The sequence below is a fragment of the Coffea eugenioides genome, chromosome 5 (genome assembly GCF_003713205.1).
Source record: "Coffea eugenioides isolate CCC68of chromosome 5, Ceug_1.0, whole genome shotgun sequence".
Lineage (NCBI taxonomy): Eukaryota > Viridiplantae > Streptophyta > Magnoliopsida > Gentianales > Rubiaceae > Coffea > Coffea eugenioides.
Window position 1 is genome coordinate 24,690,941 of NC_040039.1, and position 72,089 is coordinate 24,763,029.

Here is a 72,089-nt window from a genome sequence, read left to right on the forward strand (position 1 = left end):
GGCAAAAGAAATGAGATGATGAAGAGAATGGTATCTCGGTATTAAGAAAGAAATGGTTTGCGGTTTTGTTTGTGCAGAGAAGGAAAGGAAGTTGCGGTTTATGTTTGTGATATGAAATGTGAATTAGAGTGAATGGTTTTGTGGTTTTAGCCGTGAGATAGAAAGGATGGTATTGTGGTGCCGCGGTTTATGAGAATGGTTTGCGTGTAGAAATGGGTTGCGTACAAAATTGGTAATAGCTGCGTGATTTGATTTGCGGTCAGAGGTTCCGTTTGGTTTGCATGGAAAGGTAAGGTAGGGTTATTTTAGTCTTTTCACTTTGCTCCCCAATCTCAACTTAATTTCTGAATTCCGACTTAATTCTAAAAATTATCCCCGAGTGTGATTTGAACGCCTAATTATACCCTAATATACCTAAACCATTTTTATCGAATAATAATCGATTAAACTTGAATATTAAGGTTCCTAGTAATTCTTATATTAATTAGCGATTAAATTAGTTATTAGAATCATATTTATCTAAAATTCATTGGTTTTCATCTTAACGCGGAAATTCTTATTAACATTTAACATTAGCAACTAATTGGAATTAATCATAGGAACTTGTAGACACCAAATTTTTGAATTAATTGGTATGCTTTGTTGGCATTTTAGTTTATTATTGTTTGTGCTATTTTATTTTAGTTTCATTCACTTTTTAGTTTTAGTTGTTTTGTAGTTTTTATTTTTGTTTTTGTATTTTTGTAAGTTTTAGCATAGAATCTTTAGAAAAAGAGAAAAAAGAAAGTAAAAAAAAAGAGAGAGGAAAAATGGTTTAATGCATATTGGCTTATCTTTGAAAAAAAAATGAAAAAAAGTTTAAAATTGAAAACAAAAAGAAAGGGAAAAGTGCCGAAAATGGAAAAGGAAGATCGATGAAAAATGGAAGTTGTAATTGGTGGTTTTTAGTTCATTTATTTTCCATTCAATGTTAATTAAATTGTTTTGTTATTTGTTTTGTTTATTATTACTATCAATTTCTGTCTTAATTAGTAAAAAAAAAAAAAAAAAAAAAAAAAAAAAGTCAAATCAGTCGCGGCAAGCTGCGTTAAACGCAGCTTGCACAGAAGGAGCTGGTGCAGGCCCTTGGCTGCAAATTTGGACGGAGGTTGCTGGTTTTTTTTAGGGTTGAAGGGCACCATATAAAAGGCTAAGAAACAGAGCAGCCGCAAAGGGGGAGAGGTAGAAAAATACGGGGGAAACAAAGAGAAGAAAAAGGGACTAGCGGCGGAGGTTTTGGGTAGAGATAGAAAAGGAAGAGATAGGACAAAGCTAAAAGGCTTGTGAGGTTGAGGAGGAGCTCTGGGAAATAACGACCCAAAATTGAGAGGAAAGAATAGGGAGAAATTAGCAGAAAAAACAAAGTAAATGGGAAGAGCATCGTTGAAGGTATCCATGGCAAAACAGTAAAGTCAGGAGAGAAAGAAGTAGCAAGTCGCATTTCTGAAGAATCTGGTGAATCCTCATCGAAGGGCTGATCTTCATAGTTGCTTACTAAAATCTACAACTTGGCCTGTTCGACCCTGGAGCAGTGGTATCACTCACTCCAACCAGAAATTTCTACCGTTCCTTCGAGTTTTTCAAGGCAGCGGAAGGTAACTATCCAGCCCCTTTTGTTCATTTGTATGAAAACAAATCCTTTAGATAGGATCGGAGCTTTCCTGTTTGATATCACGGCTGGAATCTGGGTTAGCATAAGGCATTGATTTTTTTTTGGTTTGTCATGATTTGGTGGATAACTTATAACCTTAATAGCTGCGTTTTGGAATGGGTGTGATTGAAGGTTTAAATCAGAAAAGCTGTCAACTTTCGTATGTTTTCCTGTCATGAAACTAAATGGGTATGATTTATACGTGAAGAGTGGTTTTCTGAGCATTTTATCAGTTCACATGGTTAGGAGTTAACTATTCGTTTCACTCAATGATGATGTTCGATGCCTTTGTACTGCCGAACTTCGGTTGGGATTGATTCCGTTCCATGGTTTTGCTATATTTCGTGTTTAGGAGTTTTTCTGAATCTCCCCTTTTGCCCTCCTTCCCATTATCCCAAGTTTTTCTCAGTTTTGAATTGAGTTGCTAAATCCATTAGAACCTTGGGTTCCTTCGCATGATTACATTTAGGCTGACTAGAATTGTAGCAAGCCTTTCTTTCAGCGGCAGCAACTTCGGTTATAGTATGCATGTGAAGTCTGATTTTGGTGAAAAATGCAGCAGTTTTGCTTGGTTTTAGAGTTGCCATTTGAATTTTTGTTTGCTGCAGTTGCTTTCCCTTCTTTTGGTATAAATCAAAACCAGATTTGCCATCTTAGTTTCTGCAAACAAATTTCATGTTTCGATTTGGGTCAATATTTTCTGGTTTGATGAACTTCTTTGTATGATGAGATGGATGTAGTTGTTGCTGGATGTTGTCGAAGCTTTGGGAAATAAAAGGGAGCAGCCTTTGTTTGGTTGCAGAAACTCTTGATTTTCAAAGATTAGCATATGGTTCAGATTACTTTTGCTGTTTGGAGTTCAAAAGCCCGTTTGGATTTCTCCCTATCTTTGTTCAAGTCCTTGCATCTTGTGTTTGGGTTGTTTGTATAAATGTGAATTTGGCCGAATGAGTAGCAAGCACAGAAACTATATTGCTGAGTTTCTTCATTGCAGAAATCTTCTTCGTGCATGCATGAAAACTTTCAAAATTGGCACTTTGGCCCCCCAAGTCTCCCTTTGTTTGACTATGGCCCTATCAATTTCCAATGCTTTCAATGGGGTCCCTAATGTAATTGCCCATTGGCCCCCAAACTTTCTTTTTCTTTAAATTTGACCCAAAAACTCTGTTAATGGTTGCAATGAAGTCTTTTATTCTTTTGGCTTCTGATTCAATTTCACGATTTATTTTAATCTCATGATTATTTGCCAAATAAATTGGTACCTTGACCATTTCTTTTATTTTGGAGGATAAATAAGTTGATTTCACTCCATTAGAGCTTCATGTCAAGGGCGGTATATTTTCTTTTATCCCTTTTTGTGTCTCTCCTATGTGAACCAACGTGCTACGTGAGAAATACATGTCTACTTTGCTTTCTTAGCTTTTCCTTAATTTCTTTTATTTATGTCATTTGCTTTTGCTTTTTATTTAAGTTTTTATGGGGTATGTGTACACCTCTTGGCTTGTAATAGATAGTGCTCGGAGAGCATCTGGTCCATTTCCCCTTTCCCTTTATGCTTTTATGGGGTATGTGTACACCTCTTGGCTTGTAATAGATAGGGCTCGGAGAGCATTTGGTCCATTTCCCCTTCCCCTTGGTTGCTTGCTTTTGTTGCTACATGTTTAATTGCTTTGGTAGGCTCTTGCATCTAGTCGAGCATGCTAAGTGCTACGTGCTACGTGTTTACGAGCGTTTTGGCATGTCTACTTGCTTTCATAACCATGAATGAATGGAATGGATGAATGTACGTCACCACACTAGTCCAACGCTAGTTGTGGCTCATTATTTCATTAGGAATTCATAGAAAGGGCTAGTCCAACGCTAGACCCAATAGAATTTTTCCTTTATTTTTCATTAATGCATTATTTGCCTGTTCACTACATATCATGCATTTTTTCTTAGTTTTATCATCTGGCATGCTCCTCGATTCCCCTTTCCCCTCACTTTAGGTTTTGCATCCCATACTAGCTATAGGGTTCATTTTGCTTGAGTGTCCCCTTCTGATAAGGGAAACGAGCGAGTGTGGCTACTCGATAGCCTTAGCACGCTAGTTTTGCTTTCTAATCAAAGGGAAAATCAAAGTCGACAAGTTAGGAGTCATTCCCATACCCGACCTGATGCATTCCCTTAGGTTCATTCATTCTCATTTATCACTCACTCATTCTTTTCAATTCACATTTTCCTTTCCTTATTGTTCATTTTGATTTCTACTTCACCAAAATTGCATTTAATTACACCTATATGCACTTATCACTATATTTCATACACTTGCACACAAACACTTGGAATTTTCATACAATTGCACACGTGCACCTTTTCATACACTTGCACACAAACACTTGGATTTTTAATTTCTTTCATACACTTCCACACTTGCACATTTGAGTCTCATTTGCATTAATCGACCTCTATGGGGTTTTCCTTTGTTGGCCGCCACAATTCATGTGGTTTGGGACCAAAAGCCTCACGAGAGACATCGTAGAATTTAGGATTGCATTTTTCTTTCCGTTTTGCATTCATATAGTCATATCCAACGTGCGAACATATATTGGGTAGAAAATTAGGAAAGGTAAGGTTAAGTCGCGCAACTAGCCTTGGCTAGGTCAAAGGGGTGCCTTGGATTCTATCCTTGCCTTCCCCTTTGTCAAACGTGACTCCCGAACCTTTTTCTTTGGCTTACGTAGACTAGGAGTCGTTTTAAAAAGGGTTTATTACTACTTGACTTTAAAACTCATTTTTTGGGTGACTTGGTACACCCCAAATCTATACCAAGTGGCGACTCCGTTTTCATATTTAAAAAACCCTTTTTAAAATTTCATTTGGCCAAATCGTCGCTTTCCAAAGTCCCATGGCCTTTACTTTTATTTTGCACACGTTCACAACACACACAGTTCACAATTCAGATCGAAAAGTGGGGCGCGACAGAACTTAAATAATTTATTTTAAGATAGTAAAGCTATCGACTCAAGTATCATTAATTTAGCATAAAGGAATTAAGTATTCTAACATTTTGTGTTAAGGTGAAAAATTAATCTAACCCTAAAGATATTAATTTAATCTAGCAAAACCAAGAAATTTCATAATTTAGGAAAATTATATTATTTTTCACATAAACCTATTTTTACGTACTTAATTGCGAACAAGTAAAAGTAATGCTAGAAATTATTAAGGAATAAAAGAAATGCAAATGAAATATGCACTGGCTTATATATCTATTTTCAGGGTTCTCACAGATTCTATTTCTAAAAATTTTTCTGAATTTCGAAACTTCACTGAATTTGCAAGCCTGTTTTGCTATGTCCTGTCTAGAACAGTGAATTTGAGATAAAATTTGAATGACTTCTAATTGGAGTCTGAGAAAAGTGTCTTCTAGAGAGTTCTTGTTCTTTGAGTCTAGTTTTTAACGTATAAAGTTTTCAAATTTTGGACTTTCAGAACTCGAGATACGATTTTCCAAGTAGGGCCGCGCTAAACTGGAAATTTTCTGATTTCAAACAAATACACTTTTTAAGAACATTCCACCTTCCTTTGCGATTGTTGGACTGTTTCAAGTGTAATTTTGTGGTTGAATACATGGTTCCTTTGGAACTTTAAATTTTCATTTTCAATCTTGGTTTCTGAAGGTTAAACCTCCCTTGATGCATTTTCTTGGTCATATAACTCCCTTGATTTATAGTACCTTTCTTCATATTTGAATTAGGGACTTCAACCTCTAGTTTTTTGCCCTCGATTTCCATGAGTTTGACCTTTTAAAAAGGGGAGCGTTTGTCTATAGTAAATCTTGGAGAAATTTCACTAGTTTTATACTCAAAACTTGGAGCCTTAGCCTTGACATTTACTATGAAATGAGCGGAGTTTTGGATGGATTTTGACTCCATTAGTTTGGAAAATATGAACGTTCTTTATATTTTAACTTTTACGACATGAGATTTGAAGTTTTGGGAGATAAGCCATCTACCCTTTTTTTCCGATTTTCGTGCCGAAAGTGAAAACGGTTTTTCTTTTAGAATTGAGATTTCTTACCACGACTTGAATAAAAAATGACCTCCGAGCTCTCTTTAAGCATTATTCCAATGTTTGAGCTAAAAAACCTTCTTTAACTTGACTCGAACTTGTGACCTTGAGAGTTGGTAGCGAGAAAATGTCTTTCTTTTTAACCTTGGTCAAGCATCGAGGTAATTATGATTGTACATGTCTCAGGTGGTCACGAGGACGCCGAAGAGCTCGTCTAACTTCTCGCTTCACTCTTGTTTTTGCCCTTGACTTGTGGTGAGTGTCAAGTGCATGTTAAATGCTTATATGTTTGAAATGATATATGTACAAGTACTATATATGATACGTGAACTTGTCGAAGCGAGGGTGTACTTTATTACTCTCGTCCTCTCTCTCTCTCTCCTGATTACATAATACTTGTTAAATGAATATATATGACTTGCATTTGTACATGAACATGTTTAACTCGTGAGCATTGAGCGGAAGCATGTACCACACCCTGTTCAGGTGGAAGGTGTCTCTCATACCGACTCAATGCTACAATCGATTCTCTGAGAGGAAGCATGTATCACACCCTGTTCGGGTGGGAGGTGTCTCTCATACCGACTCAGAGCCATAAACAATTCTAAGTCGATTGGAGCGATGTCTCATCGACCATTTATATTTCTGGGGGGCACCCCAACCCATCGGCTAACCTTGTAACTCGAGCCGGTAAGGGCTTGGTCGAGAAGTTTGGTGAACCTTGGAAAATAATAACTTGATATTTTGAGATCTTATTCGGCATACTCGAATAGTATTGCCACCCCTTACATGTTTGGTTCCGGATCCGAGTGGGTGTTATGTTGGATGGAGGAAGTAAGTGAAACACTATGGTCGTGTTACTACTTGGGTTGACGGAGGGTCAACCCCCGAAGGCTCAGTTTATAGTTGCTTTTAAGCATGTTATTTGATTAATTGGTGTTACTTGCTTGCCTATTTATTTTCTTGGCCTCATTGAGCGTTCGCTCATCACTTTAAGTTTGTTTTCCTTAACAAGGCTTTGGAGGTGGATTGGAGGACCTAGACTAGTGATTTGGTGGAAGCTAGTATCTTTGTATGAACTTTTAGTGACTCTTAAAGTGTAATTTTGTTACTTCTGGTTTTTGAATTGTAATGATAACTTTTACCTTAGAAGTTGTGACTTTTAGATTCGAAATACTCTTTATTTAGTTGTTGGATGTCTCGTGGCTCTATATTATGTTTGAACGAATGCGTGAGTCCTAACGAGAGTTGAGCAAGCGTCCCGCTGATACCTTAGTGTTCGCCCTAGGGAGAGGTGGGGGCGTCACAAATTCTTTGTAAGTAGATTTACAAGAAAAGAATCTGATTATGATTGTATATCAGAACAGCAATTGTTCGATAATTTTTATATTGGATTGAATGAGGACTTGCTGAAAGCATACGATATTATAATATAATCATATACATGAAATCATAAAGGGTTTTTTTGCGTATGAAAGTGATGGGACAGGGAAAATTTTTTACTTATGGAGAACATCGATTGTTTGAATTAGATTAGAATGAAAAATTATTTTTCCGTATGATATTTATCCAAATGCTCTGTGTATGGTGAATTAGGAGTGTTTTAGATCACATCCAAAAATATTTTATAATAAAACTGCCATTGATATAGATGAAATTTGTCATACAGACGTTGAACTGATCTATTTAAGAGGGTGACCATCAATGATTTCACATTTGACAATCAATGAGTTATTTTTATAATCAAAATTTGGTTATCATGTTCAATGGTCATATTGATATAACAAAATTACACGATCAGAAATTGCTAAATATCTGTATAAGTAAATAAATAAAGGAAATGATGGAGTAGATGTATATATTGAGAATAACATTGTACTCTTAAATGAAGGTGAATAGAGTCATTATAAAAGTGTTGACGAGATTAAACAATACCTTTATTATTGGTATTTGTTACTAATTGAATCATACTGAAAGATATTTGATTTCAAAATGTAAAAATAGTATCCCTTTGTGATTAGATTGCGATATCATCTTCTTGATCATCAATTTGATTTTTAATGATAATGATTATCGTTATGATGTTCTTGATCATGAAAATATACATGAAACAATATTAACCAAATGAATCAAACCAATAGGAAAAATATTTTGATTAGAAATTTGACTTTTGTTGAGTTCTTGAGTAAATGGATCTAAAAATAAAATATATAATAATGGGAGCCCAAATTTGCCAGCAAGTGAATTAGAAGGCTGTTATATACAAATCTGCATTCTAATGAATGCTGTTATTTACGAATGTTACTTCATAAAATATATGGAATTCAACGTTTTTAACATATTAGAACTATTGATGGGATTGTATATCCGACTTTCAATGCAGCATGTATTGCACATGGTCTTCTAGATGGTATTAATGAGTGAAATAAAACTTTAACTAAAACATCTACAAAAGAATTGTGAGGTATGTACTGTACTATACTTATATATTATGAGATAAGTAACTCCTTTGATATATGCAATGCTGCAAGAAAAGTATGATAAATGATTTACAATATAAGATCACAAAAGATATAGAAAGCCTCTAAATTCGTATTGATGATGATGAATTATAAAATTTGAAAATAGTTGAAATTATACTCATTTCAAACAAAAATGATTTCTCTCTACGAGATTTTTCACCGATGCCATTACTGTTTTTAAAATTCCTCAATTTTTCATGAATAGATTTGTAAGAGAAGAATTTAATTATGATCGTATATCAAAACATCAGTTGTTCAATAATTTTTATGTTAGGTTGAATGAGAATCAACTTTAAGCATATGAAAGTGGTGGGACAGGGAAGATTTTTTACTTATGGAGAGCATCGATTGTTTGAATTAGATTTGAATGAAAAGTTATTCTTTCAATTGAATCATAAATACTGTTTCCGGGCAGAAGAACATGACATTTGCTTTTCAAAATTCTCATTGAGTGTGTTTGGACTGCAAATTTATCTCAAATAATATTTCGTTTGCATCATAAACACATTTCTCAATTCATCTTTTTATATTTCCAATTATTTTTTATCTCACATACATCACATCACAAAAAAGTGCTACAGTAATTATTTCAAATAATAGTTCAAATAATATTCTATCCAAACACATTCATTAATTTGGATGACTTATCGAGTTGTTCAATTAATAAAAATTCTGATTTAGCCAAATTAATTAGAGAGACATCTCTAATAATTTAGGATAAAACTCTAATGGCATACTGATATGAATTTGAAACTATGGATAGCATATTAAAGGATATCCTATGACGCAGTGATGATCATTCTAAGAATCATATTTTGGAGGAAAACTATTCGTTCTTGGCAGTGATTTTCAGCAAACATTATCCATTATTCCTAATGGTATGAGAGAAGCAACAATATCAATTATAATAAAAGGATCTCTATTTGGGATTAGTAGACAGTGTTGCATCTCAAAATAAATATGCAGGTAATGGGTTCAAATGTTTCTTGAAATACCCTCCAACAATTGGCATATTTTACAAATTGGCTATTGTTCATTGGTGAAAGAATGTACAAGCAATTTCACTTATAGAATTTAGGAAAGTAAATTGGATATAGATACCATCTCAATTTATCATAAAAAATAACAGCCAATCTTTAATGCAGCTAATAGATTCTGCTATCTGAATTTGGAAAATTCAAATAAAGTTAGTACTTATCTTAGATGTGACGCCCCCACTTCTTCCAAGGGCGTACCCAAGGGTATCGGCGGGGCGCCTGCCTAACTCTCGTCAGGACTCAGGTCCCTCCATACCTAAACTAACGAGCAATTAATGGCTAAATGAGGCAAAATTAAATAAAATTCGTTTCCTTCAATATATTCAACTTACAACACAAGAATCCGACATATACATTCAGATTTCCAAAATACAAGTCCATAACCAGCCCTTAAATTTCATTTCCAAAGTTCTAAAATATCAAAAACAAGTTGATCTCTTCAAAACATCTCCGATCCAGATTCCTGTTAAGGAAAACAACTAATGGGGTGAGCAATCGCTCAGTGAGGCCAAGAAAAAAAAAAGATAAAATAAAATAAAACATGCGCACGTAGTTCAAGTAACATGATCAAGTGATCAAAAGTAATTGTCATGTAGTTTCAAATATTGGCAAGTACTCAGAAACACAAACAATTCAAGGATACTGGAGCTCTCCAGAGCTCATTTCCAGATTATTTGCCATAGTCCCGATCCACGAACCAGGGGTTGACACTCCGTCAACCGAATAAATATCCAATCTGTAGATCTCCACTTACTTCCCTCCATCCATCATTTCACCCTCTCGGATCCGTAACCAACAGGCATGTAAAGGCGATACTATACAAGTAGGCCAAGCAAGATCTCAAAAGATCAAGCTTCCGGTCCCAAGGTTTACCAAGTTTTTCTGACCAAGACCTCACGATTGGCTGCGAGATTACGAGGTTTAACCATTGGGTTTGGGCGTCCCCAAAAACAAATCAAGTTTTAGTTGATGAGATTTTCTCTGCATTCGACTTCAGGTCATGTACATGTAAAATCCAGTAATTTCATGTAATTCATGTAGCAAGTCATGTATTGATCCAAGTAAAGGAGATGAAGTGCGATAAAGTACACACTTCTCTCAACAAGTATAGTTCATGTAACAACAAGTTCAAGTAGAGTTCATGTAGGCAACAAATCTCAAGTGAAGTGCAAGTAAACATGCACTTGACACTCACCAAGTATCAAAAGTCAAAGATTGAGAAATTAGCTCTAAGACGCTTCGCCGGGAGTTCCCTTGAAGTCCTCTTGAGATCCTGAAAGTACAATAATGCATTGTATCTCAAATTCCCAGCCATACAGTATTCGTGTAAAGAAAAGAAATAGTCAATTTTGACTCCAAAATTCAAGTTTCCAAAGTATTTCAGTTCATAAGGAACCGACTTTCAAATGAGGTCTCAAGTGATAGGTAAACTCAAGTTCACCATGAAAATAGGTTTGAAATGCTCTAAGAGTTGTAAAAATGTAACCTAGACCCTTAAAAGAACTGGCCAACTCGAGTGGTGAATTATCTCGGATTCTTGTACCCGAGTACGTGGGAGTTGAGGGCAATACCAAGGACTTGCGATCTTCATTTCGAGGAACAGGAATGGGCTAGCGTTTGGTGAGAGCAAGTGCAAGGGATCTACGGACGTCTAGTTCGGATAGTAATAGAAGTGAGAGATTGGACGGGAAATATTTTAACCGAGTGTGGAACGGCATGTCGTGTTTATTTTTGTTTTGTCTCTGTATTGCTACTGTATGTATTTGGCTTGTGGCATGTTAATTCTTACGTGCATGGTATTTGCTGTACTTGATTTTGTTTTTGTTCAACTTGATATGTAGCTATGTGAATTTGGTGTGTTATATCATGTCGTTTTAGTCAATTTACTTTGTTACATACTAAATTATCTTTTGAAAAAAAAAAAGAGAGGAAAAGGGTATGAAAGGGAGACGTAGTCGTGGACGTGGTCATGGCTGCGGGACTAAGCGAGTTCAAGAACTGAGAGAAGAAAGAGAAACAGTGGCCGAGCAAGAACATGGACCGAGGGTTGAGGCCGGAGATCAAATGGCGACGGCGATGCAACAAATGACAAATATCCTAATACGACTGGTAGATCAACAAGGTCAAATGCCAGTGAATCAACCCCGGAATCCTGAGATAGGAAAGGATAGGGCTTTTGAGAGGTTCCAAAAGTTTCTACCTCCGAAATTTCATGGAGGACCTGATCCGGATATAGCTGAACAGTGGTTGGAGGCAATAATTAACATCTTCGCAGTTTTGAACTACACGGAGCAAAGACAAGTGAACTTTGTTGTGTTTCAATTCGAAGGACCGGCCCAAGCGTGGTGGAATGTAATTAAGGCCAAGTGGGAAAGAGAACAGACGGTATGGACATGGACGAACTTTGTAAGGGAATATAACGAAAAGTATCTCCCACCTTTGGTCCAAGAAAGGAGAGATGACGAGTTTATTGGGTTGCGTCAGGGAACCCTGAGTGTGGCTGAATATGAGACCAAATTTACTAGATTGTCTAAATTCGCTTCCGAATTGGTGGTTACGGAGCGAAGGAGAATAAAACGATTTATACAAGGACTAAATTTGGAAATCCAGGAGGCATTAGTGGCGGTTCAAGTTAATACTTTTATAGAGGCTTTTGAGAAGGTTCAAAGAATTGACGATGTGAAAGCACAAGAGAAAATACTAGAAGGGCCAAGTGTTGCAAACCCATTGGAGGTTGGACTTTGACCTAATTTTCACCTTTACTAAAAACCAAATTTTGACAAAAAATTTCTTCATTTTTCTTGCTTCTTGGCCAACTTTCTTGAGGGGAGAAACAAGAGAGAGCTCTTCAATTTCCTGCTTCCAAACTTGCTCAAATCTTGAGTTGTAGCCAGCCAAAATTGAAACTACACCATACAAGTGCTTATTAAGGAAGGTTGAAGGAGTTGGTGGAGTGATTGTGGGAGGAAAGATACTAAACTACCATTTTTTTTTATTTTCCAAGGTATTTTGCCAAGAACCTCCTCTTTACTTCAATTAATTGCTAATTAGTGGTTTAAAGTTGTAGTTTTGGTAGTTTTTGAGCATATTTCATAGTTGGAAGTAGTATTATGGAAATTTCAGTCTTAGGGTTTTTCACCTCCCCTGTTCTGACCGGTTTTGTTTGACTAGGTTATACGCCAAATTAGACTTAGCACAAAATATGAAAGTTGTAGAGAATGATATTTTATAGTTTCTTGTAAAATTTCAACTCAATCAGAGCAACGTAGAGTGTGAAAAGACTGAAATACCTTGACTGCCCTAGGTGAATCCAGTGATTGGTTTTGAATATTTCACCAATCTAATCGTATCTTTTCACCTTGATACGTACTGAACTAGCATTTAGCCAAAATATAAAAGTTGTAGTGCTATGTCTTAGCTTTCCAACGGCCCTAAAAAATCCTTAATCAGACTTCGGTAGCCTGAGTTATTTTCGGTTAAGCATAGTGCGGTTAACTAGCCCGAATGTGAGATTCTGGTTCTGTAAATTGAAATTTTGACTTAGATACACTACAAACTGGACTGAATCATCTTCATCAAAGTTGCAGGCCTTTGTCTTAGCTTCGAAACGGTATAAATTTCCCCCCAATCCGATAAGCGTAGCTTTGGTTATGCCCGTTATGCTAAGCGACGGCAAATTTGTCTTTTGTTTTATAACTTAAACTTCATTTCCGGACATTTTCCTAGTTTGATTTTGTACTTGTATGACTTTGAGCCTATTGAACGGCTACCGAAATGAGATGATTTTGTGTATGACTTTGGGGCTGATTGCGGAAAAGAATGAAACCATAAATGGCTGAAAAATAGGTAAATACAAAGGGCGTGCTGCCCAAATTTACGCTCAAGAACTAGGTAGATATACTTGCGACTTGAGTGAGGCTTGAGAGCGAATACCACGTGAACCATCTAGGGTATTTGCGTCTTCTTTTATCGAAGTATATAAGTTAGAATTCGGCCGAAACTGGTACCCTTGGAAAAATGAAATTTTCGACTAATAGAAATACGTTTTCTTTGTCACTTCGACTCAAATAGAGATTTTAAAGTTTTACGAGTGAGCATAAGTTTTACAAATATTTTACTTATGTCCTCTTTTCACTACCAAAACCATATTTATACTTTGTACTAGTACGTATTCGAATTTTCTTTGAATCACTTACATCTTTGATGGTTGAAGTATAATGTGTTCTTTTGATTATATTAGGGTTCCTTGGTGATTGAGGGTGTTATCCGGAAAGATATTTTGGACGTTATTTTGCGTAAATATGTGAGTGTTCCTTGTTTGTTATATTTTCATTGACTATGTAGCTTGTTCTTGATTATATGACTTGTTATGAACGAATGATAACATGTTAAATGTTTTCAATGATTGCTTAAAATGAGTTTTCTAGGCGAGTGTGTACTTTATCGCACTCGACCTAAATGAATGTGAAATTTTCAATAATTAAATAATTAAATGCTAGTTGTGCATGAATGTAAGCCGTTTGGCTGAAATGGGCGGTTGCCCTTCGTTGCCGGTCAACTAGAGCCAGATGTGGACTCGATTGGACAATTTGGTGACCCTGGGTGAACGTTTGGTATACTCGAGTATTACCTTGTAGTCTGGTGGAGCCTGGCCAACGTCCAGGAAGGGGTAAAATGAAATGAATGAATGAATGTCAATGTAAATGAAGGGTTTTACTTATCAAAATGCATTTCAAACGAATGGAGGAATAAGGAAATGAAAGGAGAATGAATGAATGGCTCCATGTGAGCACGTATCCTTTTAATGAATGTTATTATTGCTTTATATTGTCATGTTTCTGGAATTACTTGCTATCTATGGTTAATGTATTGAACTCATTGTTTGTTTATGTGTCTGGAACCTCACTGGACTTTTACCTCATTCCGTTAGTTTCGTTTTCCTTACAGGGGATGCGAGCGAGGGCGAGAGACTTGTATAGAATAGCATAGCCTAGTCCTTTTGAAGTTATCTTTTGCAATTGTACTCGCTCTAGTGCTTGGTTAGGGTTGGAAGTATTGGGAACCTAAAGCTTTTGTACATTTGGGATTGTATTACTTTTAAGATAGAAATGAATGTAAGTAAGCGTTTTAAGTTTGGGAATTGGTTTTGTTTTACTTTTCCTCGAGGTTTTGTCTTATTTTATTTGAATACAGTGAACGAGTCCTGGCGAGACTTGGGCAGGCGGCCGCCAAACCCTTTGGTTCGTCTTAGGGGGAGGTGGGGCTGTCACGGAAAATCTTGGGAAACTCACAAATTTCGAAGCAGAGCGAAACCCAAATGAATGATATGGGCACCAAGAACTGCGAGGATGGTGATTTCAAGCTCTGATTTGAAGGTCTTGAAGCTGTTTTCCTTGAAATCTCTCAACACAAAAAACACTCTACTATGATCCTAGAAAGTGTAGAAAAAGAAATATCACTCAAAGTACCTAAAACGAGATAGAAAAATGGTAATGAACATGGCTTGTCGACCAGCCTGTTCCTAGTTTTGCACAAAAAATTTTTGAGGGTCAATTCATGCTTCGATTTGAAGGGGTTTTAATGATTATCAGCAAAAGGTTTCAACAAAAAAGTTTTTCCTATATGTCCCTAGAAAATACAGAAAAAAGAATCACCCAAATGGATCTATAACGAAGGAGAAAAATGAATTTGAACCGGACTGGTTCACTACCTGTTCACCTTTTGTTGCAGAAAAAATTTTCTTTTTCTTGCTTTTCTCTCTCCCTACCCGAAATCTTGTGCAGCCATTTTTCTAACTTGTTTCTTCCCTGTTCTCAACCCTAAAAGTTGCATTGTTTCTTATTTATATGAAATAAAAAACCCTAAAACTAGCAATGAAGGGTTGGGATGAAAAAATGGCGATGTGGCTCCTTCTCTCCCTTTGATCAATTGTAGTTAAGTGTTAGAAGATAAGATTTGGAAGATGATGAGTTATATATGTACTAACCAAGTTTGGGGAAAAAGAAAGAGAAAAGAAAGAAAAAAAAAGGAAAAAGAAAGGAAAATAAAATGAAGCCATGAAGCTTCTTGTAACAATCTTGCCTCAAATTTTTGGAGAAGAAACGCGTGCGTGAAGGATCAGGTTTTTTTTTTTTTTTTAAAGAGAAGAAAGGAATAGGGCCAAACGGGCCTTGCTTCTTCAGGCCTACTTTCCAAGCTTCAATTTTCTTTTTGCATGAATTTTTCTTTGGGTTTCATTTGGGTTTTCGAGGAGTTTTTGGTAGGTTTTATTGTGGGGTTTGTTTTTTGATTATTTAAGGATTGGGTTTGGATTTTTTTTCCTTGGGTTTGAAATAGAAGAAAAATCTCTATTATTTTCTCTAATTTTGAACATCCATTTTCTTTTCTTTTCCTTTTCTTTCGTTTTTTGCACAAACTTACAAAACAAAATTAAAATGATTAATTAAACAATTTATAGGTAAAATAATAAAATAGACTTGAAATTGGGAAAAATTTGGTGTCTATACTACTAATATTATTTCATATTCGTATCAACATGTATTTTCAAAAGTTCGTAGGTTTGAAAATGATACGTGTGCCCGAAAGTTAGTTACGTGATTGAGATCAAGTAATTTTACAACATCCCAAGCATTGTGGATAGCAAATTCAAAGAGAATATGCATATCAAATACGCAGTCATGACTATGGTAAAATTACTCTGCTTTAATTACTTAGTGAATGAAATTTTCAATTCATAATAGTTATCATTGTCTTCTTTCATTCTTTCTAAGTTAAATATTTTTGAATATCTTCTTACATTCAGAGCATTAACAAAGACAATATGTTCTATGAATTGTGCAAAAATTATGGACAACCATGTGAAACTCATTTCGAAAAAGTAGCATGTACACATTGAAATGACGTAATTGACACTATTGTCAGGTAATTAATTTAAAATGCCTTTAACTTCAATATATTTTTCTATAATGTATATCGCATTTTCTACTCAAACAGATACAATATTAACATATAAATCAGAAAATTTCTATGATAACCTGCATTTTAATCTACAAGACGGACATGCACAATTCGTATTTTGTTATGATGTTTCTTATGTTAGAGAATTGCAAAGGAAATTAGAATTTCTTTATACATATTTATTTTTATATAATACCATTTATAAACTATATAAAAAATACACTAATTTTGAATTCTGTATGCTCTTAATTTTCAAGAAAATAGATATAGGCTGTTCAACCAACAAATCAACTCATGCAAAGATCGTGCCTTCTCATTTGTAGTACAAAATCCATAAAATTCAACAAAGTTAATTAATCCACAAATATTGACTTTCGTACTAAAAGTTGATTGATGTGAAGAATGTTCGCATCTTTGTATAAAATTATCAAATCGAATGCATAATATTTGTAAGTATATTATTTTGAAATCAAATAAAACACACTATTACATTCATGTATATCCATGTATCTTTCATTTTCTAATATACATTTCTATTGTTATTTCAGAATCCATCTTCCACAAAAAGATGGTTCATGAATGATATACATATTTTATCATATTTTGAACTATTGCTAGACAAATTTTAGATTTTAGTTATTTTGGTACAATTTTTTTTACTATTTTTAAATTCACCCTCCCTTTTAATAATCTTTTAATAATGAGTTTTGTGCTAGTTCTAAACAACTATTTGGCATACCTTCTACCAATAGGATAGTTGCACGTGAATATATAAATATCCCACTTGCTCATTCACATATTAAGTGGGGTTTCTATATATTCACTTAAAACTCTTTTATTCATCTTGGAACAAAATTGCTGGATTTGTCAAATAGTTGTTTCGGACCAATGTAAAATTTTTTCTTCCGCCTCGAATGTTATCTCTACCTTGTTTCTCCTTACAGGGAAGACAGTCAAGGACACCCGCTCCATTGCCATTCTTTGCTTTCATCCTCACACCGGAGTCGAGTTACTTTAAAAAAATAATAATAATAAATACATAAATGGAGATGAAACTGCAGCACATGCTACTGCTAGCATTATACTACAGACGAAGACTTTGTAGGCAGTTTGCTGGGAGCCGAGGACCAAGAGGAATTTCCAAGTTTTTCGAAGCCGTGCCGTCTCGGGTGTTGTTGGGCTGTAAGCCTGTGACTCAACAAAGTTGCTTCATCCGTACTTCAACTCCTCGTATTCCCAATTGTTTATTTAAAAATACCGTTTCCAAAAATTATTGGTTTCTTCATTCCTCAGAATAGTACACATGAAATAGAATGTGCTTTGTGTACGAAGTTAAGATAGATTGATATTAAGGCATTTATTTGACCAAGAAAACCTTCCACTTATATATGTGTGTGTGCGTAAGTCTTTCCCAGAACGGAGAAAAAAACTAAGAATCAGGAAATTGGATTGGGAACTGGATTTTGAATATGATAAGGAGATAAAGTTAAAAAAAAAGATAAAGTTATTCTGCTTTAAGAGAATATTGAAAAAAATATTGCCAGGGTATACAAAAACAAAATGCTTTAATCTGGTTATCAAGTGACTTTATCTTAATTTTCAACTAGATTTAAGAACTCTTCTATTGTCCAACAATTTTAATACAAGAGAAATAAAACCTGAGCTCATTTTCTTTATATTTCCTTCTCATTTTATATCATTCTTTTTAATTTTATTTTGACAAATATATTTGCACTTTTAGGATTTGAGCGCAACTGTTGACCATGATTCGTCGAATTGTGAATGAATGCTTCTTCTGGACTTCTAATAAATACATATTTTAAAAGTACAAATTTGCCGTAACAAATATCCCAACCCCACACACAAAGACACCTTTAATAATTGTTGGATCCAGGATCTTTGCAATTGTCAGTCTTAATTAGGGTGTTCACACTTCGGGAAAAACCAAATAATGGACCGATCCAATTTAAATTGGAAATTGAATATCGGTAAAACGATTAAGATCCAATATTAAATTTTAGTAAACAATTTGGGAATGGATATTAAAATTCGATTCCCGAAATCCTGATTACCGACAAAATTACTGAATTTTGATATTTTAATTAAATATTTTATACATTTCATGCTTACTAATATACCATATTATATATTATTGTATTAGTCAATAGTATTATAAGTTATCATTTATGCTTATAAACAAATATGTGACCATAAAGTGTACTGATTAACATATTAATAACTTTTATAATGTTAATTACATATTAAATATACTTCACTGATATATATTAAAAAGCTAATATAAAACTCTAAATATTTTATCAAAATACCGACTATCTGGCTGAAATCCAATTACCAATAACCAAAAATCAAATAAAACTGTAATTAGATGTTGGCCTTGTTGAAAAATGGACCAATACGAGTTGATGAACACCTTTAGTCTTAATTGTATCATACACCATTACAATGTATGCACTAACCCATATAGACATAGACACTACACTAACAAATATAGAGGTTAACATAAAGTTTTTTTTTAATAAAAAAGTAAATTTTGTTCACAGATTGCTAGAAAAATCATTGCCCTAATAGCAGGTTAAAAATATACTAGAAATAAATATATGCAATTTGATAGACACAATAGATATAAAAATTATGAACAAATTTAAAATATATAAGATAAATTAAATTATTTTTTAATAAGATAAATCGCTACAAGTCTTCCTCTACATGTTGCAATCGTCAATCTGCTAATCAACTATTTTAAACTCTAATCATGATGATGAGATCTATCAAGATAAACTCAACATCCAAAAAAAAAGAAAAGAAAAATCAGATCTATCCATCAGATCTAAAATAAATTTAGATATAACAACAAACAAGAAAAAAATAATAAAAAAATCTTACTAACAACTCTTAGGAGAACAGAAAATTCTCATTATGAACCTCTAGGAGAAACAGAAAATTTTTATTAAGAAATCTTAAGAGAGCCTCTATAAAATAAAATAAAACAAAATCCCTGGGATGGAAATATCTCCGTCCCAGAGAGGAAAGCAAAGTGGTGACGTAGGAAGAGTTCTTTTTTAATATGATAACATATAAAATATAGCAAATTTCGTTAATTATGAAAAGCTCTATCTGACAATGAATCACATCTGTGTAGCTTGAAATCAATTCAACCTGAACCATCAATCCATTTTTTCTCTCTCTTTTTTTTATTATTATTTTGGTTAAGTACCATCAATTGAATTGTTAGTCTACCAATTGCAGAGAGTTTCATCCCATAATGGTATTGCACTAATCATTGACAATTCTAGGGTCATATAGAAATCTCTCTGCTTCCCAGGGCCAAGAAACTGAGAAAGAAGGCTCCCTATACCAAGATTTCAACTACCCAACATTCAAGAACGTTTTTGAAGCCTTAAAATTAGGATTGTGAACCCACTCGTGTGCACAAGACTTTGACTAAGGTATACTAAGATATAATAACATAACATCAGTTAGTGTGTAAAAGTGACTAAGCCACCTCTTTCTTTGGATTCATTCTCATTCTCTTCACAGATTTTCTGGATTCTAGAAGTTGTAACAATTTATTATTCTACGGATTCTAGAGATCGGGTTCAAGCCATTTTTCCATGGAGATATAGAAGCATAGAGATGTATCATAATTCTTCCACGTAATGAGTATAGTCTCCACTTCCAATTTGTCTACTAGCTAATTTTTTCGATTCTGTTTACATGAGCAGAACTGATGGAAAACATTGCAAGTCCAAAAGGTAGTTTAGTCCTTTCCAGTCCTCTGTCATCTCCAAATGTCAGTGCTTTGCTGAAGATCAAAATTATGTCATGGTAAGATATAATCAGTAGATAAGCTGATTGTTTTCATCTATAAAGAGTCTCAACTGATTTTTTTGTTTGTCATCTTAGGAGCCAAGAGACTGGTTTACCTCTTTCTGTTCGTGTTCGTGTTGCTAACAGAACCTTTAACCTGCACAAGGTAAGCAGAAAAAAACTCCGGTTCCATGAGGAAACAATCAGTGAACCCCAGAAAAAATTTCATTGAATTCTTAGTAGGATACTCCATTTTTTATTCTCGTGGTGATTTGATGACTTTTCTATCTAGTGTATATGTTTACAATATGTAGCCATCGGAATTTGGAACTCATTTCTTCTATTCCCTTTGGCATGGCAGCGTCCTCTTTTCTCAAAGAGTGGATACTTCAAGGGAAGATTGAATGAATCAAATGAGATTGAGCTGCCACAAAATTTTCCCGGTGGAGCAGATACCTTCGAGATGATAGCCCTCTTCATCTATGGATCCTCTACTATGGTTGACCCTTTCAATGTGGCAGGCCTGCGTTGTGCAGCTGAGTTTCTTGAAATGACTGAGGAGTACAGTTCTGGCAACCTTTGTGAGCGTTTTGACATATACTTGAACCAGGTTGTCTTGCAAAGCTGGGATGATACTTTAATTGTTCTCCAGAAGTGCCAAAAGTTGTTACCTTGGGCTGAAGAGTTGCTGATTGTGAGCCGTTGCATCGAGTCTCTTGCATTCATGGCTTGCATGGAGATTCTTGACCCTGAGAGGAGGCGAGAGAAACCAATTGTGACATTGGAGGCTTTGGCTAGTCAACCATGGAGCTGTGAAACTGTTAAGGAGATAGTAAGGCAAGATTTGTGGATTAATGACCTTATTGCGCTGCCATTTTCTTTCTTCAAGAGGATAATAGGATCATTGAGAAGGCAAGGAATGAAAGAAAAATATGTCTGCCCTATAATACTTTTCTATGCTAACAAATGGATCCTCTCTGCAAAGATGAAGAGGCATGAAAGTCATGATGATGATGTAGATGATGATTTCAAGAGCAAACTCTCACATATCCTACAAGGAATTGTTGACATGCTACCAATCGAAGAGAAGGCTAGTAAAGGAATTCCTGTTGGATTTTACTTCTCTTTGCTATCGCAAGCTCTCCAACTTGAATTGAGGGATGACAGTAGGGAAAAACTGCAGCAGCAAATTGTATGTATGTTACACTTTGCTCAGGTGGAGGATTTTCTCCGACCCAAGAGTAAGACAGATTCCATTTCTTGCTCCAAAGAGTTGGCTGTTATGGAACAGATATTTTCAACATATGTTTCATCTTACATGGGGCCATGCCATACTCCTTCAAGCAATGTCATTGTTGCAGAATTATGGGATATGTATCTGTCACAGGTAGCTACTGATTTACGACTGGATTCCAAAAGATTCATGGATCTCATTGAAACCTTGCCGATGTACAGCAGGCAAAACCATGATCATCTGTACAGAGCTCTGAAAACCTTCCTCGAGGTGAGCACTAAATTATTTATTCCAAGTCTCGTACTTTGATGCTAAAGAGACTGCAACCGCAACTAATAATTAGATCACTTGAATGGTAAACACTATGAAATTCTTCAACTATGAGATCACATTTGTCCTAATTGTGTGTTTGTCTTTGCAGGCACATCCAGATTTATCACAAGAAGAGAGAGGTTTTGTCTGCAAATACCTGAATTGCCAGAAACTGTCACAGGAAATGTGCATTGAAGCAGTTCAAAATGAACTGATGCCACTGCGACTTATTGTTCAGGCACTATTTGTTCAGCAACTAAATACACAGCAAGCTTTTAAAGAATGTTCAGATTCATTCAGGTACACCCATTGTAATGAATTATCAGGAAGCATCTCAAGCTCGAGGTATGCTAATTCCAAAAGCCAGAACTTAGGAGAAAGCCCAGACATGGATGGACGTGAGGGAGGCTGCAAACTGAGCTTCTTATTGCAGAAAGACAAAGCAATGCAAAGGCCAGACATAGAGAATGAAATCTCATGGAAGGATTATGAATCTACAAGCTTCAGAATCCAAAATCTTGAGCAAGAACTAATCTCTTTGAAGAGAGCGCTTAAAGTGCAAAATATTTCAAAGAAAAGGGAACCACCTCAAGCGCACACAGAACCACTTTCAGGACGGCTCCGGACTGCAAGACCATATGGATTCGAGGGAAGATCAATGAGCAAGAAGAAAAATGCCGTTGGGCAGGTGACTGCTTGCATTGGAAATGTGAATCTTGCATCCCAGAGAAAATATGCTAGTAAGTTGCTTAAAATTTTCCACAGGATTAGTATGTTTGGAAGGGGAAAAGCAAAACGAAAGCCTAGTACGACTACAGGCAAATCTAGTGTAGTTACCAGCACTGTAGTATGTACTATCAATTAAAAATGTGAAAAATCATCCAAAAGGGATTTCTCATACATAATAGGGTGCGCATGATGTCTATCAAAATGGATGTTTTGGACTAAGCATATCAAGAACTGAGTCAAGTCAGTATACAGATACGGCCAACTACTTCCTGCAGGCATTTGCACTGATAAAATATTTGATGCGGCTGATAGTGTACCTACAAAATGCATGCCACTCAAGAATTGAGAAGCCAACAATTTGATCAGAGCTTTCAGAGACTTAACTCAAACACAAGGCAATAGGAAATTGAAGGGCTATTATTGAAAGGCCTTTAATTACCTGCAGACGCTTGTTGTACTTGTGATAATATCTTGTTTCGAACTTTATGAAAGAAAAAAAGAAAAAGAACTTGAGACCATTGAAGAAAGAAGATAAACTTCCTTACATTAAAGTGTAGGCTAGAAATGATTTACATGATTCTTTTTATGCATTTGCCTCTAATTCTGAGTTCTGTCCCTTATCTTATTTATTTAGACCTTTCACAAGCAAAGATGGTATGAAGGAAATATTGCTCTTTACTTGTCAGAGCTCTCCAATTTGTTCCCCAGTGAATCAAGCCTGGAAAGATGGCATGATTGTGTTACTATCTTGTTAAATCTTTTACACAGTCAGTATTAAGGATATATGTCTCTCTTTAGTTGTCAGACCTCTCCATTTCATTTCCTATTGAATCAAGCCTGAAAGGATAGCATGATATTACTATCTTGTTTCTTCTCAAGTTCAGCATCAGAGCTCCAGATAAGGGTGTATTATCGTAGCAACAACTGGAAAGAAGAGGGGCAATAAGGCACAAAGAGATCCCTACTAAGGTAACACAGAAAAGAAACCAGTCTGGAACAAATTTTCAAAGATGTAATCATTAGAACTACAATAATATTCATTCTGCAGCAATTAAGCAAATTCAGATAAGCATGGAGATATTAACAGATGGTAGCAGACCAGTTTCCATTCTACAGAGTAAACTGAAAAAGCATACATCTGCTTTTGACATTCTTGTTGGCATAGAAAAGAGTTACTAGTACTCCTGTTACAAGCAAGCTTGTATATACATAATTCAAAAGGGCTCCAAAAGTAGGAAGTCTCAAGTGTCAAACTTAGCCATACAGAATTGATTGAAATAGACAGAAAGCCCAAACAATCAGTCACAATATCATCCACAGATGGAACTAAACAACCACAGCTTTATCAAGGCTCTCATTGGCTTGAACATTGTGAGGTTTCAAGACTGATCTTGCAGCTTCCACGTGTAAATTTACATAGTGTTGGCGGCAAACAGGCATATAAACATCTGCACCGCCTATTAGCTCTGTCTTGATCTCCTCAGTCTTCCTCAATGTAAAGAAAGCCCTTTTCCTGCAGAGCTCACATCGTGCAGTCAACTTGGTTATCGTGTCAGCAAGTGGTACCACTTCAAGAACTGAGCCAAAACTCCTCCTATGAGAAAGTACAAATTCCAACATTACCAATACAGAATATCTTTTTGAATCATACAAAACTACTTGATCAAACAACAGACCAGATCAATCACGAACTGAAAAATACCTCAAATAGTCTCCATCCAGGCCAGCAACTACTACAATTTTCCCATCAAGATCAGCAGCCTCACAGCAGAAATCATACAGGTCATCAAAGAATTGAGCTTCATCAATGCCAATCACATCCAACTATCAACATACGAAACTAATTAGTATCAACAAATATATTAAATTAAACACAGATAACCATTACCCTTTTACATCATGATCAAAAACGAAGTGCCTGTTTCTATGGTTGACATACAACTCTTAAGATTTTACAAGATTAGTCAGCAAATCAATCCAAACGCACAAGGGATTACAATTGAAATACCTTTTCGTAGGCATCAACTCCAATTTTCTGCTTAAAGGATGAAAGATCTGGCATTGACCAACAGGGGAACTTCACCCCATCATGGGTCACCACTGCATCTGTGGCATATCTTGTGTCCTTGCTTGACTTTATCATGGCAACACTTCTGCTCACGAATATTCCATTAATTAATCAACGAAATTCATTTAGTCAGAGCGCAAAAAGTGAAACTCGTGGAGTGCAGGGCATGTAACAGTTGTACATTTTGAATCAGATGTTGTATCCAAGTAACTTCAATTTTTTTTCTCAAAATTCTTGAAGTTCCAGAAAACCGGGATTCCATGTCCAATCTTTATGCTCAAAAATTAAGAAAAAGAAAAGAATAGAAAAGAAAAGCATCACAACAGCTTTTTACTGCACGGCCATGGATATGGCAATTAATACTTGTACCTAGTTCAGCGTATGTTGTACCTGGCTATGTAAAATCGTCATATTGGATGAATTATTCATAAAATTTCGTAGTTTTAAAGAAACTGAGATGATATTTCCAATCTTACGAGCTAAAAAATAAAATAAATTAAAAATCAACAACATCACAATCAGCCAGAAATTATAAAGAAAAATCAAGGATGAAAACATGGAAAAAAATTTGTTTCTAACAAATTACCTGCCACTGTCGGATTCCAATTTGACACGGCGAAGTAAAGAGGTGGTCTTGCCTGCAAACATGGGCCCGATGATGACGTGGATCTCCCCGGAGGGCTGATTAGCGGATCCCATCTGATCCGCGGCATCAGTAGACATCGAGCTTAAGTTCAAAGAAACTGAGCTTTTAACAAAGGAAGAAGACATCATTTTCAACGGGACAAAAAGAAAAAGGATACTAAGAAAACTTTAAAATGGGAGAGTTGGTGGATAGATGGGGTAGAAGGGAAGAGAAACGTCAGAGGATTTATACAGAGAAGGAGAAAAGCGTACGAGGGACGTTTGTTTGGGGTTTGAATTTTTCAGCGTTTGAATTTATGGAGGGAAGAGAAGGCAGTTTGTTTGTTTGTTTTTGCCTTTTGGGGATTTGGCGTTTCGGCAGTTTGGACTTTGGAGGGAAAAGCACAGGCAAAGGGAGCGGTCTCTTTTGGACACGTGGCCACTGTTTGATTAATTCCTGTGATAATTCTGGTGTTGCCCTGGTTTGCTCCGAATTTGCAGTTAAGTCCATAAGCAAGGAAAGACCTGTTTGGGATTGCATTTTCTTGGGATAATTTGAAAAACCTTCCTTGAGATTTCTGATAATTTCGCTTAACACTCTTAATATTTCAAAATTTACGCCTACCTATATTGTCCATTTAAAACGATAATTTTGTTTGGATAGAATATTATTTGAAATAATTACTGTAGCACTTTTTGTGATATAATGTATGTGAGATAAAAAGGTGGTTGAAAATATAAAAAGATAGGTTGGAAAATGTGTTTATGATGCAAGCGAAATATTATTTGGAATAATTTGCTATCCAAACAAACCCATTAAAAGTAACCTATCCTAATGAGATTTGTCATTGTAATTGATTATCAAACAAGAAGTGGGCATAAAAATCTTGACACTCATTCCTTTGTAATTGTACAAAATTACTATACAATTGTTTAGAAAAATAAATTAAACTTTATTAGATGAGGAAATTTTAGGGTATTCATTAAAATTTTGACCCTATTTTAAGGTTTGGTTACTAAAAGTGTCAAATCAAGGATGGTAAGTGTAATTTTTAATATCTCGAGGGAGCTTAGTGAAATTGTTTGTTAAAAATCTTAGGGGAGGTTTCTGAAATTATTTTGGAGAGTTTTTGAGGAAAAATTACGGGCCTGTTTGGAATCTGAGTTTTTTGGGAGTTTGTCTAAAACTTTACTGTAGTGCACTGTAGAAGTTTTTGAAAAAATTTTGTAGAAGTTTTTCTTTTCTTTCCTATCTTCTTCTTCTTCGTCCCAGCAGCAACGCAGACACAGCAACAACGCAGCAACGCAGCCTCGCCCAGCAGCCTGCTCCACCCCCTACTCCGCCACCAGCCCCACCTCCAACACCTCCGCCAAGGCCTCCTCCAGCGCCTCCTCCCACACCTCCACCTGCTCCACCTCCGGCACCACCACCAATGCCTCCACCAGCTCCTCCTCCTACTCTCCCGCCTGCTCCACCTCCAACTCCACCACCAGCCCCACCTCCTGCACCACCACCTGCTCCTCCACCAGCACCTCCTCCAACGCCACCACCAGCATCACCCACTACCTGCACCTCCTCCAACTCCAACACCACCATCGGCTCCTTCAGCAGCACCTCCTCCAATGCCACCTCCCGCCACCCCTCTCCTCCCTTTCCCCTTCTCCTCCCCTTGCCCTTCCCCCTCCCTCTTCCCTCGCCCGGCAGTCAAGGCACACCTCTTCCACAAGCCAGTCAATTTTATTTTTTTTTTTGCAATTTTCAGTCTTCCCCTCTTCTCCCCCTTCCTGCAATCTGGAAAAATCCCCCTCCTCGGCGCTATCTAGGACACCGCTTCTGTGAGCTCAAAAACGACGAACAGTCCAAGTGTACAGGGCACCGCTTCTGTCTGGCAAAGTGTTTTGGAGTTTCAAAACAAGATGCGGCAAAACGACATCGTTTTGCTCAAAGTTTAACAAGGGGACCGTGTGAGTTTTTTGGAAGTTTTTTGGGTTCCTGTAGCAAAAGTTGTATAAAAACTAGTAGCAAACAAACTTGCTCAAAAACTTGGGTTCCAAACACCCCTTACTATAGCAGTTTTTTAAGATATGAAAATCATATGGAAGGAATATTCATGAAAAACATAAAATTTTTTCTCCAAAAAATCACAATCTAAACAAGGAATTTCTAGCAAAAGCAAAACAATAAAATTGATAACCAAAGGCGTAAAATTTAACTTGAGTTAATTTTCCTGATTTAAAATTTAGGCTTAAACATGAACTACCCACTATAACTAGGCTACATTTCACAAAATATACTTAATAACAACGGAAGGCTAAAACCATTAGTTCTACTAGCGGTTTGGCCAGAATACTTTCTCATGAAAACAACATTAACCTCATATAAAACTACTATTTTTTACTCTATAAACTCCTCATCCACTATTACTACTATTTTGCTATGCAAAACATCGAATTATCGGGCCTCTAGAACTGTACAACAACATTAAAATACAACAAAAAATTTCCTTGTTAATCCAATTATCGGTAAACTATCCACAAAATTGCTTATAGAAGAGAATCATGCAGGGAAAAAAAGAGAAAACAATGCATCTAGCAGGTGCAGTGTTACTGGTGATATATTTGAGAAAAAAGATTTTTCGTTAAACAAGTACACGTAAATAAGCAGAAAAATAAGACAAAAAAACTTGACAACAAAAGAAGAGGAATATGAGAACGTCCAACCAATGACCTTTTGCAATTTGAAGAATATGGAACCATGACACTTCAAAATAGCACAAAGAAGAGATAAAACAAGTATATATGTGTGTGTGTACACGCACATGCATTTTTTACTCAAAAACATGGAATATATATAGGGCTAACAATAACAAAATTCTAATAGGCATTAAGTACTAAAAAACAAATTGTATGAAATAGCATTTGTTTCCCATCACTCGATGGCTTTCTATGACCCCCCAAAAATTTTTTTTTTTCCTTATTTTATATCTATTCTATTTCTTTTCATGCATTTTCTTTATATTACTTTATTACCTTAATTTTATAGATATTTTTATAAGTGAGTCAAGCTTTTAAATCATTTTCTTGAAGTGTATTATGGACGTGGGACCCGCTAGTGCGGTAAGTGCGGAAAATTTTGATGATTAGATGGAGTTTTGCATAAAGGGATATTATTTTACAAGGTGCTAAGGGATAATTAGAAGTTAGCTAGATAAATTAGCTTTGGAAGACAAGAAGATGAGGACAAAACCCTAAAGAGCCAAGTGTCGCGAAACCGTTGGAAGTTGGACTTTGACCAAATCTTTCTTAACTTTACTAAAACCAAACATTGACCAAAATTTGCTCATTTCTTCCCATTTTTCTTAGTCTTGGCCGAAATTCTTGAGAGGAAAAACAAGGGAGAGAAACTTCATCTTCAATCCCAACTTTCTTGCTTGAATCTTGAGCTCTAACCATAGTTTGTGCAAACTACTCCATAATAGTGCTAATTAAGGTAGATTTCAAGGTGTTGGTGGAGTGATTTTGGAGGAAGAAGCATTAAGTTGCCGTCTTTCTTGAGGTTACAAGGTAAGTTTACCAAGAAATCTCTCTTTGCTTCTAATACAACCATACTAGTGGTTTAGGGTTGCTAAAGTGGTAGTTTTATGGGAAATTTCATGAGTTGAAGTGGTGTTATGAAAATTTTCAGTTTTTATTGGTAAATTTCTGCCTACATATGATGCTTAGGTGTTGGCCATGGTTTGATAGTTTTGCTATGTGAAATATTGAGGTTTTATAGGCTAGTTTAACTTGGCTAAAGAAATTTCCAACTTATGTGCATAAATTTCAGTTTAGGGTTTCCAATTTGGGCTTGATTGTGGTTGGTTTGGGACTCATCAATTGGCTAATTAAAGGGTGTTGTGACCCTAATTAAGTGTGTTTAATAGATTATGATTTGTATGTGCAATTGAGGCTGTTTTGGGTGAACTTTGGTGTTGATTGTAGGATGGAAAAGTAAAGAAATTAAGAGGAGGTGCTGCTGAAAATTTGTCTGCAGGAACCTTTGGGCAGCCTTAGGAAATCTGATATATCTTGTTGTAGAAAAGTCAGAATTTAGTTTCGTTTGTTGTGTTTGAAACTAGAGTCAGACTACTATCAACTGTGAAAATTCAGCCTTTTTCTCAATTCCAATGAATATCTGTGATTTTTCAAAGTTGACTGAAATTGCATACCTATTCTGTCTTTTACTAGATGAAGTAGCAACTTGAGACTCGAATTTGACTGACTTATGGACTGAATCAGATTTTGGACAAAACATGAAATTATAGGGATTTGAGTTAACTTTATACCTGCAAAATTTTAGATCAGTTGGATCATTTTAGCTTATGATTTGGCCAGAGCATTCCTACTGCACAAAAACTCTAATTTTCCTGACCTGTTTTTCATGTGCTTCCGACCGTCCAATTTTGACCCTGAAAATGTGAGAACTGGGTGTCAATGTCTTCATAGGAAATGTAGGTCTATGTCTTAGCTTCAAAACACCATTAAATTTGCCTCAATCTGATACGTATAGCTTCAGTTGTGATCAAAACACCAAAGGATGGCAAAGCTGCCATCTTCATTGTTTCTCGTTACCTTTCTCTTGTTTTCTGTTTCCTTGGTCCGACTTAACATGTACTTCTCAAGTGTTCTAAACCTGATTTCTAACATTATAAACAAATATTCCAAACATGATGGTTTTTAGTTGCACATATTGGCTTTGAACTTAACCGTTTTTGATCATTTTCTTTTACAAATTATGTGTGCACCTTGCCTATATGACTTACTATATTTTCATGCCTTTTTCTTTTGATATAAAAATATAAGTTATGCAGCTTGCACTTGTATATGATTGGCTCTTTGTGGACAATATTTGACTGCAGATTTCGAGAGTGGCCAAGGTGCCGGCCCTGAACCGAATTTTGATAAAACGTGACTTGTTTAGGGTTAGTGTTCCTTGCATGTTTGTGCAATAAGTGACTATGTGAATATCTGTGAGTGATTATTTGAATGTTAAATGTTTTCCAATGATTGCTAAATAGATTTTCGATGGACGAGCGTGTACTTTATCGCACTCAACCCAAGCTAAAGTGAATTTTCAATGATTGAATGCTATTTGTGCATGAATGTAAGCCTTTTGGCTGAACTGGACCCTTGCCCTTCGTTGCCAGTCGACTCGAGTCAGAAATGGACTCCGTCGGGCGACTAGTGACCTTAGGACAGTGTTTTGGTATACTCGAGTATGACCACGAAAGTTGGTGGAGAACTGGCCAGTGAATTGGCTAGTGGCGGGAAATGAAATGAATGAATTGAAATGTTGAAGTAAAGGGAAGAGATGAATGATTGAATGAAGGAGATTGATTGGCGGAATGAACAAATGGCTCCACGTGAGCATGTATCCTTTTAATGAATGTGTTCTCATTGCTTTTATATTGTGAATGTTTTCTCAATTGATTGTTGTTAAATGACTAATGTCCTTGTTTCAATTGCTTGATTATGTGTATGGGAACCTCACTGAGCTTTAGCTCTCCCCTCTATTCCGTTAAATTTGTTTTCCTTATAGGGTTTGAGAGCAAGGACGGGTGATTAGTAGAAAACTAAACTTTTGACTAGAACTTTTGTTGTGTAATAGTGATAGTATTAGTAGTTGGTTGGATCCTAAACTTTTGTACTAATCTTGAGGATTGTATATCCGTGTTAATGTTTGTATATATGTTAAGTTTGATTGGCACATCTTTACTTGCTCTTGAGAGTTGATTGAGTGAGTTAGTGAGTCATGAGGAGAGTTGGGCAAGTGATCCGCCAAACCCTTTGATTCGCCTTAGGGGAAGGTGGGGTCGTCACACTTTCCTTCCAATGGAAGGGCAAATTTAGAATGGGATTTCTATCCTTTGGTAGGGTGAGCAACTTTAGAAATTATTTTTTACCGAATTCGAGTTGAATTTGGTGATTTGAAATTAGTAAATCAGAGTTTTGTTGGTACAATGAGATTTCAAATCAGGGACGTTAGAATTGGAGTGAATATGGTTTATGGTTTTATATACCATTTGAATTAAATATAGTAAAGCAGTAATTTACCATTTTCACTTTCAAATTATTGCCTATGCAATACATAACCATATACAAACGTATACACACATATATACATGCATACAAGACTCAGACTCTTCAATCCAGCCTCCCCTCACTTCATTTTCTCCTTTTGTTTCATCAAACAAATCGCAAGGCTTTAGATAGTAGAGTTGAAAGCAAGAATCCAAGAAGACAAGAATGCATCTCACTCGCAATCCAGTCACTCCAAATAGACAAAGACTCACCAGTCCCTAATCGACTTGTCACATTAGTTGTAAACTAAATGGGTTAAGGTAATGAATTTAGCACCAAGGCCCTAAGTCCTGTACGATTTTAGATTCATTGTATTTTACCATAATTGATATGATTTTATTCAATTTTAGCCTATTTAGCTGTAATTTAATCTTAAATTGGTAATTGTTGCCATAATCTGATTTTACTCTAATTTTTGGTCATGACTTGTGCCCTAACTTTGATACATCTGTAATTTTCTTCAACTTTCTTCCTAATTAATCACGATTTGGCTGAAATTTAGTTGTGCAACAATTGAATTGCGCCCTAATGTTAACGTAGGCCCTTAAATGTAAATATAATTGACTAATTTACTGACCTCAGTAATTTGACTTATATGTCTATTTGATTGTAGCTCAATTGGTTGTTCTAAATTTTGTAAATTGCACTCTATGTTGCTGTTTGTGCATGAGTACATGAAGCATGTTGCTGTCTATGGTTTATGTTCAAGTTCTACCTTGGTCTTAGTATATTAATTGTAATTTTATCTCTTGTAGACTTATATCAAGTTGTTGGAAAGAAAATTTTTCTATATGATTAATTGGAGATTTCTAAACATGAAACTAAGTATGTTAATTTTGCTTAAGAACATTAAGCTGAAAACAGGAAACTTAATTGAAAAAATTCAAGAAGTGTGCTGAAATTGAAAAAATTGAATGTAAAAAGTTGTTTCGTTTAGATGTTTCTATTTGGTGGAATTCTACTTATTTGGTGGAACTCAAGAGAGCTTTTGAGAGGTTTGAAGAGTAGGATCCTTATATGATTCAAGAGCTAGACTATTTTCTAATCTAATTTTGCAAAGAGTGGATTCTTGGTCATGATTTTGGAAAACTTTTTTAAGCTGATTGTAAAAGGGTTCTTATACCAAACATGTGACTTCTAATAAGTTTGTCAATAATATTATCACAGTCATGACGTTTTAAAGGAAATGGCAACAAGTGATAATGATTAATTGAGTTCTATAGCAAGAATAATTAAGAAGTATGGCAAGTACCAAGGAAGGATTGAAACGATGGACAAGCATGCTATTTTTTTCATTCTTGATTCTCAAACTAAACTTGAATGCCTTGAATTCATTCTTTGCCAAATATATGGTGAATTTGATTATGCAAATCTGTCTAAGCTTGCAATAGATGCAACTTTTGGAGTTGCTTAATGAAAATGAGAGACTCAACTCCCTTGCCTCATCTTCTGCCTCTCATGTTTCTTCGTGTTTAGTTCTAGTGCTACTAAAATAGGTAAAATTGCATTTGATGGAAATGCCTCTAGAAAGATCAATAGTAGGTACAAGTTGAAGTTTAAGAAGAGAAAAATGGCATTTGGAGGTAGGGATACAAAATCTAAATTAAACAAATATGTAAATGAGGATTGTGAAGATGATAGTGAGAAATTTGAAAATTTTGTTGTTGTAGAAGGCCAACAGACTTGGGTTCCCAATCCTCTCTATAGTGGCTCATGATGGATTAGTTGTCCAATTTCTACTGCAACTTCTAAATTTGCTTTTAGTATTGAAGGCTATGTTCTTGATAAATATAAAAATTTTTAACTCCTAGAATTGTGTAAGGTTTAATATGTGCTCAAGATTGACTTCGATTTTCAATGACAGAATTGAATATGGAAAAAAATTTAGAAGATTTTGAAATCTTCAAATCTAGTAAATTATTAAATTTCTTATTACCAAATTTGAAGTATTCTTCTATTTCTAATAATTTATTTTAAAATACTTAACAATTTCTCTTTGTTCTTGTAGATTTGCTCAAGGGGAGAGCTAAAGCAACTATTGTTGATCTTTGAGTTCAATAATTGTGAACTAGAAGCCCAAAAAGGGCAGATGAAGAATTGAATAGTGAAGAATGCAACATAATTTTTAAATTTGATTTTTGAACTGTTATTTAGTTTTAGAAACTATTGCTTATTATCTAATATTTAAACAATTTACTTTTATTCATGAGTGATGGTTCATGTACTAATTTCAAGATTATTTACTTTTTGGGCTATGGCTATGTAATCAGTAATGAACTACTGCTTGAATTGGCCTTATATTCTAAATTGCTGATTATCTTTTGCTTCTTCTACTTGTTGTATTGAATGCTTCAATGCTTGATAATTAGCATGCTTCGGTAGGGCTACTTGATGCGAATCACGTACTTATTCAACTAGCAGTTGAAGAGGATTACACGAGAATCTTCGTTAGATTTATCAATAAATCACCGATGTCAATTTCTAAATTGACATTGGACTTCAAGTCTAACCATGAATCATCCATTGCCCTATTTGGGTGAATTTCCCCGATTTACCTCTTCCTCTTTTCGATATGAAATATCTATTAAAATTGGGATCGTTGTTGGGTCGTCCCTTGCAGGCTGATTCTGCAACTTTTGCCTTTAAGCGTCCTTGGGTGGCCTAAGTGTTAATTGAGATTAATGTTGCCAAAGTGCCGGTTAATCACGTTTAGATTGGGGATGAGAGCTTTGGGCACTGGCAAAAGGTGGAGTATGAGAATTGGCCTAAGTATTGCTTGTTTTTGTGAGGGAATAGGCCATACGGACACAAAATGCTTCAAAAAAGACCCATCACAGAAGGCTGTGAAGCTTGCTTCTCCAAAAGTGCAGTAGGTTTATGTCGTTAAAGACAATAAGGGGAAGAATATGGCCATCTCTCATAAGCAGGACATGTCTATTAGACTGGGTGGAGCAGCAGGGTCATGCTATGATGAGTCACTGGGGAGACAGACAGGTGTGACTTCAGCACCACTTCAGTCATTGCGTGAAATGCCTCCAGTAGAGGCGGAAGTTACAATAGCTAAGGTTGCAGCTCCAGGGCTTGTTTCACAGAAGAGGGATCCCAGTTAATACCGGCTGATAATCTAGAGTTCAGTCGGGAGGTGCAATTGGGTAACTAGTTGCAGCAAACTAGAGAAGTATTCTAGCAATGTGAAATCGAGAAGGAAAATCTGAGAGAGGATGTCAGAGGGCCAGAATCTTCTCCAGGTTTCTCACTTCAAATCCCTTCGAGATCCTAAGCTCGTTAGATGATAATCAGCCGTTTTGGATGTCTCGCTCCTTGTCTCCGCCACGCTCGTGTCAACCTTTTTCATTAGCTCATCGTAAGTCTGCTTCTAATCTACTTGAACATGTGGTGTCAACATAGCAGCTAGTGGAGTTTCGAACACAGATTGATGCGCACCTACACAATAGGGAGTTGTTATCCCTGGGTTTCCCTTGGGCAGCTGTTGTGGATGAAAAATACATTTGTCTTTTGAATCAGATTGCAAAAAAGCTTGGTAGACCTTTAAATTATCTAAAGAAAATGGCGGCCTATCATTCTCAAGCTATGTCCTCTTTGGTTTTTAATGATAAATCCAATTAACTTGTTAGCTTGGAACATAAAAGGTATCTCCCGACGTGATTCACAACGGTATCTACAACATTTATATAGAAGCAATAATGTTCATTTATTAATTCTTCTTGAGCCTATGTCTGATGTTTCTCTATTAGACAGCATTAAGTCTTTGTTACGATTTGATAATGCTCAATCATTCATTGATGGAAAGATTTGGGTGATGTGGTTTGATGAGTTCTCTATTAAGTTTATGGAATTGGCAGAGTAGATGGTTCACATGCATGTAAAAGTGGTGTTTGGGTATTCTTTTTGGCTCTCAGCAGTCTACGCCAAGTGCACTCGTGTAGGTAGGAGATCTTTATGGCATGCATTGGAGAATGTCGGAGTTAGGTCCCAAACTCCATGGCTAATTGGTGGAGGTTTTAATGTGGTATCGTCGGCAGTAGAAAAAAAGGGGGTGCAGCGGTGAATGATAGGAACATGAAGGAATTCAACTCATGCACCTTTAATTGCAATATTTCACCAGTGGATTTTGATGGTCAACTATACACTTGGACGAATGGGTTGATGTAGCAGCAGTTGGACAGGATGCTGGTCAATGGTGCTTGGGCTGACCTTTTTGACACAACTCGGGTCTCGCACTTGCCTCAAGCAAGGTCTGATCACTGTCCATTGCTAGTTAAGTGTAGTTCTATCAGGGTTCGGAAGCGCGCTTTTAAATTCTTGAATGTCTGGCAAAGCATCCAACTTTTCATCAAATAGTGAGAGAAGCTTGGGGAGCTCCCGTATCCGGGGTAGGGATGCGGTGCTTTTTTAAAAAATTGATTCGGGTATGACATTGCATTAAACAATGGAATTCACAGATTTTGGGAACATTTTCTCTAGGGTCAAAGAGGCAGAAAAGCGTATGAAACAATGTGAGCTTGAGTATGACTCCATTCGGGATAACGTGACAAGGGCATGCCTGGGAAAAGCAAAGGCAGTTTATACTCAAGAGTTGATAGTGGAATATGAATTTTGGCCCCAAAAATCTGCAATTAAATGAATTTAGATAGGGGATGCTAACACTAAGTTTTTCCACTCGTGTGTTAGACAGAGAAGAAATTCCAATTTCATTTCTAGAATTAAAAATGAAGATGGAGTTTGATTGGATCAGCTAAAGAAAGTAAAGGAGTCAGTGGTAGAGTTTGATGATCTTGATCCCTATCTTTTGATATTTACAAAATAATTGGATAATACTAATATCTTTTCAATAAGAAAGCTTTTCAGCTCTGAAGCAATTTGATTCAAAGAACAATTGAAAGAAGATAAAGGAAGATGAAAGCTGTCGGACCCTCACAAAGACAATACCGAACGTCCGATAGACAGTGCAGATCATATCGGACGAAGAACATCTTCGCCGGACATCCGATAGAATTCAGATGATCCTTCAAACTCTATGTCTGCTATCGGACGCAAGTATCGGAAGTACCGGACGTCTGATAGAATTGAGATGATCCTTCAAGCAACGGTAGTACCAGACGTTCGATACTCCCAACGGCTAGTTAACTCTTCAATTACCTTCTATCCGTTGGAAGCATTAATGAAGCACTTTCTTGGTCTCATATAAATAGAGCATGGTCAGAAATTTCAAACAACTTTTGCACACTGAGAATACAAAAGATCAAGAGTAGTTTTAGTGAAAAAAATACTCTCCAAGGAATATTTGTAGTCTTTGTGGTGTAAGGTTCTTTGTAAACTTTTCATTTGTTAGTAAATACTTTAATAGTGTAGCTCTATGAGGGTTATCTTAAGGGATTGTAAAACTTCCTAACTTGACCGAGTGAAGCTTGGGGCAATGAGGAAATGAGCCTTCTTTTGTACACAAGATTGGTTGTATTTCATCAACTTGAAGAAGCTTGTTTTATGAGTTGATCTTTGAGCTCAAGAGGAGTTTGGTAGTCAATTGATTTGCAATTCTTCTCTTTTTATTTATCATTTTGTGAACCTTAATTGCTTATCTCTTCTACTCTCAAGTGATATTATCCTTTATTGATTGATTCATTGTGTGATCACTTAGAAAAGAGGGTAAATTTCATATTAAGTAAAAAGTGCTCATAATTTGATTAGTTTCTTTAATCAACCTAATTCACCCCCTCTTAGGTTGTCTTCGGGCCTAACAGAGTTCTTTTCCTCACTTTTCTCGTCTAAGAGGGAGGGACGGATGACTCTCCAGTTGTTCATTCAGTTGCCGCGGGTGGACCACTCTGATAATGATATACTGTGTGCACTTCAGTCGATGGAGGAGATTAGGTCTGTGGTTCTGTCTATGAGCCCGGATAGTGCCCCGAGTCCTGATGGATTTGGTGCTGGCTTTTATCAGAGATGTTGGGAGATCATTAAAAAGGATCTTCTACAAGCTGTTCAAGATTTCTTTACGGGCGGGCAGCAACCCCATGGTTTCACAAGCTCCCTCATTGTCCTCATCCCAAAGGTGCAAGGGGCTTCTCAGTGACGGGAGTTTCCGCCTATTAGCCTATGCAATGTCAGCTCCAAGAGTATCTCAAAAATTTTGGCGGTGAGGTTGAATAGGGTGTTGCCTAAAATTATTTCTACATGGCAGATAGGGTTCATCCCTGGTAGAGGTATTATAGACAATATTAGTTGGTTCACGAGTTAGCATGGGATTTGGATAGGCGATTGTCGGACCCTAATTTGATGCTTAAGTTGGATATGAAAAAAGCCTATGATCGAGTCAAATGGCCATTCTTGCTTTTTATGTTACGCAAGTTTGGATTTCAAGATAGGGCTATCGATTTGTTTTCGATCCCTATGCAATAGTTGGTTCTCAGTTCTAGTCAATGACGAGCCAGCTGGTTTTTTTAAGTCATCGAGGGAGGTCCGCCAAGGAGATCCACTCTCTTCAGCATTGTTTGTGATTGTGGCAAAATTCTTGAGAAGGGGTCTATTTCAGTTGTTCTAGAAAAATGAGAGGAGATTTTACGCATCGCCAGGGTGTCTATTACCTTACTTGACATTTGCAGATGACATTCTTATTTTCACCAAGTGCTCCGAGAGTTGCCTAGGGCCAATTCAAGGCTTTCTAGAGTCGTATCAAGGTTATTCTGGCCAAAAGGTCAATTCATCTAAGAGCTCATTTATTATTTCTAATAGGGTCACTGTTGAGCAAGTTGATATGATTACCTCCATCCTTGGTTTCTCTCGACAGCATTTTCCCTTCAATTATTTGGGAGCTCCTATTACGTGAGGTAGAGACCATTGTCGTCTTTTTGATGGAATTTTAGATAAGATTCGGCATAGACTTCAGCATTGGAGTTCTTGCATGTTGTGAGCTGGTGAAAAAATTATTCTTCTTCGTTATGTTCTTGCTTCTATCCCTATGTATCTTCTATAGGTCCTCCAACCACCTCAAGTGGTGCTCACAAAACTTGGTAGGATTTGCAATAGCTTTTTATGGGATCACAACACGGAATCGTCAAGAGTCCATTGGGCTTCATGGGAGAAGCTTTGTTTTCCTGTGGAAGAAAGGAGCTTGGGGTTTCATAGCTTTTGCGGATGTTTCCAAAGCATTTGCGTATTAGCTTTGGCGGCAACTTCATCTTGGAGATTTCAATTGGTCACAATTTATGCATGCCAAATGTGTTAAAGGCTATCACCCCTCTAAAGTGCATGTATCTCGGCTCACACCAGTTTGACGATGGTTGGAGGAAGTATGAGGATTTACGGAGTCAAAAATTAGGTGGTGTTTAGGGAGAGGGTTTGTTGATTTTTGGTTTGACTGTTGGTACTTTGATCAACCATTGTCGGTGGTGATGGGGGTACCTAATCTGCCACACATGTTGCCGGTGGAGTTTTATGAGGATATTGGATGGAGTGTTCACAAGCTACAACAGTGGGTCCCAGAGTCTATAGTGCAACAAATCTTGCAAATTCAGCTTCCCTGAGCTGGATGATGTCATGGTGTGGATACCATCTTCCTCTGATTCTTTCACTGTCTCATCAGCTTGGAAGTGTCTTCGACAAAGGAGGAACAAGTCAATGGTTGATCGTATTATTTGGGACAAGGTGTTACCTCTCAAGATCTCTTTTTTTGAATGGAGGATGTTACATGGTTTTCTCCCATTGGATGACAATTTAAAGAGGAGGGGGATTGTCCTTTCTTCGCAATGTATGTGTTATGAGAAGAATGAAGAATTATTGAATCATTTATTTCTCTATGGCCCGGTAGCTACTCAGGTTTGGAGGCATTTTATTGGGCAATTTAGTTTCCTAAATTTGGATCTCTTGCAGTCTACTGTTTCTGCAATGTTCACGTCTTGGGTTTTGTTTTCACTGTGATAGCCCCACCTCTCCTCAGGGCGAATCCTAAGGATTAACGAACTGCTTGTCCAGCTCGCGTCGGCACTCAGTCTACTAATGAACTAGCAACCCAAGAAAACTAATGAAATATCTTTGAAGTAAAGGGTACAAGCCATAATGAAAATATAATCGTCACGCCACCTTCCCAAACTTAGAATATAGAACTAAAAGTTAAACTTATAACTCCAAACTTAATTTACATAGTATGCGGCAAACATACAAATTCAAGCTTATAAGAGTCAAAGGTAGAATCTTCTAAATAAAAGATTACAATCCAAAGTAGAAGTTTAAGATAAGAATTGAGGCTATGAAAGTTCTTGACCACAATTCCATCCCAAATCTGTTAAGAAACATAAAAAGAGTGGGGTGAGCTAAAACTCAGTGAGGTTCCAAATAATCATGTAACCACATAATCAATTAGAGACGTAATATAAATGAGTGATCGCAGTACAATACTAGAACAAGTTAGTCACAATTCAATTCAAGGATACGGGTGGCTTCCAAAAGCCAAATCCACTTAAGTTTGATCGTATCGAAAATCCATTGACTCTCCGTCAACGTTTGTATCCAAGGATGTAATGTCCGTAGAACACCACTTACTCCAATTTCCGTCCACCAGTCAATCCCCTTACCAGGCCCAAACACCTCAAACAGTATAATTAGGTAACACTCGAGTATACCAGTTTCCAAATTTCAGTAAACAGTCCCCAGGGTTCATCTGCCTTCTCGACCAAGTCCTTGCTGGTTCGATACAACCGACTCACCTATGAGGTTGGGCATCCAAACAGTCACAATAGTTGATGGGATGTTACCCAAACAACTCACATCTTATAGTAGCAGTATACAGAGTCTCAGTGGAATCGAAGGAGGTCGAGTGTGATAAAGTACACGCTCGCCTCAAATTTGTCAAGACAAGGTTTAGATCAACCAGTCACAGATCAAGTATTCAGATATTTCACATAAACATGTAACAGGCAATGGAACACTCACTTGTCAAGAAATGCAGAGTTTAATCGTCAAGTTCCGTGGTTACCCTTACCTGCGTTTCCCAATTCTAGGGCAACGAGTGAAATCGTTAACAATCTAGGTTCATTTTCCAACCCAAATATAAGTTCATTAGGTGACCAAGTGGGTTGTTAATCGACTCAATTTACCATGCAAGTTAGGTCCAAATGTAAGAAAAGGTCATAAGGAAAGGAGTTTGACAAGTGCAAGAAAGTTGAGCAAAAGAAAAGTCTCATTCAAGTTCAAAAGTGTCTTCGCGGGTAAAATAGTCGTGCACGCGTAGTCTCGGGAAAAGGGTCATATCTCACTGTAGAAAAGTTGGAATCACGTGACGTTGGTGGCATTGGAAACTAAACTCGAAGGGTTTTCTAACGGTACAAAATGTAAACTTTAGTTCCTCTCCTATCAATACCAGTGGTTCGGGGAAGTTGGCTGATTTTCTTGTTTTGATCAGCTCAATACCTTAACAAAGTTACCCTATTTCTTCTTGCCAACTTCGTTCATTTTGGCTCAAATACATCCAATTCAATCTCCTAGAATTCATATACAGGGGGTCAAGTTATCTAGCACCATTGAAGCTTAAAATGCAACACACAAAATGATTAAATGAACCCAAAACAGTCTAGCCAACAAGGAAGAACCAAAACAGTCCACTAACTTGCCTAAAACAACCACTTTACTTGCTTCATTTCCATTTCAACTCACTCCTAAGCTTAAACCAATGTTTAGCCAAGTTTCTTAGGCTTAATTAAGGTGCAATACGTCACAAAAATCAAGGAGAAACCTCCACTTCAAGGCCGGTCAGCAAAGAGAAAAGAAAACAGTCCACAAGTTCACATTCAACACCAACCCCTATCCTTTCATTATAGTTAACTTAAACAACATTCCAAGAGTTATCCCTAACTTTAAAAGGATCCATAACATGTTAATACATCAAAAAAACCATAAACAAAGCATAAGCAAATACTCAAACACATGGCATGCTAAACATCCAACTCTACTTCCACTTACTTAGCTTAAGAAATTTCACCACAAACAACCTCAACTCAATCTCTAGTTGTCATCAAAACCTCAAACACTTGATATAACACAATAAAGCTAAGATTTAAGGATCATTTACCTTTCTTAAGTGAAGTTTGAATCACCAAAAAGTCCACCAAACAAGAGCTCCAAGCTTGAATTACACACTAGCCTTGAAGGTAGTTTACTCAACTAACTAAAGTTCTTTCTCTTATTGCTCGAAGATCAAGCTAGGGTTTATAAGCAAGAAAATGGAGTTTTTTTTATCTTCTCTTGGAAGCTTAAGATGGCCGGCCAAGGAGGAGAAAATGGAGCCAACAAGGTTTAAATTCTTCTAATTTCCTTGGTCAAATAAGTTGAATGGTTAGGGTCTTGCCACTTGTCTCAATCTTGGCCATTCTTCCATTAAACTTTGCCAAATAAGATTGCTACCCTCCAAATGTATCAAATGTCTAATATAACACCCTTAAACTATCACATGAAGTCTCAAACACAATTAAAAGGGTATTTGGTCATAGTGTATATAGTGAAATAAAATAATGCCAATTTAAGGAGATGTTTCAATTCTTGTAAAATGCAATGAAATGCAATGCAAGGAAATGTCATAATTGATTTAGTCTTAGGGTAATGCAAGTGATTTAGGAGAATTTATATTTTTAAGTGAGAGTTCTCACATTTACCCTTGATTGGATCATCTCACATTAAGTCTTGGTTACCGGTAGTGATTTGCTAGTTTTTGTGAAAAGTACGTAATCAAGCGCATTTTCAAAGGAGTGCCGTCTATGTGCAGCATGTGATCTGGCTGATAGACTCATTCCTGCAGCAGCTCATGCGGGCTAACATATTGGAAGCGTCTCATTTTAGTGAAGACACGAATTATTATTTATTTTCGCAAGTAGTACAAGCCCCCAAAGTGGTTCAGCACAGTAAGGTTCATGGGTAAGACCTCCGATGGGCTTTTTTGAATTGAATTCAGATGCGAGTTTAGTGGAGTGTATAGCTTTGGGAGGTTGGTTCCTCCATGATCGTAACTGCAAATTGGTCTTTGCATACTTTAAGAAGTTTGGAGATGTGGATGTATTGGTCGTGGAAGGTCTTTCATTGTTGCATGGTCTTCGTCTTTGCAAAGACAAAGGTTATTCTTTGATACATGCCCAGGTGGATTCACAGGCTCTAGTTGCCTTGGTAAAGTCTGCCCATACCTCAAAGTGACCGCTTTGCAATATTCTAAGAGAGATTCAATTTCTTCTTGATATCATGAATGCGGAGGTTCAACATATAGTTAGAGAAGCTAATTTAGCAGCGGACAGGTTGGCTGCTTTACGAGTCGGTTCAGACACCCTTTTTACTTCACCTACCTTTTTGCCAGCTTCTATACGGTTGGTCCTGGCATTAGACTCTAGGTCATTTCCCTATGTTCGCTCTTAGACTGTAAGGGAGTAGTACTCCTAGTTTAACTTAATTAGTCAGTTCTCGAGGTCAAGCTTGGCTGCCCTTCAGCTTTTGTTTGTTTCCCCTCGCTTGAATAAAATCCTGGTTTCATTAAAAAAAAAAAAGCAAAATTGAATTAGGAGTTTTCTAATTTGAGTGCAAAAAATATCAAAATTTTCCATATGCAAATTAGCGGAATTACTGATTTCAAACACCTAAATTATCAAATTGAAATTCGATGCTCACCTCCACCCTTTGGCACTAAAAGAGTAAATTACCAACACATAAATTATCAAATGGCATATGGTCTTTTTGTTGGTTGCACAAATAAAAAAAGTTAAAGTTGGTGTTTGATCATTAACCTTTTAAGGGATAATCAATGTATTTCATGAATAATAGGGATGCTTTGCTACTTGCCCCTAATTACAAGGACCATTTTGTGTGTAAACCTAATAAATACTATTTTAAATTGCTAAGATGGATACTCAAGTGTTGATTCAAATATGTAAATTTCAATTAATCCATCAGTTCGTATGGATAAATCATTCAACATATAGTAAACTGATCATTAATTGGATAAATTGAATAGTGAGATTATCTACACGTAAATACAAAATAATCTACAAGTGTAAAATTTGAATGTTTTTGTAACGATAATTCGGTATAAATAGATGAGATTTTAACTCCAGCAGACACCATAGGCACTCATCCCTATTACTATCTTTTCATTGAGAAAAAAGATCACATAGCCAATCAACATCTTTCTTACTTTCATTCTAGTACAACTGCCCTTAGAGTTTCTAGAATATTGGTAATCAGTCACTATTGATTTTTCTCTTTTGAGTTTCAAAAAGATTTCCCATATATTTTTTAGTATAATGAAAACCCATGATTTACTTCACTTCATGTATGCAAATTGGTCTTTGCATACTTTAAGAAGTTTGGAGATGTGGATGTATTGGTCGTGGAAGGTCTTTCATTGTTGCATGGTCTTCGTCTTTGCAAAGACAAAGGTTATTCTTTGATACATGCCCAGGTGGATTCACAGGCTCTAGTTGCCTTGGTAAAGTCTGCCCATACCTCAAAGTGACCGCTTTGCAATATTCTAAGAGAGATTCAATTTCTTCTTGATATCATGAATGCGGAGGTTCAACATATAGTTAGAGAAGCTAATTTAGCAGCGGACAGGTTGGCTGCTTTACGAGTCGGTTCAGACACCCTTTTTACTTCACCTACCTTTTTGCCAGCTTCTATACGGTTGGTCCTGGCATTAGACTCTAGGTCATTTCCCTATGTTCGCTCTTAGACTGTAAGGGAGTAGTACTCCTAGTTTAACTTAATTAGTCAGTTCTCGAGGTCAAGCTTGGCTGCCCTTCAGCTTTTGTTTGTTTCCCCTCGCTTGAATAAAATCCTGGTTTCATTAAAAAAAAAAAAGCAAAATTGAATTAGGAGTTTTCTAATTTGAGTGCAAAAAATATCAAAATTTTCCATATGCAAATTAGCGGAATTACTGATTTCAAACACCTAAATTATCAAATTGAAATTCGATGCTCACCTCCACCCTTTGGCACTAAAAGAGTAAATTACCAACACATAAATTATCAAATGGCATATGGTCTTTTTGTTGGTTGCACAAATAAAAAAAGTTAAAGTTGGTGTTTGATCATTAACCTTTTAAGGGATAATCAATGTATTTCATGAATAATAGGGATGCTTTGCTACTTGCCCCTAATTACAAGGACCATTTTGTGTGTAAACCTAATAAATACTATTTTAAATTGCTAAGATGGATACTCAAGTGTTGATTCAAATATGTAAATTTCAATTAATCCATCAGTTCGTATGGATAAATCATTCAACATATAGTAAACTGATCATTAATTGGATAAATTGAATAGTGAGATTATCTACACGTAAATACAAAATAATCTACAAGTGTAAAATTTGAATGTTTTTGTAACGATAATTCGGTATAAATAGATGAGATTTTAACTCCAGCAGACACCATAGGCACTCATCCCTATTACTATCTTTTCATTGAGAAAAAAGATCACATAGCCAATCAACATCTTTCTTACTTTCATTCTAGTACAACTGCCCTTAGAGTTTCTAGAATATTGGTAATCAGTCACTATTGATTTTTCTCTTTTGAGTTTCAAAAAGATTTCCCATATATTTTTTAGTATAATGAAAACCCATGATTTACTTCACTTCATGTATGATAAGTTGCAATGGCAAAAAGTTACACTCATGAGAACATACTAAGGTATCATGGAATTAGAAAAATTTTTTGAGCTTGTGAACGAAACTAGGTTAGAGGAACTTTTTGGACATTATCAATCACTTGAATCTTTCATCAATAATCTCTTAAAATATTATTTTAAAGTTGTGTTGATTAAAAATAATTATGTTGTTTGCAATTTATTCCTACAAGTTTCACATAATAATGGAATGTTTTTATTATGATTTTTTCTTTGGGATTATTAAAAATTAAAAATTAAATGAGAATCAAAATTACATACTAAGAGTAGATTTGTTAAAGTATAGTGATTGATTAATATATCATCATAAATTGAAGAATTTTTTTTATAGTGTCTATAAATAGTGACCTAGTTTTGTGTGCTTGATAATGGTCACATAGCTATATGGATCATGGAGATTATACTCTGCAAGGATTTTATCATGACTTGGAGGTCATAAACTTAAGGACTTTTAGTGCTACCAAAGTTAGCAACTTAGCCTAACTCAAACTGATCATAAGGGTGAAAGCAAATGCCCTATCCTACCATGGATTGGCATCAGTAGGGCTCCCACATTGTATTGAGATTTTGAGTTATTTTATGCTTATAATCATTTATTTACTTTGATAATGTATACTAAGTTTGATTTTAGTAGAAAATTAAGATTTCCAAAGTATAAATTTTAAGCTTTTATTTTAGAATTATGTGAGAATTTGACAAGTGGCCAAATCATTCCTTATTTATGACGGTCAAGTTGGGTCATTACATCAAAACTGGAACTTTTTCACAATTAATACTGTATCTAACATGCTCATAACTGTACTATATATTATGCCTCAATTTACCTCATTTTAACTGATTATTAACATAATTTATCTTGTAGTCATATGAGTATATTTTAGCTTGTAGGTTCTTACTAAAATTTTGAAGTTTTCATCTTAAAATTGTGGAAGTATTGGCACATTTGTTGAGCTACTATTTTTAGACCTAATATTGACTTTATGGAATCTATTAAGATGTTAATATAAGAGATTTTAGTGCTGAAAGAGGTTTAGGGAGTTTGCTTAAAGAAAAAGTTTAGGATGGGACCAACTTACAAGAGTTGAGTAACTTATTTATGTTGTCCTAAATCTAGCAATGGCAATACGCCAAAAATTTTCTCTTCCTAAACCCTAATGACATATTTAAATTCTTTACCAAATCCTATCGGGTAACCCTACAGATTTTAACTTCCATAACCAAACCCTCTTATTCTTAGGTTCGGATTATTCGTCGAGTACCTTTACCCGCTAATTTGAATAATTCAGAAAAAGGTAATTAACTATTATCAAACTAAAATTAATACATACATAATGTTAAATCAACACATTATGTTAAATTTTAAACTTTGGTAGAGTCATACAACCGACATGAGAGGAATTTAGCATTTTATGAAGGGTTAAATGCTTGTGTTATACGTACATATATATATGTGTGTGTGTGTGTATGTATGTATGTATATGTATAAATATGTATGTATATATATGTATGTCAGATTTCAAATTTTTAGGATTCTCTTACCAAACCCTAACGGATTGCCCATTGATCGTCTAATCGGATTAACCATTGAATTGAGTACCCATGGGTATCGGATTTTACCCTACCTATTGCCATCCCTACTTGAATAGGACAACATAGATAAGGGTGAATTAGTTGATATGTGATTTCAACTAATTTTAGATGTTTCTGTACTTGGTAAAAAAATATCTAGCAAGTTATCATATTAAAACAGTCTCAAAACTTCAAGTTATACTTTGTAAAAACAAGCACTTACAATATATCAAGTACAATACATATATGTGATTAGACTAAGAAAAATACAATTAATAATAATTTAAATACAAACAAAAATTGAAATAAATAAAATGCAAGTAAAAGTAAGTAAGAGAGGAATAATTTGTAGTGATTCAGCATTAATGGTCTAACATCAACTACCAAAGGAATTTTTCTCCTTTGGATTTTAAAACTGATAACTAGTGTTTTGAAAGCTGGGTTGAATTGGCCAATTTGATTGATTAGATCGTGAATCAATCATGGCTCTGGTTCGGTTCATCTTTGGATTCATTGGACTTAAGAACCAGTGAAAACCATGTGAATAGGAATGAACTATTGAACCGGCGATTTTTTTTATTTTTTTCTATTAAATTGGAAAAAAAGAATAGGTTCTTAATAACTCTAAAGACTAGTCATGAAGTGTCACGCCCACTCACTTTCTTCTCATCTTCCATCTCTTATCAAGTTTTCATCTCTACTTTCTAGTTTCCTGATTTCATTTAGGCTCAAAGTTTTTTTTTTTAAACAACGTTGCAATCTTTAATTCCCAAAAACATGGTTTAAAGTTTAAATTTACAATGTCTAATTTCTAAAGACATGAATTTTATTTAATTTCAGAATATTTTAGTATTCTTGGGTAGGATTTAAAATTATGTTTTGGTAGATACAATTGAGATGAAATTTATTTGTTTGAACTTATAATTTAAAACATTTATTTGTGAAAGTCGAACTTCTTTGAAAATATTAAACTTTTTATCAGATAAAATCTTAAATTAGTCCATTAAATATCTTATTATGTGCATATGTATTTATATAAATTATTTTTAAAAAAATTCATTGAACTAGGGTTAAACCAATCCAACTGATTGAATCGCAATCTAAATACCTCGTCGGTTCAATTAGCGGTCCGAGTTTCAAAATATTACTAATAACCGGTACATTGATAACATGTTGTTTTGTTTTTATAGTGGCAATAATACAAAACACCATAGTACAAAGCACATTTTCTTTATAGCTGTTCAAGCAAAACTACTTCACCGAGATAGTCTTTCTTTTCAGTTCTAATCTCACTCCACTATGCCTTTGAAATTATAATGGCTCAAACACAACTAGTTTACTTCTTGGATCTTTTTCTTAGATGCTCTAGACAAAGGATTTATAAGAATCACACACACAAAAGCCTAGTCTATTGCAAAGTAAAATTCGATTATGCCCGTCATAGTTGCTCATAAAACAAAGCAATTATAATGGCTCAAACACAACTAGTTCACTTGAAAAGACTTTTTAAGAAAAGACATGGCTAAGATATTTAAAGATTTGAATAGAAAACACAAGAAGGTAAGTGTACATAAACCAAGTCATTCAATCTTTGATGTTCCAATCTGTTTCTTTTCTTTGAGTGAATATCTTCAAAGATACTCCAATTTTTTTAACATCCAAAAGCACTGCAAGTTTGGCTTAAAACACATATAGCTAATTTTTGCAAATGAGGCGGACTACTACCATAACATGTCCACCATTCATCTATTAAAATACGTAAAAAAAATCAGAAAGTAAAACTAGAATCTAATAATCAAAAATGAAATTCTTGTTTGTAATTTGTATACCTGGAAGCATGGCATTACGATATCTTGTTGTAGAAACTCTTCCAAATCATCTTCAACTTTACGAAACAGTTTCATTTCTCTTGTTAAATGACTCAATAAATCAGGATTTCCATAAGAGTATTTCTCAATCACATCCAAAAGTCTTGACGTAGCATGCCTATGCTTCTTCAGTAGAATCATATTGGAAAGCAGGATTCAACCAAAAACCAGTAGCATGGATATTTTTCTGAAGTTGGTTATCCCATCTTAAGTCAATTATCTTCAAATAAGTTTCAACTCTTTTCTTTCTTTTAGCAACTCTTTTCAAAAGCTCTTCTCTTGCCTTATGCATAGCAGCATACAAATACCCCATAGAAGGCCTTTCATCACTATCAACAAGCCTTAAAACCCATACAAGTGGCTCTGTTAATTGGACTATTGTAGCACATTTTTTTTCCAAAACATAGAATCCAATACTAGATCCACAAACTTTTTCCCTTTACTTTCCTTAGCATATGCGGAAATAGTCCAATCTTTTGAAGTGATCATGGCTCTCACAGCATCTTTTGGTAGCAAAATGCTTTGCAAGGCAATGAAATTAGTAGCAAAGTGTGTAGGAGCAAGACGAATTATTTCTCTCCCTCTAGTGTGTTTTCTCATCAAATTCAATGGATAACAGTGATTATATATATTGTTATCTTAGAAGCATGTCTAACCATCTTACTTACCTCATCTAGCTTACCAACATCTTGCAACATCAAGTTTAGGCAGTGAGCAGCAGCACTTGAAGACCAATAAAGTGTTGGAAATTCCCTTTTTAACAATCCCCCGACAGCAGCATAATTTGCAGCATTATCAATGACAATATGCACCACTTGTTCCACACCCACAAATAACACAACTTTTCTAAATAATTTGTACAACATGTCTACAGTTTTTGAAGCATCCGAGGCATCAACAGACTTCAAAAATATTGTTCCTCTTGGACAATATGCTAAAAAGTTTATGAGAGTCCTTCTTTGCTGGTCAGTCCATCCATTGGCAATCGTAGTACATCTTGTTTCCAAGTTGACTGAAAGCTATCAATAAAGTTCTTAACCTGGTCAGCATTTTTTGTTAATAAGTAACCATGCAAATCATAGGAATTAGGAGCTTTCTAACCTGCCACACAAGAACAAGCTGCATCAAACATGGACTGATAATATGCTGAATTAGTTGCATTAAATGTGATTGAAGCATCAATCATCCATTTTGAAATAGCCAAATCAACCTTTTCCTTTGCCTCTTTTAATGCAAAGTGCACGGCTGATCATGGTAGCTCAAATAGTGTTCAAGTTGTTTCAAGTGGTCCTATGACTAAAGCTCGTGCCAAAAAACTTAAAGAGTCAATGCAAGCTCTAGTTCGTGATGTGCAAGATCAAGTTGGTCATGCAAATGACATTCCAGGGCTTGAAAATGAAGATTATACTCTTTACACTCTTATTCAAGTCTTGGATGCAAAAGATGAAGTTTGAAGATTTTTCTCGGTTCATGAGTTAGTCAAGTCATTTGCTGTTGGTTCATGCTCCAACAAGTAGTTGTCATTCTTTGAGTTCTAATCATTGTGTTGAGCTTGATTAGTTTAAGTGTCATTGTCTTGTTAACTAATTCAGCCAGCTTGGATTCTCAAAGAGCCGAATTGGATTTCCTGGTTTCATTAGGTTGTTTTAGTTGTTTTAGTTGACAAGATCGGTCCTAGGTCATGTTGAGCAAGTCAAGAGGCTGACTCAGGGTTTTATTAATCACATTAAGTGATTCCAAGTTAGTTTAGGTTTTAAAGTCTTGTAAAGGCTATAAATAGCCTTCCTTCTTTAATGTTTCTCCTTTGTGACAAAATAAAATTGGAATTTCCAGCAAAACCTTGTGTGTGCAACCTCTCATATTTAAGAGATCCTTTCTTGAATACTTGAGAGATTACTTGAGTGTTCACTCTACTTATCAATCAAGAATCGCACTTGATTGTGGCATCATCTATTTACATTCTTGGTTTGCTAATTCATTTAGTTGTGGGTTGAGATTAAATTCAATAGGTTTGCAACTACGCAGATTAGAAGGGTCAAGGGTATTCCGCAACCTTCAACTTGATTCTTCGTCTAGATCTGAGGCTTTGTGGGATACGAGTTCAGGCCTTCTAGGTGGGTTCATATCATATTTGCTTTGCAAAATACTCTTGATGGTAGGTTGTCCTCTATGAGTTGTTCTTGGCATGAACATGGTCCCAATTATCTTTCCTCTTTTATGATCTTGAGCAACTCTTTTTCCTTTTACAGCTATAGATGTGTTGGTTGAACCTCTTGAACTTCATCTTCATCTTGCATGTACAATTGCTCCTCATATTGTCTCAAAGGCTGGTCGTACATGTCACTTGCTTTTAAACGATTTTGCAAACTTCTTTTCTTATTAGCCATAGCTTGTAAGTTATTTTGCATTTCATATCTTAATTGTGGTTCCACTTTTGGACACAGATAGGTCTATCCTTTTACACCTGCAAGGTGTTGCTTGAATCGACTGATACCACCACCCTGTATCTTTTTCCTGCAGTAACAATATGTCAAACACTTGACCTTCTTATTAGATACTAAGCCTTCTAAACAATGAGACCAACCTAGATCCGTTTTTCCCCTTATTACAGGTTGAGATTGTGAACTTGAAGTATTTGGTGTTGCACTTGTAGGCATTTCTCCAACAGAATCCATCTAAAAAAATGCAAATGCAAGCATGTATTCATTGGATAAAAATGATGGATCATTGAATACAGAGTGGCTAAAGTATTGGCAAAGGCATTGTGAGTGCCAGAGATATGCCTGAACTCCAAATTCCTAACTTTAGTGGCCAAACTAAGGAAGTTACAATGATAAAACATAATTTTCAATCTCAAGTTACCCACTGCTTGAGCGTCTAGTGCACAACTAAATTGGAATCACTGAATGCTATCAGGTCCTTAATCTCCATGTCCAGTACCATTTTCATAAAAAAATACAAGCTTCATACTCGGCCATATTGTTGGTACAAGGAAACCATAACTTGGTAGTAGCAGGATAGTTTTCCCTTTAGTCAACACCAAAACTGCTCTAATTCTAACCCTAAAAGAATTTGAAGCACCATCAAAGAATAGCCTCTATCCAAGATATTACTCATTCATGTCCTCAACTGTTCCAATGAACAGAATTTCTTCATCAGGAAGTAGCTATGTAGTGGCTGGTAATCATCCTCCCTCAGGTTTTCTGCCAAATGATCTGCTATGGCTTGTCCCTTGACTGCTTTTTGCATTGTGAAGATAATATCTCACTTGGAAAGGACCATCTGCCACTTAGCCATTCGTTCCATGGGCATTGAGAAATCAAGTAAGTGGTATGACCAAGGAAGTAATGCCTCAACTTCTAACCTGCCAATGCTAAAGCACAACAACTTCTTTCAAGGAAAGATTGGTTGGCCTGATATGCTGTAAATTTATTTCTGAGATAGTAGATGACTTATTCTCTCCTCCCAGATTCATCATGCTACCTCAGAATGCATCCAACAACCTCATTAAGTATAGACAAATACACAATCAAAGGTCTTTCCGATTGAGGTGGCACTAAGATCGGAGGGTTTAGCAAGTAATTCTTGATCTTATCAAAAGCTTACTGAAAATCTTCATTCCAATCCATTGATGCATTCTTTTTTAACAATTTGAACAAAGGTTCACAGGTGGAAGTCAACTGTGCAATGAATAGACCAATGAAATTAATCTTTCCAAAAGAACTCTTCACATCCTTCTAAACTTTTGGAATTGGCACATCTCGAATTGTTTTAATTTTCGTAGAATCTATCTCTATACCCATTTTACTGACAATAAAACCTAATAATTTGCCAGTTGGGGCTCCAAAAGCATACTTCACAGGGTTCAACTTCAAATTATACTTCCTCAATCTTTTGAGTAGCTTCTTTAAATCAACTAAATGATCTTCAACTTTCTTATAGTTAATTATGATGTCATTCACATAAACCTCAATCTCCTTATAGATCATGTCATGGAATATGATAATCATGGTCTTCTGATAAGTAACTCTATCATTTTTCAATTCAAAAGGCATCACTCGGTGTCACACACCATTTTTGAAAATAAAAGAGAAAGGTGTTAGAAAAATGATTTTTTTATTTTAGAAAATAAAGAAAAATGGCCTAAAATGGGACTTCAAATAATGCGATGGTTTGGACCCAAGATATTAGTCTAAAAAGTGTTTTTAGAAAGAGAGTTGTCACTTGGTATCGACTTTAGGTGTATGAAGTTACCCAAAATATATTTTAAATAAAAAAATAAAATAAAATTCTTTTAGAAGACTCCAGATCTTTGAAAATAAGAGAAAAGAATTCGGAAGTCACGGTTTAAGAAAAGGGAGGCAAAGATTTTGATCTAAGGCACCCTTTCAATCTAACCAAAATTAGTTGTAAGATTTAGTAAAAAATTTTCCTAATCTAACCTATAAATCTTATCACATTTGGATGCTTCTATATGGATGCAAACTTAAACCTAGGGGGTATCGAGAGGGACGAAATGTCTCTTCGAAATTTAATTGGTGCAAATCACATTAATTGTAAAACCCAAGAATGATCCCTTGAAAAGATCACGAATATGCAAAAATGAGATTCAAAAAGGAAATTATGATATATACATGATCTAGAAGAGAGAAAAGCAACATAACGGTTATGGAAGACTAAAATTCGTGATGCAATATTCCTTTTTATAGAGGAGTAATAGCGTACTAAGGTTAAAAAATCATGTTTGCCCATTTCCCATATTGGAAGAGTGATTCTTCTAACCTAATTAATCAAATGAACTAGTTTACTTCTAATTTTTTAAAATGAGATACAATTCTAAATGATATGGTCCAAATATATAGAGGGTAAGGAAATAATAGTAGGAAAAATATCATACAAATGAAAATAACCTAAAAATAGAAAAAATGCATAAGATGCAATAAATGTCACACCAAAGCATGAATCTAGCATATCGATGATCTAAAGAGTCTAGTATTGGACTAACCCATTTATACAAGTTCTCATTAACGTTGGACTAGTGAGAAATCGGGGAGAAAAGTCACAACTAGCGTAGTGATATCATGCACTTATTATAAATAAATAAAACAGATAAAGTATAATTAAAACAGATAAACACAGAGAGTACATAGATCATATAGCACATAGACATGATATCTACATGCAAAACCTTAGAAAAAAGCAAGTATACAAGCAAGTACATAAACACACAAACATGCAAGCAAATAAGATCTAACTATTACATTGACAACTCTAACTACAATCTAAAAGGGGAATTTTGAAAATAATAAACATATCTATTATGTTTATCTAACTAATTATATTTTTGGTAAAAAATAAAATTTATCTATTACATCCCCTATCTAAATACATTTCTTGGATAAGAAGATACAACCTATCTATTACAATTTGGCATTTAAATGCTTTGCAAACAAACATTAAAATTAAATAAAATAAATAAAGGCTTAAAATGAATAAAATGAGTAAATAAAAAAATACTTCAAAATATGCAATCACACATGAAAATGCATAGGAACACATAAAAGAGTTTAAAGAATAATAGAGGGTACCTCCCTTGAATTAGCGGCTACGTGGGAAGGATGAAAAGTTGTAACTTTTTCCAAAAATTAACAAATAGGTCAATGCACCAATTTAATTGACAATTTTCAAAGGGAATATAAACATATACTAAATTTCCCTTTTATTGTGAAAAATTGTAAATAAACATGAAGCAACTAAAACTTACCAATTAAATGCATTTAAATGAAACACAATTAACAATTAAAGAAAAGATGCAATTGTAATTGAGAAATAATAAAAATAAGGACCTAATTGCAAAAATTAAGAAGTTTTTGGGGTTAAATTGTAATTTTTTAAAAGTATTAGGGGTCAAAATTAAATAAAAATAAAGTTGAGGGACCAAAATACAATTAAATTAAGGACCTCAATGAAAACATTCAAAATTTTAGAGTTACAATAAAATTACTCAAAAAGATTACGGATCAAAGTGCAAAATTCCTTTCTGATTACATACCAAACCATGCAGGGCCATTTTTAAGCAGTTGGGCCACACAATTCTAACCCAAAAGAAAAACACAAGTTAATCCATAAAAAACAAGCAAGCCCAAAGAAAATTTAGAAAAACTAAATTAGAATGGGAACTTTGGTGTTAACTCTAAAAGTCCAGCCACAAACCCAACGAAAGATAAATACAAATCCACTAGAAATAATGAAACCAACCCAATGTTTTTTTCCCTTCTTTTTCTTTCTTTCCCTCTTTTCCTTCTTCTTCTTCCCTCTCCATTTCCTTCTTCTCTGGTAGATTGAAGTTTTAGCAGTTGGCGGTGCTGCCACTAGCGATCTCTCCAGTCACAAAATTTCACAAAAATACACCCCTACTTGATTTTTGCCTTGAATCCGTTTCCGACCTTAGTTTTTACAAAAAAATGAACGAAAAGTGCTCAAAAGAGCCATTTACAGCTAGGTTTTATTTTTTAAAAATCCCTCAAATTTTCACTAAAACTCATGAAAAATATAGCAAAACAACCCTTACGAAATGTACAACGCTACTGCACACTCTATTTAACAACAAATAATAAGGAAAATGATAATCAAAGCAAAACAGTCCCATCTTTAAACAAACTTTTTTCTTGCTTTCTAGGCTAAAAACTCAAAAATTTTGAAGAATAGAATATTTTCCAGGCCTTATTCCAGCTATAACCAACTATTTTAGCAAAATATGTACATCAAATTTATTCTTTTAATTTGGTTCTTCATTTAGACATTTTCTCAAACATTTAAGATGCATACACAAAACTCATTTTTCTTTCCTTAATCTTGTTTTATAATTTGCCTGATGTCCCAGCAGCACAACAACAAAAACCAGCAAGAGCAAGAGAACAATAAAGCAACAAAACATGAACTTAATGTGATTTAAAAAGATGGAAAATACCACAATGAAAGTTGTAGTCCCTTGGTTAAAATTTTTGGAGAAATCCTCAAGCTTTAACCGTCTATTCGCTTGCTATCTTTGCTTCCTTATTTCACCTTTCTTTGCTCCAAGGATGGATGTGTGTGAGAGCCAAGAGAGAAAAAGAATTGAGTGATGTGCATGTTTGTGTTGGCGTGTTATGCTGTGTGAGTAAGAATAGAGGGAGAGTCGAGATAGTTTTTCTTTTCTCTTGGTGAGTTTTGTGTAGTCTTGAAAAAATTCAGAGAAGTCAAGAGAGATTTCATGGGTTAAGTGTGACGACCCCACCTCCCTCTAAGACGTACCTAAGGGTTTGGCGGACTGTCTGCTCAACTCTCGCCAGGACTCACTCATACTGTCACGAAATTTATAGAGTAACAACTTCAACAATAAAGCCAATATCAATTATAACCCTAGAATATACAATCGTGGGTTTCAAATGCTCATACAATCGCTAAATATCGCCACAGAATCAAACTTACAAAAATAAAACTAAGCAAGCCCGCTAGCAATATAAGGAGTGCTCATACGAGCAACTAACAAAATTTAGACAAAATCGATGCCTTCTCCAACTTCCACTCTCATGTTCTCACCCCTGTAAGGAAAACAAAATTCAAAAAATGAGCTAAAAGCCCAGTGAGATTCCAAGTAAACAGAAAGGTAAATTAGCAAGTATGATACCATTCACAGGAGATCAAGAAACAAGTCAAACTCAAATAGATCATGACCTAGTGTATCATTAAGCAGGTAGCCAGATAGATCATGCAATAGTGTACGATAAAGAACACGTTCATGTCAACGGATATAGTCTGCTCTCAGGAGCAGGTTCCACAATAGCTTGTCTGGGGTCCGTTGACTTTCTGTCAACCATGGAATTATAAGGTCCGTAGATCCCCACTAAATGTCAATTTCCATCCACCGATCATCCCCCTATTGGGCCTGAACACCAATCAAATACCCAAGGTTCATTAATATCCTCAACCAAACCCTTGCCGACTCGATTCAACCAACTAGCTATGGGTTGGGCCTATAGCCCTAAGTATTCAAGTATTCAAGATCTTGGCTTAAAGCCCCAGGTATTCAAGTATTCAAGAGTGGAGTCGTTGGGTGTCATCCAACGCTCACGCAAGTAATAATTGGAGACGTTAGCTATCACCTAACGCTCCGTATTCAAGCATGTCACGAGTTCAAGTCATGAATTCAAGTCATAAGTAAATAGGTTAGGAACTTCGTCTTTTACCCAAGGTTGCCCAACTTACCGGACTGCTCTAAGGCTGGTCTCAAGCAAGAGGTCCAACGAGGTCTCAGTTCAATCGTTACCGACCTACATTCATGTATAAGTATGAGTAACCCAAGTTTCCACTTACTCGACGTCGCGGATAAGGGTCCAAGGGCCCAGTTCAACCGCTGCAAGAAGATATACAGTCGGTCTACAATCATGCACATATACATGCAAGTCCGTACGCAAGATCAAGTATTTCAAGTTCATGGAGGTCGAGCACACATAGGGACATACTCGCCTAGCCATGATCAAGTCACAAGTAACCTTAGCATATCACGTTTTCAAGCATTTCAAGTATTTCAAGTCAAAATACAGGTCACAAGTAAATCAAATTGCTTGTACATGCATGAACAAGATATCAAAAATTTAGTCGAGTTAGGTCGAGTGCGATAAAGTATATACTCGCCTAAGAAATGACAAATCAAGTGCCTAGCAATTTTAGCAACAAGTAGCATGGAAGATGCAATTGGAACACTCACCACAACAACAAAGCTTAAGTGCTCGCCTCGGGAGGAACTTCGACTTCTCTTCCAAGCCCTAGAATCAAGTATATGGAGTGCATTAGGATTTACTACTTCAAGCCACAAGATTTAAACGAAACTACACCCAAGTTCCAACAAAGAAATCTCACCCAAATCACATGATTTCTAAATCAATTCAAGGAGAACATCTGTGTATACTTTAGGTCAAAGATTTAAGCAAATGATAGTACAAACATTTTCTCATTTTCATCCACCAAAATGAGTTTAAAATTACCCAAATCAATTTTCTCCTAGACTGGAAATTTATTACTTGAAACTTGAAACATGTAAGATTGAGGTTTTCACCTTTTAAAACCTTCCATTTTCCACTCCAATTCACTACTCATACTAGGGTTAATGTCTAATCATGGTTTAGGGCATTAATGTGACAAGTTCACCACACAAAACGAAGAACAAAGCTATATAAGGTCACTTTCTCTTTTGGTCAGCTTTGAACACATTTTTCAGCCATGAAAACAATGAAAGAAATGGTGTTCTTACCACTTAAAACTCAAGATTTTAATTCAATTCCAACACATACTTATAGCCTAAAGTCTTATAGAGTTTCTTGAGCAAAATTAAGCTTTAAATCATCATGAAAATGTAGAATTCCAAGCTGAAATTTCAGCCCTTAAGTTCGGCCATCAAGCAGAATTTTTCTTCCAATTTTTCCAACATTTCTCCAACTAATTTACCAAATCCAACCAACCATACTTAGCAAATCCATAAAGTTTCATCTCCAACATAACATTAGATATATGTAAAGCCACAATCTCAACAAGAAACCACCATAATCATATATATATATATATATATATACATATATATATACATATATCCAAACCCTAAACTCAAACATGAAGTACAAGAATCATCAACTTAAGAAACTTCCAAAATTCGCCACAAATCTTGTGGAAGTGGTTTTTCTAGTTCTTGATGGATTTTGAAACTCCAGCAAAATATCCACGGTACTTTGAATTCCATATGGAATAAAATTGGTCTTGTATATTCTTCCCCCTTTGCTCTTTTTAGATAGGATTCAATCAAGAATTTGGGGATCAAGCAAATGTGATAAGATTCCTGACAACTGGAGAAAAGCTCAAATGGACAAAAGATTCAACCACTACTTCAACAACTTTGTCGCCCACTCCAACAACAATGCCACCTACTCCAACAACTATTCTACCTAATCCAACAACTCCAGGGAAAAAAGATAAAGAAAAAGTGACCAGTGTGGCATCCGAGGCATTTTCAAATGACTTTTTAATCAAAAAGATGATGCAGAATCCCGAGATGCTCAAAGAATATTTAGATTATCTACAAAAGCAAGATAAGGATGACAAAAGCAACAAAATAGAGGAGTCAGCAGGCTCATCAGACTCAACTTTTGATCCGTTTGGGGGACCATGCGGACAAGACCCCAATGACTTCTAAAGTCACAAAAAGATGCTGATAATTTCAAAAGGAAAAGGTAATCATTCAAAAGATGTCGGCCACTTCTCAACAAAAGCAAATGCAATTCAAATCAAGATGAAATGAAGATTGAAATGAAGACCCGAGCCTCTATAAATAGATTCAAAAGACAGAAGAAAGGCATCGGCAAAAAACAAAGACCAAACTCTCAGAGCAATATTGTAAACACTCCTTTGTAATTCATTCCTACCTACTCCCAATTACCCTTACTAGTTTTTCAAAGTTAGAATACAAGTTTGTCAAAGTTTGAAATTCAAGAAATCAAGACTTCCGTGTGCTACTCCAATACTCTTTCATTGTAAGTCCTTACAATTTATCAAATTTACAAGTATCAATTTGATATATGTCCCTATACATGTCCCTGGGTTAGAAGTGGTATCAGAGCCACACCGTTGTTTATATTTCATACGCATATTTAAACTTTGCATTTACATTTACTTTATTTGAATTACGTTTCTATTTTAACTTGGCTATTTCATGCATTTATGTTATATATTTTATTAAACTTTACTGAAAACGTTGGTAAGACTTGATGCTTTGTCAGACCGTTGGTAAGTCCAGGATAGGATGTTCCAGGCATAGGCTCGGTTGTTCCCGTCTAAGTAAAATTTAATTAAATATTAAACATGGCTGCATTTCTTAGACAATTAAAAATAGGATCTAATTCAAAGCAAGATAAATGTAGTACAAAGTCATAAATATCATATGCCTATAAACAATTCAGATTGGACTATCCCAGAAGAAAAAATTGAACACATTTACAGAATTGGCCCTTTAGATTTCAAAACAGCTTTATCAGTTAAAACTCATGAAGAAACAATATCTATTCAAGAAGAATATCAAACCATACAATTATTAAATCATAGTACAATTCAAAAATATTTAAGTAAAGGATATCGCTATATTCATATAGGATTAATACAAATTGCTGTAAAACCTTTATTCCATTTAGGAGTAGATGCTCCTATATACTTAGCATTAAGAGATACTAGACTCAAACGATATAAGACTTCTTTATTTTCAATGATTCAAACAAATGTATGTAACGGACCCATATATTTTAACTGTGCTCCAAATTTTTCAATAGATTTAACAGACCCACATATACTAAATTCAGTTATATTAGATATTCATCTACAAGGAAATGAATTTGAAAAACATACAAAGAATTTTGCAATAATATATAGAATATATTACAGACCTTTGTCTTCACATTTAAATCCAAAATTTATAATGACTCCAACTCTTAAAGATGAAACAACGTTATTACAAATAGATGCAGATAGACCTACAACATATATTCCAAAAAGATTAAAATGGAATGAAATAACAATACCAAGTGAATTTGAAATTAAAAATCCACAAGTAGCAAGAAATATAGAACAGACTACTGCAGAAGATATTATAGAAAAAGAAGATGGAAGTACTTTAATAAGATTTACATCATTAAGAGAAAGACCAGAATCATCTTATTCATGGTTACCAGCCAGACGTTCAAATTATGAGTCATCTGAAGTTAATTTCCCTATGGAAAATACCTCAAATTTTAAATATAAAACTCCTATTCCAGAAGTTGTAAATCAAAATTCCCCAACACATTCTCAAATGCAAGGTGAAATAAATGTTATAAATAGACCATATAAAATAAATCATAAATATTTACAAGAAGATTTTGATGATGAAGAAAACACAGAAAAAAGAATTTGGTTTTTTCAACTAGAATCAATATATAAAGAAAAATTAATTTTAGAATGGAAAAATGAATTAGAAAAACAAAAGTTTGATTTCCCTTTCTTTACCTGGTTATCATTTTATATTTCAAAAATAGGAATAAATGATGTTTATAATACTCCACAAATAAATGTTCAAACTAATTTATATAAAAAATGGAAATTAAAAGATGATCAAATATTAACCTCAATACACCCTCCATTACAAGAAGTAAAAATTAATATAGGAAAAGGAGAAGTAATAGCCTCACCTTTTAAAAAGGGAAGAGAAGCAGAATCAAGTACAAATAATTCAATAAATCTAGAAGATCTTAAAAAAGTTTATCAACAAAATAATTATACCAATCAAATTCTTCATACAATATCTCAACATATGGAAGTATTAAATACAAAAATTGATACACTAAAGAAACCAGATTTAAAATTCCCAAATGATATATCAGCACCTCATTTTCAACCTAGAAGTCTGACAAGAGAAAAAGAACAAGATTTAGTACAAAGTATTAGTAATCAAAAGATAAGTAATACAGATAATTTATTAAATAAAATATCTAATGCCTTACAAAATCTAACTACAGATTCAAAACCAACAACACCCAAAATAAACACTTTAGATCAAATAATAGAAGAAAATTCTACTGAAGAATTAGAAGATTTAACAGAAGAATCAATAAATTCAGATATAGAAGAAAATATACTTTTACCAATAGAAAATCAATTTGAAGAAGAAAATAATCAAATAAATAGAATAAAAAGGAAGAACTATAGTAACAATAAAAATTGGAAAATGGTAAGTTCAAAGAATTATTATCCAAGACCAAGTCCTCCTGACATTCAATATGAAGAAAGATCAAAATTTAGAACTACTAAATATGATGGAGATTCAATATATGAATGGAACATAGATGGCAAAGCTGAATATGAAGTATTAAATAATTTGCAAGAAATGGGAATGGCAAGATTAGCTTATAAAATAAAAAATATTCAAGAAAGAAATATTGCAACATTATTAGTTTCAGGATTTACTGGACAATTAAAGAATTGGTGGGATAATGCTTTAACATTACAAGATAAATTATCAATATTAGATCATACACAAGAATTAGAAGATGATCAAGGAAATATTCAAATACAATCAGATGCTGCAGAATTTCTAATTGTAACAATAGTTATGTATTTCATAGGAAATCCAAAAGAAGAATTAAATTCTAATAAAACATTTTTAACAAATTTAAGATGCCCAACATTATCAGATTTTAGATGGTATAAAGATATGTTTTTAACAAATGTATTAAGAAGACCAGATTGTAATGCTTCATTTTGGAAAGAAAGATTCATAACTGGATTACCAAGTTTATTTTCACAAAGAATAATGGATAATTTACAAAAAGAAATGGGAACAGATGTAATTTCATTCGAAAATATTACTTTTGGACAATTATTTGCTTTTGTGAAAAAAGAAGGATTAATATTATGTTCAGAATTAAGATTACAAATCAAATATGGATCTAAAACAAAAGAAGTATGATCATTCTGTGATGCATTTGGAATCAAAAGAATCAAATCACCATCAGCATACAAAAAGAAAATTAAAAAATATTCTAAGAAACCAAGGTATATAAAACCTAAGGAAAATGAACCAACTCAAAAGAGAAGATTTATTAAAAAGAAAATAGTTTGTTATAAATGTGGAAAGATAGGACATAAAGCAAACAAATGTCGATTAAAAGAAAAAATTACAGAAATATGTTCTAACGAAGAAGAAATTAAAAATAAATTAATAAACTTATTAATAAATGAAAACGAACAAAATACAGAAGATGATTATTACAATGATATTTCTAGTTCAGATAGTGAAGAAAATTGCAATTGTACTCCAAAATATTTAAATGTAATAACTAAAAAGGAAGATAAAGAATTTTTATTAGATATAATAGAAAAAATTGATGATCCAATAGCTAAAAAAGAATATTTAGAAAGATTAAAAAGTCTAATTATTCAAGAAGATAAAATGCCTAAAATAATAGAACCTTTTAGTATTTCGAAATTAATAGACAAATATCCTAATATAAATATAATGAAAAAAGAAACTACTAAAGACCTTCAAACAGAAATTAATAATCTCAAAATACAAGTAAAACAATTACAACAAGAAATCATAGAATTAAAATTAAAAGATTTAGAGATAGAATCAAAATTAGAATTAATAAATAATCAGCCTTCAACTTCTAATTCCAAAACAGAAGAAATATTAATATCAGAAAAATTAGTAGAAGAATCTCAATATTTGAATACTATTGAAAGAATAACATTTCAAAAATGGTTCGCTTTAGTAACTATTACAGTAGAAGATTTCAAAGAAACATTTGTAGCTCTAATAGATAGTGGAGCTGATACAAGTTGTATTAAAGAAGGAATAATTCCTACTAAATATTGTGAAAGAACAAATGAAAAATTAATGGCAGCAAATGGCGAAGATTTAAAAGTAACTTATAAATTTACAAAAGGATCAATATGTAACAATGAATATTGTATTAGACATAATTTTATAATTGTAAAAAATATACATCATGATGTAATATTAGGAACACCCTTTTTAATTCAAATATATCCATTTTTAGTAAGTAAAGAAGGAATCTCAGTAAATATAATGGGAAAAATTGTTATCTTTAAATTCTTAACTCCAATAAAGCAAAAAGAATTACATACATTACAAACATCTTCGATATATAAAACAATAAACAGTATTACCAAAGTACAACAACAAATAAGTTATATTAAAGAAGAAAAATCTTATTTAAAAATTGAAGAACAATTAAATGATATCAAAATACAAAAAAGAATATCCGAATTAGAAAAATTATTACAAAAAGAAATTTGTGCAGATATTCCTAATGCTTTTTGGGATAGAAAACAACATATGATAGAATTACCCTATGAAAAAGACTTTGATGAAAAGAATATTCCAACAAAAGCTAGACCAATACAAATGAATTCTGAATTATTAGAATTTTGTAAAAAAGAAATAAAAATATTACTAGATAAAGGATTAATAACTCCTTCAAAATCACCTTGGAGCTGTGCTGCATTTTATGTAATGAATCAAGCTGAAAAAGAACGAGGAGTTCCAAGATTAGTAATAAATTATAAACCTTTAAATAAAGTTTTACAATGGATTAGATATCCTATTCCAAATAAAAAAGATTTGCTTAATAGATTATTTAATGCAAAAATATTCTCAAAGTTTGATATGAAATCAGGATATTGGCAAATAATAATAGACCCAAAAGATAGATACAAAACTGCATTTACAACACCTTTTGGACATTATGAATGGAAAGTTATGCCATTTGGATTAAAAAATGCACCATCAGAATTTCAAAATATAATGAATGATATTTTCAATCCTTACAGTTCATTCAGTATAGTCTATATAGATGATGTATTAATATTTTCAGAATCAATAGAACAACATTTTAAACATTTAAGTATATTTTTAAAAATAGTCAAGAAAAATGGATTAGTTGTTTCTGCTCCAAAAATGAAATTATTTCAAACTAAAATAAGATTTTTAGGACATAATATATATCAAGGAACAATAAAACCAATAAATAGAGCTTTAGAATTTGCAACAAAATTTCCAGATGAAATAAAAGAGAAAAATCAATTACAAAGGTTTTTAGGATGTTTAAATTACATAGCAGATTTCTTTCCTAAATTAAGACAAGAATGTTCTATATTGTTCAATAGATTAAAGAAAAATCCAAAACCTTGGACAGAAGAACATACTCAAAAAATAAAATATTTAAAAGAGAAAATAGAATCATTACCATGTTTATGTTTACCTCATCCTAAAGCATTCATGATAGTCGAAACTGATGCATCAGAATTAGGATATGGAGGAATATTAAAACAAAAAATAGATAATTCAAAAGAAGAATTAGTTAGATTTCATTCAGGAACATGGTCTGATCCTCAAAAGAATTATTCAACTATTAAAAAAGAAATTTTATCAATAGTTTTATGCATATCAAAATTTCAAGATGATTTGTATAATAAGAAATTTTTAATTAGAATAGATTGTAAATCAGCTAAAGAAATTTTACAAAAAGATGTTCAAAACATAGTTTCAAAACAAATATTTGCTAGATGGCAAGCAATTCTTTCAGTATTTGATTTTGATATAGAATTCATCAAAGGAGAGAATAACTCTCTTCCTGACTTCTTAACAAGAGAATTTTTACAGGGAAATGGAACGTGAAACCCACAAAGAATATATTCGAAGATTACGAAATGAAAGAGATAACCCTATTCTTCAAAAAAGAGCTATAAACATATCTCATAGACCCTTTACCTATTTTGTCAAAAATCCCGACAAAACCATTCAACCTATTCCTTATTCTCAAATTCGAAACCATGATACAGTTCATATCAGACACAGCTTTTGGGCTGCAACCACACTGAAAGAACAAACCTTTCTTCTAAAAAGGCAGATCAATTCAAATATCATATTCAAGAATGTTCTAGAAAAAGCCAATCATCCACCAGAAGACATTCAGTCGGTTGAAATTCAAATTCAACAGCTTAAAGAACAACTTAACAGAATTATTTGTTAATATTTGCAGGATCATGGACTCAAAGGCAGGAAATTCCAGGCCAAAGACTCCTCAAGATTATGAGATGAGTCTTACTCCTGTTTCTCAAAATAGATTTCAAATTCTACAAGACTTTCCAGCTTTGACTTATAGTCAAGCTACTCGTACTCCAACCTTTCCTCCCATAAGATCTCTTCAATCAATTCCAAGTCCCATTGAAAAATCCAAAGAAAATACTTACTTCACTAAACCAATCACTTTGACCAGATTTCAAGAAACACCATTATATTCTACACTCAATCAAACTGTCCAAAGAATTTTCCCTCCAAAATGTTATTGGCAACCAGATGATCCTTCAAAGAATCTAGATTATTATGAATTAATTCTCACACCTACTCAATCTGTAGAAATTTACCCTATTCCAGACAAGAAAAATCCAAATATTATTAGTCATTCAAAATGCATCATAAAGAAAGTTTGTTCACCCAATGAATGGACTTCTCTTTATTCCAAAAAATCCTTCTCAGTTAATTTTATTCCAGATGGATTCACATACCAAGATTACAAAATGGCATGGTATCGTGCTTTCTTTCCAACCAAGATGTACTTCAACCCACCAAATCTTCTCCTTTCCAAGCTTAAGCCAAGATGGATGAAAACCCCAAGTTATCTCCTTCATTTTCTCTCAAAATCCAAGCAAGATTAAAGTTAGAGTAGTTGAAGCTTTTCTCTCTTTTTTCTCCCCAAAATTTCAGCCCGCTCTCTCTCTCCTTCTCTTGTGGTTTGTTTGTTATGTTTTAAGCCAAGAAATGGAAGAAAAAATGGTAAGAAAGCTTGGTCAAAAAATCTTAAAGGATTATAACTTGGTTCCTATAGTGCCAAGTGTCACATTCTTGTAATTTCCTACCCCAATATCCCAATTCTTTCTTATTGCACTAAACTTCCTCTTCTTTTTTTCCCAAAAGTTCCTTTCATATTCCACTAAAAAGGAAAAATCTCATTTTATCCCACACACTAACTTCCTCATGTAAAATTTAGTAAAAGCATTAAGACAAAATTATTATCAAATCAATAAATAAAAAAATAGATAAGTAAATAAATAAAATACCATGTAGGTAAACTAGGTAAATTGACAAAATTTCTAAGTCCTCAAATTAAGAGTTTATAGGACAAAAATTTCTAAAATCTAGAATTGATGGTTAGGATAAAGTAGGATTATGTGTCCCATTTCCCTTCCTTTGATCCATTTTTGGTAAGTGTTAAAGGATAGAATTTGGATGATGAGTTGTCTTGTACCAACCAAACCTTGGAGAGAAAGAAAGAGTGAAAAAAATGTACATGGCGTTTAGTTCACACCTTAGAATCTGATTTGGGTTCGGGATCATTCATCCTGGATTTGGAATGAGATCAATCATTCCAATATATCGTGCTTGGTACAAAATCCATTGGAATGGGACTCAAAATTAATTTTTTTTCCTTGAGCCCTTTTTTGTTTTTTCATTCCCCAATCACCAATCAACAGCATAAACTCCCAAATAGAAGATTTGGGAAGTTTGTATTTACCTTTCTTCTTGCCAATAGTTGGCACTTGGAACACAAGAGTAGAAAAATCGAAAAATTATCCAAGGAACCAAATAGCAATTTCTGTCCTCCATCAAGATTCAATCTCCAGCAGCCTCAATATTGTCCACCTAATGCCACAACTCATTGTTGCTAAGAGCCATCACTTTGATTTCACTAGGAAAAGGAAGAAGTCGACTAGGGTAAGGATTGGGGATGGCTTGACAGTAAGTGAGGAGAAGTGGTGTGTTGAAGGAAAGACTAGTCAATACTAAAGGTGGTTGGAGGATGAGAAATCAGAGAGAGAAGGGGCCTACTGGAGTTGAGACGAGAGGGGAATTTTTGGAGGAGAGAATGAATAGGTTTACTAGGGGTGAAGGGGGGGGGAGTTTTGCCTACCATGGAAGAGAAAAGTAGGGGAGAAGAGGAAAGGGAGGAGGAAGGAGACAGTCAGAGGTGAGAGAAGGGAAGGTGATTGATTGAAAATAAGGTTTAATAAAACTTATTTTGGAATCAAATGGAGGATTTGACAAAACCTCCCAAACTTGCTCAGGATTGAGAGTTACCAAATTTTTAGAAATCATTCCAAAATTTCAAACCCCATACCCATTAGCCAAACATAAAAATTGGACATGATTCCAAATCCTGATTCTCATACCCTTAAATCAAATGCCACCCTAGTTTGGGTTTTTGTTTGGGTTTTGTATAGATTTTTGGGTAGGTTTGTGGTTGGGTTTGGATTTTTTTCTATTGGGTATGAAACATAAAAAAAAATCTACCAAAAATTTTCAATTTTAAGCATTCATTTTTCTTTTGATTTTTTTTTGCACAAACCTACAAAACAAAAATTAAAATAATTACTCAAGCAATTAAGTGAAAAATAGTACACTTGAAATTAAGAAAATTTAGTGTTTACAACTTGTCCCTCTTTATTTGACTCAGGACAAAAACGTAGACACCAAATTATTTACATGTCGCTTTCGGCTACAATTGTATCAAAACAAACAAAAGTGAATATTTTAAACAAGATCGAAATATGCATGAATTTATTTACGTCTCGTCGCATGAAACGTAGTCTAAATATGATGTTGAACGAAATTCGTGCTGAAAACAAAATAAAATAAAGAAAATCAAAAAGCAAATAAGTAGAATAAATAATATGAGGATACATGTATTAAATTGTGAGTTGATATTCATTGGCGGGATTAAATCCATACTCAAATAACTAATAAGGAGACTGAAATATGCTTCCAAATGCCAATTATCGGTGAAATTAAATCCAAATCCAAACAACTAGTGGAAGAGTGAAAAGTTATCTTAAAAACTAAATCGATTGGTGGGATTCAACCCAAATCCAAACAACTAGTGAAAATCTGAAAAATTATTTAAAACTAGATTGATTGGTTGGATCCGAACCAAATATTTTAAAACTAGATTGATCGATGGGATCCAATCCAAACCCAAACAACCGGTGGAAGAGTGAAAATGTACCTCAGGCCTAGATAGCTAGTGTGATTAGACTCAAATCCAAACAACTAACGGAATAATTTGAAAATATACCTCAGATCTAAATTGCTGATAGGATTAGATTCAAACTCAAACAACTAGCTGGATAATTTAGAAATACATCTCAAGCCTAGATGGCTATTGGGATTAGACCTAAATCCAGATAACTAGTGAAATAAATAAAAATACACCTCAGACCTAGATAGTTGGTGGAATTAGACCTAAATCCAAATAACTAGTAGATTAGTGGGATAAAATTCGAATCCAATTAAATAACGAATTGGTGGGATAGAACCCGAACCCAGTGAAATAATAGATTGATGGAATAAAATTCAAATCCAATTAAATAACAGATTGGTGGGATAAAACTTGAGTCTAATTAAATAATAGATTGGTAGGATAAAATTCGAATCCAATTAAATAACAAATTGGTGGAATAAAATTCGATTCCAATTAAAGAACATATTGGTGAGATGAAATCCGAATCCAATTAAATAATAGATTGGTGAGATAAAAGTTGAACCCAATAAAATAACAGATTGGTGGGAAAAAATCCGATCCTAATTAAATAACACATTGATGGGATAAAATCTGAATCCAATTAAATAACGGATTGGTGGGATAAAAGCCGAATCCAATTAAATAACAGATTAGATAACAGATTAGTGGGATAAAATCTAATCCCAAATGAATAACAGACTGGTGGGATAAAATCTGAATCCAAATAAATAACAGATTGGTGGGATAAAATTCGAACTCAATTAAATAACAGATTGGCGGGATAAAATTTGAATTCAAATAAATAACAGATTAGTGGGATAAAACACGAGTCCAATTAAATAACAAATTGGTGGGATAAAATTCGAACCCAAATAAATAACGAGAAAAATAAAAATGCATCCCAAACCTAGATTGCTGGTGGGATCAGACCCAAACTCAGATGTCTAGTGGGGGGAAATAAAAATGCAAATTACTAATTTTGAGAAAGTAAAATTGTAACGTCCATGTCACTAGAGTAGAAAACACAAAAAAGAATAAAAAATAGTTCTAAAAGTGTACAAAACGTAGATTATTATAAAGAAATGAAATCCAAGGCCCAGAATGTTGTTTGCAAAAGATTCTCTTTTTTTTTGTTTTTTGTTTTTTTAAAAGGCACCCTTTTGGGTTTTCACCTAATGAACAATTTTAATGACAGCCTCTATCAATTCAAAAATTTATTTCAAAATTGATGACATCAGTGTGACAATCCTTCCTTTGCAAAACTGGTGAAGGTGTGTTTATATTATTTGTCATTTGATTAAGAATTTTTTTTTCAAAATATTACAAAAGATGGAGGTCATAATAAGAAAAGTTAATGCTGGAAAGCAGATTATATAATGGATTTGAAGTAGTTTTGAAATCACATTTTTCAATATTTGTCCCAGTGTTGGGCTAATGAAAACTAAAAAAATTGCCCCAATTTAATTTTAACTGGATTTCTCTGTTTTTCCCTTTTTTTGAAGTATGTACTCATTTTGAATGGATAAGCCAATCCTCCACTTTGCAATGTAGTATTATTGTTCCTTTTTATTTGTGGTTGACCTTCAAATTTGTAAGATTTTAACCTGCGTTTCTTTCTCGATTTTAACCATAAATATCTGCACAGAGTGGATGTGCTAAAGGACGATGTGTACTTGAATTTTCACAAAAAAAAATTCTTACTTTATTCTGAAAAATGATGCAATTACTACTCATAAAAGGAACGGTCTTATCAAAGTCAAATTTTGAACAATAGATTCGAAGGTATATTACTTAATTTTTAGGTGAAATCCCTTAAATGTATTACAAAAATTTGCCCCAATTTGAGCCTTTTATTTGGAAAATTTTTGTTTGGATGACCTTCTATTTATTTGACAAAAACAAGAAAACTGAGCTTCCTAATATTTGAAAAATAATCACATGTTAACATGCAATGTGCATTGGTGTACAATAGAAATTACATTCTTCAAATGAAAAAGAAACTAAGCTAAGAAAAATGTCATGCCTAAACTCATGTAGAAGACTCCATGATGAACCTTTCAAAAGAGGATCTAATTGCAATAGATTCCTTCCTCACTTAGGATCAACGTTTATGGAAAAAGATCACCGTTTCTCGTTAGCTTATCTCTCAGGACCAATCAAGTGGGTATTATTCTTGATTTTCAGGTGGTTAAGAGAAATGATATTTAAAAATGGTATGTCAGGATCTATCTTACTTTTGTGCCCAGATTGCATCTAACCCATTCAATATCACATCTTGGTGAAAACAAATAGTTTCCCACACTTATTTCTTATAAAAACTAAGTCAACATATAAGGTCATAAACTTGTAATATATGGGTAGAAGAGATAGTTAAATATATGAAAACAGATTATAACCTCATGATCACGAGTGATTGGTAGATACCTTAGAGGCATGATCCTTATTTCAAGTTGTTATAAAAGATAAGTCAACAATAGACTTTATGAGATTGTAATGTGGCTTGAAAATGATAGTTAAAAAAAAAAAAATTTTAAAAATGCGGCACTTAAGATCGCATTCTTTCCAAAATTGCCCCAATTTTGGGCTCAAAGACCTTGGACTCCACTTCTACTTTTATCATTAATCACTGGAGGGATTTTGATATTGAATTTTTCTCTTTTTTTTCTTTTCTTTTTCCCAACACTTTCTCTTTTTTTTCTTTTCTACTTTTTTTTTTGCTTTTTGCTTTTTTACTTTTTTGCTTTTTCTCTTTTTTCTCTTTTCTTTTTTTTTTTTTTTTCACCAATACTAAAGCCTAAATATCAATAATAGAATAAAAAAATCCCCTAACTTTAAGAGATAGATGCACTTTTCTTTTTTTTTTTAAATACTTCATGTCTATTCTAAAAACTTTAACATCTTTGCTATTATTGAAAATTCTCAGATCTCCTTCCCCAGTGTGGGGTGCGATCGTAAGTGTTTTTGAAACGAACCACCAATTTAAGTTCAAATCAGAATGCAAAGGATAAACAGTGTTTAGATAGTAGAAAAGATGGCTAAAGCATCATTCTCACGTTACATGACATCCAAAATAAAGTATAACTCATTAAGAGAATCCATTCCCTTTGGACATTTGAAAATTTTTTCAATTGTAGGGTTGTAATCATTAATACTCTTATTTGAAATGAAAATTGTACTTTTAATAGCACAAATAGGAGAACAAATGATAAAATTTGTACAGATAGAGAAATGAACGCATAAAGTATCATCTCAAATTCTCAAAATAAATAAGAGTAATGAACATTTTTGCATTCAACTAAATGTAGATTGAATTTGGTTAGACATATTAGGCCTTTCCAAAGTAAAAATTGCCTCATTTTAAAGTGTGTCAATCAAAGTGACTGATTCTGGAGGTTTGATAGAATTGGACAAAATATGAACAGCAAAAATGAAAGAGAAAAAGTGTCGTGGTTGGTCTTTTAAGACAAACTAACAAGTTTGAGTAATCTCTTTTGATTTCGAGCATTCTCATTGAATAGTCTGAACCACAAATTTAGTGCATGCAAAGATTTTAAAAAGCTAAACACACACTTATAAATTTCTTGCAAGAGATTGAGAATCTCAACTTAGTTTTATTACTTAAAGTCCATCACGAAATCTCCTAACGAGCAAATAAAGAATGAAATGTACATGAATATATACAAAATAATAATTTTTTAAATGAAAAACTTTATTATTGCAAATATTTGAAATAAAATTTTTGCTCAACTATAATACGAATGAGAAAAGAAAAATCTCTAAAGAACACACTTTCACACATACACACACACAAACACACTTTCTCTCTCCTTCCTTTTAAGACAAAATATGTTAGAAACAGCAAATCAAGATTTTTTTTTACGAACAACTATATCATTAAATCTCTTAGATGCTTTAGACTAAGGCTTCCAGATGGATTCTCCATATTTTTATATTATAGGATCTGCCTAAGAATCAAGTAAACTTCTAAAATTTTTTAAAAACTTTATCAGACTAACATTGTTGTCAAATATGAGAAAATCATTTTTGCTGTACTAAAATATCTTTTATGAATATAGGGGAGGGGGAGAAAAGAAAAAGAAAAATACCTAGAGTTAACAAACAAAACTGTAAACTCAGTATGCATGTT

General features: G+C 34.4%; 3 protein-coding genes across 3 annotated transcripts; 1 reads left to right on the plus strand and 2 right to left on the minus strand.

Moving 5' to 3' along the window:
* Nucleotides 1–20,007: 20,007 nt before the first annotated feature.
* On the plus strand, nucleotides 20,008–23,541 carry LOC113771279 (BTB/POZ domain-containing protein At5g48130). The gene is made up of 6 exons (XM_027315879.1): nucleotides 20,008–20,105; nucleotides 20,184–20,253; nucleotides 20,449–21,591; nucleotides 21,743–22,480; nucleotides 22,997–23,129; nucleotides 23,411–23,541. The coding sequence occupies exons 1-6, from the start codon at nucleotides 20,008–20,010 to the stop codon at nucleotides 23,539–23,541; spliced, it is 2,313 nt and encodes a 770-aa protein (XP_027171680.1).
* Nucleotides 23,481–25,260, minus strand: LOC113770757 (thymidine kinase a-like). Its single transcript, XM_027315334.1, has 4 exons — nucleotides 25,017–25,260; nucleotides 24,371–24,515; nucleotides 24,065–24,186; nucleotides 23,481–23,956 (listed from the first exon to the last, which is right to left on the minus strand). The coding sequence occupies exons 1-4, from the start codon at nucleotides 25,202–25,204 to the stop codon at nucleotides 23,689–23,691; spliced, it is 723 nt and encodes a 240-aa protein (XP_027171135.1). The 5' UTR covers nucleotides 25,205–25,260; the 3' UTR covers nucleotides 23,481–23,688.
* Nucleotides 25,261–26,303: 1,043 nt separating this feature from the next.
* On the minus strand, nucleotides 26,304–26,651 carry LOC113771280 (glycine-rich cell wall structural protein-like). The gene has a single exon (XM_027315880.1). It carries the CDS (start codon nucleotides 26,649–26,651, stop codon nucleotides 26,304–26,306), a length of 348 nt encoding a protein of 115 aa, XP_027171681.1.
* Between the last annotated feature and the right edge of the window lie 45,438 nt (nucleotides 26,652–72,089).

Coding starts and splice junctions, on each gene's coding strand:
- LOC113771279 (XM_027315879.1), top strand. CDS start 20,008: ATGGAAAACATTGCAAGTCCAAAAGGTAGTTTAGTCCTTTCCAGTCCT. Junction 20,254..20,448: donor GAACCTTTAACCTGCACAAG/GTAAGCAGAAAA, acceptor TTGGCATGGCAG/CGTCCTCTTTTCTCAAAGAG. Junction 22,481..22,996: donor GTGTAGTTACCAGCACTGTA/GTATGTACTATC, acceptor TTATTTATTTAG/ACCTTTCACAAGCAAAGATG.
- LOC113770757 (XM_027315334.1), bottom strand. CDS start 25,204: ATGATGTCTTCTTCCTTTGTTAAAAGCTCAGTTTCTTTGAACTTAAGC. Junction 24,187..24,370: donor GAGTTGATGCCTACGAAAAG/GTATTTCAATTG, acceptor GTATGTTGATAG/TTGGATGTGATTGGCATTGA. Junction 23,957..24,064: donor CTGGATGGAGACTATTTGAG/GTATTTTTCAGT, acceptor ACTTTCTCATAG/GAGGAGTTTTGGCTCAGTTC.
- LOC113771280 (XM_027315880.1), bottom strand. CDS start 26,651: ATGGTGGTGTTGGAGTTGGAGGAGGTGCAGGTAGTGGGTGATGCTGGT.